The following is a 72,089-nucleotide window of genomic DNA, read 5'->3' as shown; positions in this document are numbered from 1 at the left end:
ACATAATGCAGCTCAAAGATGAAAATTTCAGAAAGGTTTATTTGTCACACATTGGAGAGAGAAATCATTTGCAGATTTATTTGGAATGCATATCCTTAGCACAGGGTCATATCAGATGCAATGAGATTACTTGCCCAAATTAATCTAACACAACAGATTGGTCAAATAAATGAAATCACATTGTCTTGATGTTGATTCACTGCACAATGTATTGTATTTTTCTAGAGAACGCAGGAGGGAGAAAAAGCAAAATTGCATTTTCAATATTGGATTTACATGAGAGAGGTGAGCAAATGAGTTTTCAGTTTTTTTTACAAAGTAAACCTGAAAATCCTGTTATGTTCTTATTGCAATATTTCATCTACAAATACATCATTCTCGTCTGCGTTCCCCTAAGAATCGTGAAACACATCAATAAAAAACAAAGGTGGCCAATACAACAAATGCTTGAATTTTTCATGCTAGCTACAATATAGCAGTGTCAACAGTGCAGGAGAGCCTAATACTTAAATATATGTAGCCAACGTGTGTATATACCAGTGGCATACAGTCCAGTTGGTGGACCCTATGAAGGCCGCCAGGGCTTAAGCGGGGTTGCCTACCCTCCCGGAATGGACCCTGATCGCAGCTTCCTCGCCCTGACGCGACAGTTAAAAACCCAATCTGCCGATCTCCGAGGAGGGGGCGGAGCTAAAGTGTCAAAATTGTTTCCTTTTAGCCCTGCCCCCTCCACGGAGATCGGCAAATCGGGTTATTTTCCAACCTGGGGGTGGGGCTCAAGCCCCACCCCCTGAATTCTTGCTGAAAGTCTCCTCTCCGGGCTTCTCCCGAAGAGGAGACTACATAAGTTGGCAACCCTGGACTTGTGTCGACACCTGAAATAGGTTGACATGGCTAAGGTTGGCAGTGTTGGCAAGTCAACACAAGCATTAGGTTGACATTGGGAAGATCGAAAGTCAAAAGCTCGACATGAGTTTTTTGCATTTTTTTCTATTTAGCCATCAGGTGGTATCTCATGCCCTACCATCCACTACAGCGTGGTGGGAGAATATAATAGTGTGCTGAGTCCATCGAGACAATGTGCCAGCGCCCATGCTGCGTGCCCATGCTGTGTGTCCATGCAGAGATCCAGGGGAAGCTATACACTTAGACAGTGTCCATGTCGACTATGCCGACATTTGGAACAAAAACTTAAACATTTAATAATCAACAAATCCCTAAGCAGTTTGAGGCATAGGCAAGAACTTCCCTGGGCACCCCTAGCACCACTGCTATGCTAGTTCCACCTCTGACCCAGCACCCCTCTCCCAGTACAGCACATATCACTCAGTAGGACAGAGTACAAAGGCATCCTTAGTAATCCTCATCCATTTTGGTGCCCTGTGCCACCTCAAAAATGGTGTGTTGTCTTGCTGGGAAGAAGTGCAGTTCAAAGTACCCACAGTTCAAATTATTCTACACAGTTGAACCTCTAATACACGTTATGCTCCACAGTATTGTGATATATTCACGTTACCTCTCACCATATTTGTTATTCACATTACACCAGGCAGTAGTGCCCTTTGTATACATTAAGCCACACAGTAATGCCCTTGCACATAATGCTGCAAAGCAATACATCTTACACATATTGGGCGGTATTCAATGAGAATACCTGCGAGGTGCAGCGAATCCTTTTTAGGATTCGCTGCACATTCGCCTCGTTCCGGAGCCGGCGGGCTCCGGTATTCAACGTGTCAGGGGCTCGCTGCCCCTGACTGGCGAATATGAGCTCCTGCGGCGTATGCCGCAGGGAGCCTGAGGACGGTGGCAGGCAGAGAGATGGAAGTCTATCTGCCTGCCCCAGAACGTTTGTGGGGGTTAGGTGGGCTCCCCGGGTGCCAGGCAGCACAGGCTGCCCCCCGGGGGTGCCAGCAGGGGACCTATATTCACTATACCCGATCGTAACGACCGGGTGCAGTGAATATATGAATATGTAATGAGCGGCTCGGCTCCGGCGCCCCCTGCTGGCTGCTGTGTAAAAAAAAAAAAAAAATTTTAAATTAAATATATATTCATGTGCTTACAGCACATGAATAAAAGTAGCATGCCCCTCCTCAGAATAAAATTCCTGATTTTTTGACACCAAATGTAAAAAACAAAACACTTTATTTTAAAAGTTCACATTCCACTTCTCCATAAAAAGATAGCGATTGCTACTCGGTGAATCATGACGAAAAAAACCTTCAAATGTATTCGCCATGTGGTCATTAAATAGGGTGATTCACCATTTTAGTCAAAAATTCGCCAAACAGCACAAATTCGCCATAAAAACATGGCGAATCAGGCTCATTGAATACCGCCCTATGCCTCCACATGCCTGGACTTTGTTTGCCACTTCCTGGATATTTTAGCCTGGCTACAGTATAGATGCTAGATACAAGTGAGCTGCTGCAGGCAGTCAGTGTAGGCTACACATACTGGGCTTTGCCAGGCCAATGGGAATAGGAGCTGCTGCAGCCAGGTGTGCACAGAAGTTCTCCTCTAGCAGCCATTTTGTTAGCTATCTCACTGAATCCTCCCCACCCCCCTAACTGAACCAATGCTGCGAGCTCACAGGTAGGACAGGATCAGAGCAGTGGCGGCTCCTCCTTATTTTGGGGAGGAGGGCTGCCTCTGGCCGCAGGCACCTCCTCCTCCTGTCACCGCTGCCGCTTTCCTCTTGTCCCCAGCATCTGTCCTATGATTGCAGGCGCCGGGACTGGCGCATGCGCAGTACAAACATATGGACAGCGCATGTGGCCAGCTTCTATGCGCTGTTTCGGCAACAGCCCATAGAAGGAATCTTGGTCCCAGCGCCTGTACAATATAAGTTACAGCCACCGGGACCAGCGCGTGCGCAGTACTGATATAGGTACTGCACATGCGCATTTGCCGTTTTTGCCTGGCAGCCCGCAGCAAATCGTCCCAAAGGGAGGGAACACCTCCCGATGGGACTGCCTTTGTGACTGGCAGGTCGGACTTCCAATAGGAGTCACTGCCAGTCACCGTGAAGCCAGTGCTGTCTCACAGACTGCATCTGGCTTCACTACAGTGACGGAATTTACCTGGGGGGGGCTGCAGCCCATAGGTAAAAACCGCCACTGGATCAGAGTCAAGGAATATGTCAAATACCCACTTCAAGCATCAATAAGAGGAAACTATACAGTAGTTCCCATTCTGCAGTTCATCAGTTTCGACACAAATACATTTTGCAAAGCCTATAGACCATACAGGACCTACTGACTTACTGGCTGTCCAATCTGAGTTGGCTCCATGTGAAGCATGGCACACATCTTTCTCTCATGCCTTTTGCTGTGGGTCTAGTGGACAGCCCACTTCACACAGGAAGTGGGTTCCCCCTTTTCCAGGTGTACAGGAGTGCCACTTCAGATTCCGGAACCTCCCGGATGTTTCAGGAGAGTAGGCAAGTATGTGCCCTATGGAAGCTGTTGCTTTCCCTGATGTGCCCTATGACTGCTGTTACTTTTCTATTGCTAAGGGGAGAAGGGTTCATTTAAGGGTTATATAGTATCTTGTATCACGATGACATTCGTCATGTTGACCCTGATGTAATGTTGACACTGCTGAATGCTTTTAAGTTACTTCTACATGTAGCGATATCTCTAATGCTAACCAATGCAAACCCTAAAGTTAACTTTTATGCTATCTCTAATGGAAGTGTCGATAATCGGACATTGTGGTATAAGGTTATCTTTAATCAAGTTTATTCTATAAAAACATACTGTAGGTAGAAGCTGATTAGTTGCAATCAGACAATATTAGACAAGTAATTGCCTTCCCCCCATAGAGAAACTGATCATCAAGAAAGGTGCAATGCGTGACTAGAGAACACTTGGGGGAGGAATACCTGTAAACCAGTAAGCAACGTATTTATCCGTAGGAAGACAAATGTTTTACCGCACTGATTCTTTCACATTAAACCCGGCTCCCACATTATAGAGAGGGCGACCCGGGATTAAACCCTACTTATAAGTATAACCCGGGTAAAATTGGTTGGTCGACCCAGGCTAAAAGCTTTGGTACATTGGCACCTCGACCCGAGTCAACGCGTCAGTAATCCAGCAAGTACCTGGGTTATTTTGGAGATGGGCAAGGGGTATGATTGAGCTCTCTAACTGCACAAGTCTTGTCCCAATAGCACACTTTGTTTAACAGAGTATGAAATGCCCAACATTTCTACCACTACGGATTTCCATTGAGAAGAATTTCTTAGGGGGGGTACACACCAGAACGATTAGGGCTCAATTACATCAATCTGGATCCAATTCCGACCGATTGGATGCAGATTGTATGTAGATTGGGCATGTTTAAGTCCAATTCCGATCCGATTCCAATCCGATGCGCGTCCCCGCTGTCGTTTGGTCGTTTTACAGATCCTACCTGCTGCAGTGAGGATCTGTAAAAGATCCATTCAACTGGATACAGACTCAGATCGGATTGGGATCAAATTGGATGCAGATCGTTAGCAGATTGTTAGCAGATTGTGTGCTCCAACAGATCGTGCGAAAATCACACAATCTGCTAACAATCTACTAACAATCAGGATCGTTCTGGTGTGTACCTGGCCTTACAATGGTAATCATTTTACCAGTGAGGTGGACGTTTGGTGACAAAATCCCATTGTATTTAAGTATTGTGCATGACGTAGCATTGACCTGCATAATCAATAGTTTAACCCTTAATGATTCCTGCTGATGATTAAAAACCATCTACTGTCACTAACCCTCGTTACCAAACATGAACAAGAAGGGGTGCTGGAAACAAAGAGTGTCTGCTACAGCATAGGCCACATGCCAACAATGCCCCTTGGATTCATAATGCAGACCAACAGGAAACATCATGAATGACCAGGCCAGCAGCTATTCATCTTTGTAACCTCAGGGTATAATGTATTAACATCCTTTTAGTTGGAAAACTGTGAGGGAGGGCATGAGGTTCATGTATTTGGGATCCAAATCAGGCTTGCCTACTTTCTGGCTCCCCTTTCCGGGAGAGGCCAGCCAGCTGAATGAAGCAAGAGGGTGGGGATGCCACCGGGAGTGGGATGGACAGCTTGTTTGCGGTGTGACCAATGCAATCACGTCATCGTGGCCACACCCACTGCTATGCATGGCGTTATCTCAGGCATTGCACTGAGGTGGTAGGGGCTACAATGAGGTGATTCACTTCATTTGGTCCTGCGGATCCTCCGCCAAGGGTGAAGGGAGTTGCGGTAGCCGGAAAATATCTGGTAGGGCTGCCCCCTTTTCGGAAGGGGGTGGAAGGGGGACCCGATTAGGCAACCCTGATCCAAAATGTGCACTGGGTTCTAAATGCCCAATTTTTCTAATAAGCCTATATTGCATATTATAGGATGCTTAGATATAGTTTCACTTTAAGACCCGTGTCCTTATCAGCAATTACTATGTTACTATTAACTCGGTAGGAGCAGCCAGTGGTGCTGTTTACTGCCTAAGCAATTTATATGTAAATATAATGAGAGAAACACATATAAAAGTGAAAGCTAGAGATATACCAAGATATTGAAAAAGTTTTTATGGTTTAGTTTAAAAATAAAGATCATTTCACACCTTGTCAAATCTCAACATTGTATCTCAGGGCACAGCGATAATAATTACTTCAAGAACTCAGAAAGGAACCATCTTGTTCAGTCTACCAAGAAATAAGTTACAATGTGAATTCCTTTAAATTATAATGGTTGTACTTTCCATACATTCTGAATATTCTATTACAAAAAAAACATGAACTTAGCATTTTTTCCTGCGGTTATCAGGATGTAGTCTCTGGTTTGTGCTGTGGTCACCGGAGAATATAGTTCTATTATACTGTGGTCATCAGGTAAAGGCTCTGGTTTGTACTGTGGTCACCAGAAAATATCATTCTATTATGCTGTGGTCATCAGGTAAAGGTTCTGCTTTGTACTGTGGTCATCAGAGAAAAAGTCTCTCTATTCTACTGTGGTCATCAGGTAAAGGCTCTGGTTTGTACTGTGGTCACCAGAAAATATCATTCTATTATGCTGTGGTCATCAGGTAAAGGTTCTGCTTTGTACTGTGGTCATCAGAGAATAAGTCTTTTTATTATACTGTGGTCATCAGGTAAAGGGTCTGGTTTGTACTGTGGTCGCTAGGGAATACTGTTCTACTGGGGTCATCAGGTAAAGGCTCTCACCATACCTTGTTTTTGGAGAACTGCTGTGCAGCCTCCAATTTCATATAATTTTTATATGGCTATGGAAAACCTCACCACTTCTTCGCAAATGCCTTCCTCCAGGTTTACTGCCACTTGCCGGACATGGCTCACCTTCAAAGAATCTCCTGCCTACAAAATTTACATGACACCAATTTCTGACTCAGCTTCCTAGCACCACAATGATGATTCCCTCTATTTAGCGACGGACTGAGCCGCCAAATCGGCCCTGGCATTTGTGCACACACACGACGTGCAGTGCCTATCGCGGCTTGCAGGAGAGAGGGGAATAGCAGCATGAGATGTTCCTCTCTCCTGGACCCCAGCGGTGCACAGAGAAAGAGCCGCTGGATCCGCCACGAGTCCAGCGGCTCTCTCTGTGCACCGATCGAGAGGCGGAGCCTCCACCTTGGGGTAAGAAATCAGCCCACCTGGCCAGTCCGGCCCTGCCTCTATTCCCTCTTTCTCCATCTACTTCTCCTTTGCTATATTCTCCCCTCTTTTCTGTCTTCTCTTTCCCCTTTGTTTTCTTTTGCTAATACGGTACTTGTTTCCTAGCACGGCCACATATCTTATGGATCGTGTACCTTTAGTTAAGGTACACGATCCATACGATGGACCCGATTTCCTTTGAAATCAGGTCCATTTGGCCGGCTAGGACAAAATATCGGGGGCATCGCGTCGGTCGGGACCGTTAACAATGGTCCCGACGCGACCGACGCGATGCCCGCGATTTCCCCATAGGGTTCAATGTTAAAAAATATTTTAACATTGAAATCGTGTCGGGAAAGGTAAAATATCGGGGGCATCGCGTCGGTCGGGACCATTAACATAGGTCCCGACGCGATGCCCCCGATTTTTACATAGGCTTCAATGTTAAAAGATTTTTTAACATTGAAATCCTGAAAAAATTTGAAAAATGTGAAATGGGCCAATATGACCCATTTCACATTTTAGATGTCCCCGTCGTCACCCCACGATAGACGCCAACCCGAAGCGTGGCGAGCGCAGCGAGCCCGCGAGGGGCGGCGGTGCGCGTCCTCCGACCTTTTCATTCCCCTACTATCCACGTCGGCGTGGAGTTGAGAATAGAATAGTGTGGCGAGCGCAGCGAGCCACCGAGCCCGAAGCGTGGCGAGCGCAGCGAGCCCCGCGAGGGGCCGCGGATACCTTCACAGTTATACGCGTCCCCTCGCGGGCTTCACAGGTGTCCGTGGCGACGCGGACACCTGTGAAGTCCGCGAAGGGACGCGTTTACCTGTGAAGGTATCCGCGTCCCCTCGCGGGGCTCGCTGCGCTCGCCACGCTTCAGGCTCTGTGGCTCGCTGCGCTCGCCACACTATTCTATTCTCAACTCCACGCCGACGTGGATAGTAGGGGAATGAAAAGGTCGGAGGACGCGCACCGCCGCCCCTCGCCGGCTCGCTGCGCTCGCCACGCTTCGGGTTGGCGTCTATCGTGGGGTGGGGTGTACGCCGTGACATTTGGGGGGGTTGGGAATATTTTACATTGAATCCAATGTAAAATCGGGTCCTAGGGACCCGATTTACATTTAATTCAAAAAAAAAAATCGGGTCCAAAATCGGTCGGTCGCGACGATCGCATCGCATGCGACCAAATCGCATGCGATGCGATCGACCCGATTTTTCCGACACGACCACCCCGATGTAAATCGGGGTGGCCGTGCTAGGAAACAAGTACCGCTAATACTTGAATATGTGGTTGTTTTTTAATAGCATCAAAATATTTCTGAACCTAAAGTAAAGCTGGCCATACATCTATAGATTGCTTGTCAGATTGGGCTGGTTGGACCAAAATCCTGATAATGGATGAGAGCAAATGACAGTTGACCATTTGCTTTGAAATGCTGGAAAATTGCCAAAAACTGTAATTCAGATATTACCAGGTTTTTGTTCCAACCAGCCCAATCTGACAATCGATTTGTAGATGTATGGCCACCTTAATGTTGTAATCAGTATACTACATGCGTGTGTTTGTATTCTCTTTTATAATTAATTACAAAATAAGTTTGTGGAAAAAGAAAGAAACCTTGAACTTTGGTCACCCAAATAATATATATGCTTTGTACTGAAATGATCGTAGTAACGGCATTGTTCTGCTTTTACTGTCAGCAAAACAGATACATTGCAGCATTAATAAAATGAATTGAATAGATAAAATATGTCTAGTAATATAAGCAGCAAATCCACTTGTATGATTGTAAATGCATCTAAAATTACACCTGCGCTTAAGCAGGTGAAAAGACACAAGAAACAATAGTCTGGTATTGCTGGTTAAAACACTCTCAGGGGGTTATTCTAATTCTGTCAGACGTGGCTGAATTACCGATGGTTGGTGGACTGCCTGTATGCATGGTCTTTTATGCGCACGTGCAAATGGCTTTGGCGACTTGCATAGTCACAGAGCTGTTTGCAGGGATCAGGGCCGGCAGGGACTTGCGATGGCAGGGTTGGGTGTCCCCATGAAAACGCTGAGCGTTTAATGGAAGTGTGCCGGGGCCGGTCATTCAATGGTCAGGAACCATCTAATGCTTTCTCCTGCTGCGGCATGCGTGGGGATGTGTTGTACCACATTGCGAGGGAATATGGGGGCTGTGTGGGGCGGGGGGTGGGTACTTGGCTGGGCGGCCTCTCTGGCACTTGGTAAGCTGCAATCTTCGCTGCTTACCGAGTCAACCAAAATCCGTCCCCCAGTCTGATAGGCAGACTCATGAATAGTTTTATTAAAATAAATGTAATTGCCTATTCAATATTAAAAAAAAAAAGTGGGGCAACTGATTGCTCCAAATGCGTTCAAATAATTTGCAACAATGGAACGCTGATATAACAACAATATTATTAAAACCACAATATAAACAATCAATTAAAATCTGTGAATAAAGTATAAATTGTAACTGCTGGTGAAGAAGCGCCTATATTCGGTTCCTAAGCGAGCAGACTGTTTAATGAATTCATGAATTACCCGCAAAGTACTTGGGCAAAATAAATCCAATTGCACTATAGGGGTTATTCTAGTTCACACGCAAAGGCAAATTCCTTCTCAAATGGACAAAACCTTGTGCACTGCACTGATACTGATGTATCATGTGCAGAAAGTTAGATTTGGGTGTTTTATTGTTTCTGTGCAGGGTAAATACTGACTGCTTTATTTTTACACTGCTATATACATATCAGTTTGAAGTACAAACCCCACGCAAATGTAACTCTCCCTGCACATGTTCCATCAGCCCCACCTGTAGTGTACAGTACACGGTGTTGTCCATTAGAAAGTGAATTTGCCTTTGCGAGTGAACCAGAATAACCCCCTATGAGTAGAAAGCTCCAGTGAGCTCCAATGAGCACTGTGGTGGAGAAGGTGCGGCCAACCACACACACAAACACACACACACACACTGCCTGTGAAGAAAAGTAAAAGCTGCTCTCCCACTCCTACTGTATATGCCTTATCCAGCCGGTTTCGCACCCGTGGGGATCTGGAGTTAAGCACTCCCTAGCACTGGGAGGAGGCGAAGAGGAGGCTGGTGCCACAGGGGAGAAACCACATCCACACCTCAGTGGATGAGCAAGCTGTCTCCTTGCCCCTCCCACACCCTCCATTCTAAATCAGTTTTATCTAGATCCGCTTCTGTTTTTTGACCAGGATGTGATGTTAGGTAAGGGCAGAAGTTGTTCGATGTACTCACAGCGTTTTTTAGTGTATCTGTAATTTACGTAGGGGTAGGTAAATTTCTATTAATTCAGGCACAGTGGCTTGCTTCACTCGCCACAGATTTATATCCCCCCTCCAGGTATACGTAGACCAACTGCATGATGGGAAAAGTAAAAAAAAAAAACAGAAGCGGTTCTAGCCTCAACCGTTCTAAATCTCCTGTCCGCAGACTATAAAAGTTCTTTAACAGTCTCAAATGTATGCTAGCTTTAATTGACACAGCTGTATCTCAGCTAATGAACTAAGACTTGTTTCTAGATGTATGGCTATCCAATAGGGACAAAAAAAGAATTTGCTTAATTTTAGGCAGGATTCAGTGCCCCGTTCTTTGCTACTTTACAGCAGAGAAATGTAAATACTTTCTATTTTAAGAAGACTACTATAGCAATATACTTATATAGAGATGTCACCTTTTGTTCACACATCTCCCCCACAGAATTGGGTAAAGGGTAACAGTTTTTCACAGAAATCTCAGTTTATCTTAATTACGAGCTAATCTGTTACCGTCTCCCAGCTTCAACAGTAGCTTCCAACATAACGCAGGCCATAATAACGCAGCACAACAGGATACATTGTATTAAGGCCTTCGCAAGTCTCGCTACTAAGAAGCTTTAATGAGTTACATATTGTGCTTACTTAATTCTCTGCAAATGAAGGAAAATTTCTTCACTGCATATTTTTATGCAAAATATCCGTTCCTATTATCATGAAGGCTCTCCGGAGTAACCTGCAACAGCTGGTTATGCAACAATTAAGCTGGATTAAAGTACATTTAGAATTTTAGCGAATTCTCTATGTGTTTAAAATTAATTGCATGAATGGGAACGAAAACTTTCTTTGGGCATGGACTTATTCCAAAAGATGGATACAAATCCATCTGTATTACTGTTTGCTTAGTTAATGCAAATAAATGCAAGATACGTTTTAGCATTTTTTTTAATGGAAATAACACAAAAGTTAGATTTGGTCTTTGCGAACTTTGGTCTGATTCACAGGTTGACTTTACATTGATATTTGTATAAATCTCTGATGTTTGGGGAACTGCGTATGCATCGAAGCTGCACTGGGCACCGTTTCTGAAACATCGGTTGAAGTGCATGGAAAGCCGCAGCATGATTGACATCCTGCTGCAATTTGGCGCAGTGATGGGGGGTGTTTAGGGAAACAGGCGTATTGGGAAACGACGTGTGAATGTCCCAGACATCCGGAATATGCTGAAGGTTACTCAGATGCCTGATGTTTACACAAATGATCCAATGCTGGGACTTTGGATGCAGTAGCGGATTGGAGAAGATTACAGGAGGTATCTATTTACACAAGACACCTCCTGTGACATTTGAATATTGCAGCACAGCTGCTGCAAACACTCCACATCGGCGACAATAGCGTCAAGATCTTAAGCCAATGGGGTGATGCCGCCTGCGTGATCAGCGAGGTGCTTAAGCAGAGATCGCTCCGCACACATCGCTGACACAGGCGATGCACCCGCGATGTGAGCTGAGCAATCTGTGCGGAGCAGGGTTTTGTCTATGCTTATAGGCCAAACCCTGTGATGTAAGCAGGCTAGACAGTGCATGCACTGTCTCTCTATGCAGGAGATGGCGTCACGTGGGATCGCGCATGGCCATCGCTGGGGGGCATACACACGGAGCGATCAGTGATCAAGTCATATCACTTAGAAATAGAGCTTATATTGCCCAGTGTGTATGCCCCACTAGGGCATATACTTGCACATACCTTTACATAGCAGTGAATAGATATGTGGGAAAAGTAGACAGAATATTAGGTGACAAAATGGCCATTGTTAACCCCTTGAGTGGTGGGTTTTGCTGGGGCAGGACAAACCTACCAGGGCAGGTTTGTCCTGCCCCAGCAAAACCCACCACAGATCATCGGAACTGGCCAGCCCCCCTCACCTTCGCTCCGGCGTTAGTATGGCGGAGCTTGCCAGAGCTCCCCTACCGCGGCTGCCGTCTGTCAGTGATCACACAGGCGGCAGGCTCGGCGATGTTTTGCGGCGAACATCCCCGGCGAACATCCCCGGCGAACATCCCCGAGCCTGCCGCATGCCAATTACTAGCACTAATGGCGCGGGGGCAGGGGAGCTCTGGTGTACAATTACCGGAGCAGAGACGAGGTGAGGGGGATTGAGGGGAGGGGAAGGGAGGGGACAGCAGAGCTGCCACTGGGGGGGTGCCCGGACAGGTGATGCACAAGTGGTGCACACCTGGACACCACTGATGCACACCTTCATTTTAGTGGTATGCCTGGAAATTTTCCGGGACAGCCCGCTGCGGCAGCGTAGCTGAGCCCGGAAATTTACGGGCATACCACTCAAGTGGTTAAGAGTGGAATACATCCTGTACCCATATCTATAATTATTATGATTTAATTTTTAAGGTGCCACATATGTTTCGAAGCGCTGTACATAGGAACAGTACAGGGAGACAAAACTTAACATTACAGTACATGACTGACAAGATAGTACAGGTAAAATGAATGTCACAGTTCAATGCACATTACAGCTTAAATGTAAGTAGTGAGGATTTGACCAATGCGGTATGGGAGAGCTGTGAGTGAAATGTGAAGAGAGAGGAGGAAAGAGGGCCCTGCTCTGAAGAGCTTACAATCTGTTTTCTTTTACTCTATACCAGTATGCCACCATACACTTTATGTGAAAAAAACAAGACTTAATTTGTGGGTATGCCCAGGAAGTGGTGTCGGCAGACACTATAAATACGTTTAAAATAAGGTTGGATAAACATTTATTGGTTAAAAACATCCATGGGTACGAATAAGTAACATAACATGTCTTTAAAATGTCAGAACATACTATACAACAAGGGATAAACTATTATAAACATAGGTTGAACTAGATGGACGCAAGTCTTTATTCAGCCTCACCTGCTATGTAACTATGGGCCTTATTCTAGTTCACTCTTAGAGACAAATTCCTTCTCAGATGGACAATACTCACTTTGAAGAAAAACCCCGCCCAAATCGAATTCTCTCTGCGCATTTTACATCTGCCCCACCTGCAGTGCACATGGTTTTGTCCATCTAAGAAGGATTTTGTCAAAAAGAGTGAACCAAAATAACCCCCAATGTAACTTTGTAACGCTGGGCATCCCATACGCCAGCAACCTGTCCACCCCCTGCCCTTCCTGATGTGTGCGAATGTCTTGGGTTCTGTGCAGTCCCCAAAACATTGGAAGGGGACTGAATTCGAAACAAATGAAGCTGAATCACCCACTCTGTCCGCTTCAGTAGAAAACTGGTTGGATACAGGAGATGTGGCCACTCTTATGTGGGTGCCGGGTCTACCATAAAAATCAGGAGTCTCCCTCCATTTATGGGAGAGTAAGTAAGTGAGATGTGCATCATTAATTTATTTATTAACAGTTTCTTATATAGCGCACACATATTCTGCAGCGCTGTACAGAGAATATTTGAACATTCACAATAGTCCTTGCCCCAGTGGAGCTTACAATCTATATTCCCTACCACATGGACACGCACACACAGACATTCTAGGGTTAATTTTTGTTGGGAGCCAATTAGCCTACAAGTATATTTTGGGATTGTGGGAGGAAACCGGAGGAGGAGTACCCGGAGGAAACCCACACAAGTACGGGGATAATATACAAACTCCGCACAGTATCCAACCAGACATTTAATGCCGTCCTCCACGTTCTTTTCAGTTCTCGACCTCCGTCTGATTTTCTTTCCATGTCTCCTTCTGTGCATCCAAATGTATCAAGTCCTCTTGTTTTATTGAAGCATTTGCCCCCCCCCCCTATTATTACAATATAGCAAACACATATGGTATGTTGCAAACTCTTCCATATTTATCCAGTTATACCCAATAATGATCGGGCAACATTTGCCAACTTCTAATAAAATCTAAGTTACATTGTTTGCTTTAGAGTCGATAAAAAATGTTTGTTCTCTCAGGATTGTAGCAATTGAGGGAGCAGATGGAACCTTTCCTTGCGCCTATTGTTGTGGATGATGAACTTGGAATGAAATAACATTACTGCCCTGTGTATGTTGAACTTCATTATATTGTTGAAAAAAACAAATCTATACTTTTGTTTTACTGTCACAGCTGATTCAATACCATTGTTGGTTCCTACAGAGTCCTTTAGTGATATTCGTAACCTCTGCAAATGCTAGATAACATTAGTCTCGCCGGTTGCAAAAGTGAGATACACAGTGGTGCCTGTTAATTGGGACAAGGCTTTATATGTGCTCCTTCTGTTAGCTAGATTCGGGTTATCGGCTGAATACAACTGCATTGCCTTACCATACAGCGTCATTGTGTTCTGTTTGTTCTGCCAAAAACATTTTTGTTTTTTTCTGGTAATTGTGAAACAAAACACAGCGAGTACAAGGAGTGGACATCTGTGTCTTTAGGGTTGTGAAGTGCTTCCTGCGTCCTGATCCAAGTTATGTTTCCTGCCCGTTATAATGTGTCACCGCTACGGTGTCAGAACTAACAGCTCAATCTGTATTTCAGCAAGTGAATCATAATATATATCAATTAAAGCAGACATTGGTACATCAGCTAATGACGCGGGTAAAGTCCTGGAGCACAATGTGAGCCGGGACCCTTTGTCATCTCTTTACTACTAATGACCCCTGCAGCCACCCACAATCATCCCGCACACCTGTCATATTCCATATGTGTTATACCTACCTCATCCTTTACTGTTTTTCCTGCTTCGTTAGGGACTCTGTCTTACATTTCTGTTTCCTTTATGCCTTTCATCTTCCCCAATTTCCTTAACTTTCTCTGTCCTTTCATGTGCTTCTTGCCTCCCTCCCTCATGTCTGCACAGGTGCAGAATAAAAGATCTACAGAAGGGGTGGCCAAACCTGTCCTCAAGAGCTACCAACTGTTCTAGTGTCTCAGGCAACCTGTGGATCTATAGTAGGGATGATGCAGCAGGTTTGAAAGTGTGACAGTTAGCAACGACTACAGCTGTGCACCAGCTAGGGGATTTGGGAAATGTGGACCATTGGTAGATCTTGAGGATGGGTTTGGCCACCGCTGTTCGACATTAAATAGATAGAAAGTCACTGTTAGATTGACTCAATATGGTCAACATGCATTAGGTTGAGCAGAAAAGTAGAGAATAGGGCCGAAAAGCTGACATGTAAATAGCCGACATTGAAAAAGTCAACTCATACTGTAATTGTGGTCATGATAAGTGGCCACAATTATAGCAAACATAGACCATTGAGTGGTAGCTTCAATTGCCACATTTTGAGCAGGATACTATTCCCAATCGAAGACCACATGAATGGGAAATCAAGCAAATGTTGAAAAATAGGTGAAAACCCCATAAAACTTTATGTTGACTATATGTATTGACCATTGCCATGTTGACAGTTTAATGATGTCACTATCACACTATCTATGATTTAACTGCCAGCCTTTTGACCCTGTTATATCGACGGAATGGTGTTGACTTTTTGACCACCTTTCTAGACAGTGTAGAGCTACCATCCAGATACCTACAGTACTTGCTACTCTTTGCCAAGGGCCTGATTAAAGGTTCCAAGTGCCCTAGACTAATGCACATGTAGCTCCCTTTGTAATGCTGTTAAACACTTGTGTTTGGATTCTCATGGACTCACCAATCATACTGCCCATGTGCATGTAATGAAGGTTATACAACTGGCATGTAGGATCTAATTCTTATGGTGTGTGAAGGACACTGGCTTTAGGCTGGCCAGCGGATGCTGTAGCGCAATGTACATAAAGTAGTCACTAAGTTACATTGGCACAGCCATCTGGCAGTCACCTTAAGAACTTTACCCTCACCGAACATCAGGACTGGAATAGCTAAAAAGCTTGGAATAAATTAGGACTTAATTTTATTCCTCGGCTGTCACCTGCAAGGTGCCCCCAAGTCCTGGCACCCTAATCAGCCTATTGGGTAATCAGATGCTGTCTTTGTCCAATTACATTTTTCTTCCATGTCTTTTGTCCCTTTTGTTATCCCAACCCTTTATCTACTTTACAGCTTGTCAATAAGTACATGTAATACCCTTGTTGGTTCCACTCCCTTCTTCCTTTTGAGCATGAGCAGTGTTGCAAGTAAGGGGGTACGGCGTGGTACGGAGTACCTGTAAGAAATATGTTGCAGGTACGCAGTACCACTTACCCCTGATCCACTGTCATTTCTATTTTCATTTTAAGTCTAAATATAATGCATCCGCAGCCCGCCCACCCAGCGTTATGATTGGTGCTGTATGCAGCTACCGGCTACTGCTGATTTAGCCTGTCACACTGACTGGCATCAGCAGCGCCGACAGCATGAAGAGCAGGCTCTACTATTGTAAACACAAGCTGCCTGGCTCTCCCCCAAGCAAGAGCCAACCCACCCCCAGTCATTCCCTGTTTCTCATTCCCTGTCTCCTGTGTCCACACCTCTATTGTCATTTAGTCACTCCTCTAGCTTTGTGTGACCACGCCCCCTGATGACACATGACCATGCCCATTTTTGGTGGAGGCTATCAGTACCACCAAGAAAAAGATTCTACTTGCACCACTGAGCGTGAGTACACCAGCTCCACCTGTTAAGTGTATAAAATACATCAGAATGCTTTCGAACTACATTGTACATCTCGCTCCAGAATTCATAAATATAAAAAAGTATAAAAAAGTCTCAATAATAGAATACAAACATTGTGCTTCATACGATGTTAAAGTAGATACATTTAGTGGAACATATTAAGAATACGTTTAGCAAATCAAAAGTTTAGCGATTGATTCACCTTTCCAGCCAGAAAAAATATTAAAAAGTGTCAGGCGACACTCCTTATGTGTTTCATCACAACTGGTGGTGTTTCCTACGTCTGCATCAACTATTTCTATATACACATCTAACACCTCCGAAAAAGTATAAGATTAAAGAGAAAGTGAATCCCTATTTACACCAACTCATATGTGCGGCCAAGACCTAAGGTTCTGGCAACTAATATATCAGTGACATTGCTTAACATCTGTGTGGGACTACACATGTGCAGCAACAGGTCTTTAGCACATGATGATGGTGAACTTGACCGACCTAGCATGGGGTGTAGTAATTAACAGAGGTTTTAGTATACTTTAAGGGTCACTGCATCAAAATAAGCCTGCCGCAACTAGCACAACTCAGGCAAGAAACTGTCCAATACCACTATTTAGGAGGGATCCCATATGCGTGACCAGCAGAGGGGATACCAGTGGTCAGTATACTGACCGGCATCCTGCTGAATGGAATCCAAACAAGGGCTGGGTAAGTACACCTACCCTCTCCCACTACCCCTCCCTACCTACAGCCTAACTCTCTCTTCTGGTGTCTAACCCTAACCCCCTTTCCCTCTGCAGCCTTACCCACACTCTCCATCTTTAAAGCTTAACCATGCCCTCCCCCTTTAGTTTGTAGGGAAACCCTGAAGAGCTTAATAATTGTGTAAATTACATCTTCATTAAGGTTTTCCAATACTGCCAATTTTCTCACTTGATTAAAGCCAATATTACCAGGAAGAAAGACAGTCCTTTCATTGTGTCAGCAAGTCTGGGTTGTAGACTATAACCATGCCTAGCGTGGAGGTATGCCATGTTCAGTATGGGGCACCTGTTCAGTAAGTACTGCTGTAGTTATACACATGCCATTCACAACACAGAATACAATGGGCTATGCTGCCTTAATGTTGGAAGTGTTTTATTTTGTGACTGTGATCATGGAGAATTAAGAAGCTCTGAGCGAATGGGGACCTCAGTTGACCCACGAAATGGGGGGGGGGGAGTGGCAACCTTTATCCTACTTTACATTAAATTAATTGTATTCTAAGATGATTAAAATCTTAGTTCTAGGCCATTAAACCATTAATATTGCGTTAATACAGCAACACTTTTAATCCCGTTAAGGTGGAAGGGACGCTGCGGCGGGGTGAGCAGCATCTCAGAGATGCAGAGTTTCTGACAGCTCCCCTCCAAAAATGTCCGCCATAGAGAAGACACATTAGAAGTACTCCTGCACCTCTGGCAGCAGGCATCTATGGAGCGGAACAGGGTCTCTAATGCTGTCAGAGACTCTGAGCCTCCACGGAGCCACACACCCCCCCTGCAATAAAATGATTTAACTCATCCTGGGCAACGAGCATGTAATCCCCCTTGGCAACAAGCATGTTGCCCCCAGGCAATGAGCATGGGCTCCTAGGGCAACAACATGTACTCCCCTTGGCAACAAGCATGTAATCCCCTGGGCAATGAGCATGGAACCCCTGGCAACGAGCACGGAACCCCCTATGGCAATGAGCATACAATCCCCTTTGGCAACACTCATGCAATCCCCACTGGCAATGAGCATGGTACCCCTGGCAACAAGTTTGTAGGTTTATTTATGTGCCTAACAATGCGGTTAATCACAAACATTTCATGTAATTAATCGCAATTAAAAAATGTAATCGTTGCTCAGCACTATAAAAGACACATGCTCACTCCACATTACTTTACATTATGTATTCATAACGATAAAGTCAAGTTTACATAGTAATTCAGAAAATCTCCGTTTCACATTCCTTTCCACTGATATTATTGTACAGAACGTGTTTTTTTTAATACATTAATATTTAATTTCTAATTCACTTATGGTTACCATTAGTCAGTCATACTATAACATACGGTTTGATAAATGCTTTAATAATTTCCAATGAATTTAAAAATTGATATTCCCATTTTTTCACGTTTAGTGAATGGAACATTCAAATTAACAAAAGTAAAGAAAAATTGACGCCTGAGGGTAAAATCAATAAATTATGTATAGATGATCTATGAATACGTTATTCCCAGCAGTAGTGTGATTAAAGCAATTACGCAATGCAGCAAGGGAACAGAACTTAGTAAAATGAGTGTAAAATGTATAAGCTCCACTGAAATACAGGTGGAGCAGAGTTAAGTGTACTGGCGGTTACCATGGGCCTTATTCTGGTCTGTGCGGACGGAGCCGAATATGCGGCCAGGACCGTGCGTCCTAAACCCCGCCTTCCATACGGATCGCCAACTCCGTCCGTACGCGGTAAGAAGCTGTCCGAACGGACCGCACGTGTATTTTTCATGAATACACCTCCTCCATCTCAGGGAACCTCCCCCATCATTCGATGGTTGCAGAACATCGAATGCAGGGCCGAGTGGTCCGCCAGCTCCCGCAACCTCAGACCACACGGGCATTTCTCCGTGCAAAAGCAGGGATCTGGGCGGGCAGCTGACATCCGGCAATGTCATATGTCCGCCCCCTACACGTGCGTCACGGCCGCATTACCATACGTACGCCCAGCGTTTTCATGGGAACGCCCATGAAACGCGGGGTGTAAACATATGGTAATGAGCCCAAACAGCCCTTCACACCCCTCTCCACCCCCTGTTCGTAGTGTACACATTTCATGCGGAATGTGGCCGTGCGTCCGGCTCGCACATGCGCAGATACGCCTCTGCACATGCGCAGACACAAAACATCGGCGGCACGAACGCACGCGGATATTACCGCACCAACCAGAATAAGGGCCCATAAGACATTTGAATTGGCTGGAAAATGAAAATCATGCTAGGGTTAGTTGCTGCAGTTTAAGCATATATTGTACTGTGAATAACATACCTACCAGTACCTAGGTAATCATTACCCCAATGTGATAAATAAATATTAAACAGTTCAGTTTTATCTTTATCCTCAGTACTGTTATTTCTGTTAATATTTGTTATGGGGTCTGTGTTCTCTTTTATTAATGGTTTGCTTTTTATGTATTTAAAAAACTTTTTGGTGTTTGTTTTGCTTTCAGTGGCTATTAGCTTTTCATTTTCCATTTTAGCTGCTTTAACTTTTCTTTTACAAAACTTTATTGAATTCTTTGTACTTAGTGAACGCCTGTTCATCCTCTTTAGCCTTGTATATTTTAAATGATCTCCTCTTATGCTGGGTACACACTAGCACGCTCCTGCTTGTGAGCGGGTTGTCACAGGAACTTACGACCCGCTCACGAGCTGAAGGAGCCGCCGACCCTCCCCCAACCGGCACAAAAAAACCCTGATGTGATCACCATCACCATCGCGACCCACACCCACTACAATGGTCATTTCTGAGATACTACCTGCCGCAGGTAGGATCTCAGAAAAGACCTAACGACCCACGGGGCCGTGCATCGGATCGGGATCGCATCAAAAGGGCAGCGAAATGGCCCAAAACATGGCCGATTAACATACAATCGGTCGAGATTGTATCTAAATTGGCTCATTTTGGGCCATATCATCCTGGTGCGTACCCCACATTACTGTTTATTGCTTCCCTAACTATTTGTTCAACCATGACAGGTTTGTTCTGTTGATATTACTCTTATTGCTCTTTGAAATAAATGCATTTGTTAGTGTATCCAGCAACTTTTTGAAAGTTTCCAACATTCCCTCTGAGTTTTTTCCCCTTAAATAGAGCGTCCCACTTTATTTCTTTTAAAGAGTCCATTAACAATTCAAAATGACAGTAGCTTTTCTAAAATGAAGTATTTTATATGGTCCTTTACAGTATATTGTTGTTTACAGAAGCTAATTTCCAGTGAGACCATGTTGTGGTCACTGTTTCCCAGATGTCCTATTACTTTGGTGATTGATACTAAGGACCTGATTCTAGTTTACTCTCTAATGGGTAAAACCATGCTGCACTGCAGGGGGTAGATGTAACATGTGCAGAGAGAGTTAGATTTGGGTTTTATTTTGTAAATACTGTCTGTTTTATTTTTACACTGCAATATAGATATGTTTGAAGTACGCCCCCCCCCCCCCCCCACCCTCTAACTCTCAGTGCACATATTACATCTCCCCACCTGCAGTTCACATGGTTTTGTGCATTAGAGTGGGAATGTGAACCATAAATCCACATTATTTGATAATACTAAGTCCAATATGGCCTGGCCCTGGTATGAGTAGGTGTTTCTACTGATTGTGTAATATACTGGTCCTTCGGTAAGTTTAGAAATCCCCCACTTTTATCTCAAGTGATAGTCTCATCAGTCCAGTCAATGGCCCTTATTCTGATCGGTGCGGATATTCCCGCATTCTTACGGAGCGGTCCGCACGCTACGGTGTTTTGCCGCATGCGGCCATCGTCCGTAGAAACGCCCACGTGTCCTCCGCATTCGGACGGACTCACTCTTTAAGAACAGGGCGTGTTTACGGACGACATACAAACCATGCGTGTGCGGGAGAAACACTCCGATTCTGCACGGTATTACAGAGTATTACAGAGTATGCTCGGGAATACCGCATCCGAACGGGAGCCAAGCGGTGCTACCGCACGTAAGCGGAGTATTTACGCCAAACAACCCACTATTATATATCTTCTGTATTGCTAGTATTAATATTCAGTCATGTCCATTGTTAGCAGTTTTTTAGTGTGGGACAAGTACAGCATATGTGGGGGATTACTAAGGTTTCCTTGAAGCAGCAATGGTTTCAATTAAAGCACTGACAAGCGGCCTATTAGTGAGTAATGAGTAAAGGAGTCGATTCTATTGGGTTCAGGTGTTAATGCTTGTAGTCATTAGGCGTACGTTCGCCTACCGCATGAACGAGTGGTGTCCGCAAAGCAATAGTACACTTGTGGACACCGCACATTTCTGCCCTTTTTGATCGCGTGCATTCGGAGTGGTATCCGAATGTACGCCCCCCAACATAAGTGTACTCCCCCGTGTCCGCCCATGTTTCCGCCCCGTTTTGCCCACTTTGAAACTACGCCCATGTGACATTCCGCATGACGCCCATAATACGCCCATATTTCCCGACTGATTGCGGGGAACAGTTTTGTACGGGATTTGGCCGAACTGGTACGGAGTCAAGGCGTGGCACATGCGCGTTGCGTTCTCCACGCATGCGCAGACGCCGAAAAGACGCGATCCGTAAGAATGCGGTAAAGTCCGCGTCAATCAGAATAAGGGCCAATGTCTGGATAGATAAAATCCCCCAAAATGAATAGTACCTGCCCCTGTTCTCCACCAACTGCATGTAGATTTCAGCCTTTTGATTGCCCAGGAAGCCCAGAACTACTGCAATAAAGCTGGTCCAAGCACCTTTATCCTTCCAAGTGAACACCTTTGAGAATTCCTTGCAGCGCAGGATCTTCCGTATTTGTGGTCTCACAAAAACACTGGCTTTTACCTTAGCCTCATACACTTTAGGGAAGAAGTCACAAAGGAACTTGAAGGCTGCTGAATCCCTATTTAAATCTCTAACCCAGGAATGTCCAAACTGTGGTCCTCCAGCTGTTGTGAAACTACAAGTCCCATCATGCCTTGCCACAGTTTTCCTAAAACCATGGCAAGGCATGCTGGGATATGTAGTTTCACAACAGCTGGGGGGCCACAGTTTGGGCATGCCTGCTCTAACCACTTGATCCCATCTCTGACCAATACAGTTATGAATACACTTTGGAAATTGGAGGTAAACAGAACTGGTGGACTGAAAGGCCCATACACACTGGGCAACTTTGAGCTGAAAGTCGCTCAAAACAGCAGGTTTGAGTAGCTTTCAGCTCACAGCCGCCCGGGGAAGAGCTGTGAGCGCTGCTGTGCACTCCCGCATCATCGCCGGGAAAGCTGCTCATCTGCTGGTTATACCAGCAGATGAGCGGTATTGAGGATGGCTTTGCATATGCAAAGCCGTCTTCCCCCCTTCATCGTATACACTGAGCGGCTTTCCCCCCAGCGATGATAGCGATCATCGTTGTCCATACACACTGGGCATAATCGCCTAGTGTGTATGGACCTTAACTTTCTTATGTTTATGATATAGAAGTTTATATTACTAGAAAGTTCTAAAAGTTACATCAATGCCCATTGGCTAGCTGACAATGACACATGACTCTATGGGGCAATCAGACACAGCAGGGATGTGGTTGAATGCTCTTTCCTGGTGGTGGCTCTGACACAGTGGTGGAACTTGTGGGTGGTGAGCCCACATGCAAAAATATAATTTCCCCTCCACCTCAACCCAAATTCACAATATGCAACATGGCAGTGGGTGACAGGGAAACACAGGGGAGACAGTTTGACAGGAAGAAGCAGTGGGTGAAAAGAAGAGCGTAACAAGGCATCAGTGGGCCCCTTAGTCCTCAGAGGACCCTGTGGACTGCCCCTTCTGCATCAAGGGTAGTTCCACCTTGACTATGACATATGCCCAGCCGATCCCCGGTGAGCTTACCATTCCCGCAGACTCCCAGCAATGTGAAGCAGCATTTGCAGACGTTGCAGTGTTGTCCATCTCAGTAGAAAGCCCAGTTACACTGACTGCACCAGTCAGTGTAACTGGGCTTTCTACTGAGATGGACAACTCTGCAACGTCCACGTTGAAACCACACCGAAGTATCAGAAATTTTCTAGGAAATAACGTTATTATGTGTGAGGCATAATAACACTTCAAACACAAAGACAAACAAAAAAAATAATTTGTTACATAGTGTAATAAACCAACTGGTGGTTATACAGTATGTGGATTGCAGCCTGAGCTAAATAGTAACAGTCTTGTAATAAACAGTAACAACTCCTACTGCTAGGTCCATGCCGCCGGTATTAAAATGCTACCGGTCACTGTGCTCAACAGTATATCTTCCATAGATCTAAAGAATTTTAATGTCAGGCAGAACTGCCATGAAGCAGATGGCTATTTTTGAAGACGGGTTAAGGAAATTTTAAAAGCATCGCCCCAAGGGTCAACAATAATAAACCATAATTGGATACAATTCTGCTGTGTAATATAAAATATGATAGTAGTAACATTAAAGTTGTAAATACAACAAAATAAAAAAAGATTAGCTGAAAGGAAAAAACTACAAATGTCACACAGTTGCTTAATAGGCAGAAACATCTGTGTAATGATATCTATGGGTTCTTCCATCAGTTTTAAGTATTTAAAAATGATTGGAATGTACGGTGGTATTGATGTAAAATAACGATCATTGTTATTCTAAAAAAAAATGAATGTAATGTGCAGCTCAGCAAGTTTCCCTGAATGAATTTTAGGATTTAAATAATGAAATGAAAATACGGTTAATAGTCCTTCTCCGTATTTTATGAAAGCTTCAGCGAAGCGACAAATTAATGCAAAGAAAATATTGCACTGTAATAAAATATTTACCTTGTACTTAGTGATATTGGTGGAGCTAGAATGCTGGGGCTCAGTGTAGTTCATGTGGGTTTTTCGTGACTTGTATACATTTACCGGGTTGGGGTCGTTGGTTCTACAGCAATTTGGTCGGCGAGATTTGGGTCAACACCTTTTTTTTGTCAAACTGTAGATGCAGTTTCTCTTCTTCCCATCCATTTTCAATTTCTTCTCAGAATAAAAAGGTAATTTGTTTAAACTAAATACAGTATATATTATTCTACGTTCTGTCTAAGGTTGAATTTTAAGTGCTTTTTCTTTCCATGTTGTTACTTGTTGAATGACCTCCACTACACTAAAATAGAACAATAATTTAAATTAAGCAATCCAATGTCTGCTGGTCACATTTCCCTTTTTATTGGTGGGTCTCTGCAGGTTTAGTTAATTAGCTGTATTTGGTAAAATAATAGGTCCATCATCCTGTGAAAACAATTTTAAATTAATGACCCTTATTAAAAATCATTGAAGATGCCCAGAGGTGTTTTTTTTTCCCCCGGAGATTGAAATTTGTTTTACTAGAAAACTATTATCCAAATTGGCTCTAAAGTTCATAAATAAATAATAATAGATAGAATAAGTTCACAAAACCATTATACTGTAGCTATCTATGAAAGTGAATAGGTTCAGTCATGTTTGAGTTTACATAGTTCGGGCAGCACCCACCCTATGGATTGCCTTCCACGCACACTAAGACTGCCCCCTAGCCTCCAAACTTTCAAGCGTTCCCTGAAAACTCACCTCTTCAGACAAGCCTATCATATTCAGGAATATCCACACAACCTCCAGTAGCATTTATATCTAATTGCATCCAATCAGGATTGTCTTGTAATCTGATCGGACGGTCATGCTATGGAATTCTATCCTTATGTATCCCTCCTATTATCCCTATAGATTGTAAGCTTGCGAGCAGGGCCCTCCTACCGCCATGTCGGTTTGTATCTATCCAGCTTGTTTAATCACTGTTGTTTCCAATTGTAACGCGCAATGGAATATGCTGCGCTATATAAGAAACTGTAAATAGTTAAAGAAAACTGAGATACTGTACTTAAAATTAAACACGAGCAATGTTATTTCTGTTATTTATCATATTTTGTTTGTGAACTGAAAATTGAAACTCCAATTTCAAAGAGGGAATTCAACTCAACACTAATGGAAGTATCAGAATTCTACCACAAAACCTTTAGATCCTCAGACACATTTGAAACTGGTTGTAGTAATTAAAGCATTTTATTTAAAAAAAAATATTCTAGAACTTTTAACTTACTACTGTATGTTAATACTGCAGAAATACTTCTAAATTGTGTTAATTTCAGCCACTGAACAGAAGAAGAAAGGAGAATTTAAATAGGTGTGTGTGTGGGTAGGATTATGTTATACAATAAGCAGGATCAGACTGGTCCACAGATTCTCTCTCTCTCTCTCTCTCATATATATATATATATATATATATATATATATAGTTAGGGAAGAAAAAAGGCGGCACTTGCAGGCTTGTAGTGAAAAACTCAATTTATAAAACGGTGCAAACAGTGTCCGCCCCGTTTTCAAGGTGCAGGAAGACAACAATTTGACAAGTGTTATGACTCTTAGGTGTAAGAGAGCTACAGTGGTAACCCGTCCCCCATGTCTGTGTCCGGCATCTGGCAGGAAGCGGCAGGTGCAGCACTTCCGGCTCTTCCTCCGGGAACACACGTCATGGGTTTCCTAAGCCACCTGTGAATACAGCACTCAAAGTGAACAAATATAAAAAGATATATAAAACCATTGCAATTGTCATGATATTAAAAAACAGATGCAAGAGAGCGGCATGTTGTGATCTGGGGCTGTTTAATTAAATAATGATTGCCCTAGTAGTGTGGCATGTTGCAGACGAGCGGGTGTGCGATGGGGAGCAATGTCTCCCCATCGTACGCCAATGTCTACATGCAGTTGGAAGAACAACATATGTTCTTTACAGATGATCGATGGGCCAACAACATTTACATATGGCAGACACTGACGTAACCCTAGGCTCCTAGATACACCTGCATCGTACATAAATTTGTTTTTCCCCCTAAGTACCAGGGGAGTAATCAAACCCATGCATGTTTACACATACTGTCAACACTACCGGGCATGTCGACCAAAACAATCCCGGCAACATGCCACGCTACTAGGGCAATCATTATTTAATTAAACAGCCCCAGATCACAACATGCCGCTCTCTTGCATCTGTTTTTTAATATCATACCAATTGCAATGGTTTTATATATCTTTTTATATTTGTTCACTTTGAGTGCTGTATTCACAGGTTGCCTAGGAAACACATGACGTGTGTTCCCGGAGGAAGAGTCGGAAGTGCTGCACCTGCCGCTTCCTGCCAGATGCCGGACACAGACATGGGGGACGGGTTACCACTGTAGCTCTCTTACACCTTATAAAGGTAAGAGTCATAACACTTGTCAAATTGTTGTCCTCCTGCACCTTGAAAACGGGGCTATGCCCGAAACGTCGGACACTGTTTCCACCGTTTTATTTGATGTGATATACATTGAGTTTTTCACTACAAGCCTGCAAGTGCAGCCTTTGTTCTTCCCTAACTACCAATTGTATAGGAAGGCACTGCAGCACGCAAACCTGAGGGACAGAGTGCCGGTCCGCCCCACCAAGCTATATATATATATATATATATATATATATATATATATCCAATCAGGAGCCCGGCACACACTGCTTACTTGTAGAAACGTTCCTGGTGCCTTCCGTGCGGCGTGCACAACAGTCACTCCGATACACACACTGGATGCGGCGGCACTCAGTCCAAATAATTCACCAAACAGACGCTAAAGGCGTCTGTTTGGTGAATTATTTGGACTGAGTGCCGCCGCATCCAGTGTGTATATATATATATATATATATATATATATATATATTGCACTCTCTAATGCCTCTGGAGACTGACACCACTCCTACACATGGGCCCCACCCCGGTGGGCCCTTCATGCTCCAGTACGACACTGACAATAACACATTCTTTTTAAAAGTGGTTTGCAAGCTGAGAACCTTATAAAGAGTTGGATGCAATTTGTATCTTTGCAGAAATGTATATCACACCCAGCAAAATAATTAGGTGTGCCATCACAATTATCAGGTCACAATTTGCACTGGGGTTGAGCACCTGCAAATCATGCCTTTCCAAAAGGCCCATTAGCACTTTTTAGCCACTTCTACATCCTGAGCCCTTGTTGATGGGATCAGTAAGTAAAAAATGTGACCAAGTTGCGAAGGCAAAACATGTGTGTTGAAAAAAGATATAATAGGCCCTTATTCTGATCGGTGCGGATATTCCCGCATTCTTACGGAGCGGTCCGCACGCTACGGTGTTTTGCCGCATGCGGCCATCGTCCGTAGAAACGCCCACGTGTCCTCCGCATTCGGACGGACTCACTCTTTAAGAACAGGGCGTGTTTACGGACGACATACAAACCATGCGTGTGCGGGAGAAACACTCCGATTCGGCACGGTATTACAGAGTATTACAGAGTATGCTCGGGAATACCGCATCCGAACGGGAGCCAAGCGGTGCTACCGCACGTAAGCGGAGTATTTACGCCAAACAACCCACTATTAAGTATCTTCTGCAAGACATCACATGACCCACTTATTCAATTACCTATCCTCATAAAAAACTGCTTATTTGGAATTGGAATCAATTAGATGCCAATATATCCTTACAAGCATGCCTAACACATGCATTGCACACATTAACCCTTACAGCAATTTAAGTGCAATGGTTTGTATTAGACCCTGTGTAAAAGATTATAAACAATCTACACATATACTGTTTAATGTGCAAAGAAAACCAACAACTGTGAACTTGCATAAAGAATTTATTAGAAAAAACAATTAACATATAAATAAAAAAATATCAAAACATAAATTAAATAAGCAGATCTTTGAGGTCCTGCAGGTCGGCTAGCAGGAGCCTCAAGTGGTGCTCCGCCCGCAGGAGGGCCCCACGCACCCCCTCATCTGCCGGTGTGGTGTCATCTGTGGGCATGTCAAAGGGGCAAAAATTAGTCATGTTATTCATGCATACATTTCACATACTGCGACATAAATTGCACAAATGCTAGGTGACATGTGTGTGTATATATATATATATATATATATATATATATATATATATATATATCTATCTATGTAGAGAGATAGAGACACACATAGATAAATAGATATGACACATACATAATACATACATGCAAACTTATTTACTACATACTGTCTTTTTTTGCCTCTACCCTTTACTCTGCAGAAGACATAACAGTCATAGTGTTTCTTCTCAGTCACAACCCACCCATGACTAACCAATGACAAGCATGTCATGGCCTCCGTCAATAAGAACTTGTCACAATCTGCTCAGTCTAAGTTCAGTGATGGTTCGTGGCATGGGAGTTATGCAAATGTCAGGAATGCACAGTACACATCCTCAAAATCATAATTCTGTCTAAACCAACCTACAATTCTGTGAGGGCAAAAAAACAATCTGAACTACAGGGGGTGTTTAGGTAGAGGAGGCTCCTGGGACACTGGCAACTTCTGACTCCATTCCAAGGTAGGCCGGGCCATACTCCATTTATAGCATACATCCTAGAGTTTATAAATAACATTCACCAACAATATAGATTCCACTATTTGATGGGTCATAATCTACGATTGCAGCAGGTGAATTTAATCCACAAATGATCCACTCATCCCTTTACTCCAGGATCCTGTTTAACTACAACGGTTATGTGGCATTCAAAATGGAGCTCCAACCCATCCCACAAACCTGTGTAATTGAGAGGTGTCCTGGATGAAAGGGATGCCTTGGACACCCCATCTAACCCGTACCTGTATCTGTAGCTACCCACTTTGGGGTCTATATGAATAGTATTGGAACACAATTTTTAATCACCAGTGCTACATAACAAATACCAGTACAACTACTTCATGAATGATGCATTATGTAAACATACCGATCTGCTGGGACTCCGGGGCTTGGCACGCCTCCTCCCCCTCTGAATCTGACTCCTCTGGGGCAACCGTGGCCTCCTCAGCCCCCTCCTCCGCCAGCTCCTCTGCCACCATCACCACGTCCACCTCCTCCGCCACAAGCACCTCCTCCTCCACCTCCTCCTCCTCCTCCTCCACCTCCTCCTCCTCCACCTCCTCCTCCACCACCACCACCTCCTCCTCCACCTCCTCCTCCGCCACCAACACCTCCTCCTCTTCCACCTCCTCCACCACCACCTCCTCAGGCACCTCCTCCTCCTCCACCACCTCCTCCACCATCTCCTCCACCATCTCCTCCTCCTCCACTTCCTCCTCCTCCACCCTTGCCGCCACCTCCTCCTCTGGGTGTTGGGCCTCCTCCTGGGCCAGGGCTGCCTCGGCCTCTTCACGGGCCTGTCGGCCTCGGGCTCGTGCTGTGTGGTAGAAAAAAAAATCATGGTCAATGTCGGGTCATTGGGGCACATGTATTAATCCATAACAAGACATACATGGAAGGGTGATAATGATGGCAAACGATGCAGGCAAGTAGCTCCTTACTGTTAATGGACTCAAAAATGAGACATTTAAATTATTATGTGATTGTTAGTAATTTGTTCAAACATTACAACCCTGGCATTTATCAATGTGTAACACATATTAGATCTGGCACATTGTATGCATCAGAATCCTCAATGCTATGTCATTACATATAAAAGCCACATGACTGCATGTTAACCAGGAAGAAGCACACATAACAGTCTATGGACTTTTAAACCCATGGACACCCACTTATCATGAGACACATGTTATTGTTTATATATGCTATGTTGTAATTGCGAAATTTCATAGCTAAAATACTCACATTCAGCAATTTCGCCCCTGATTTGCTGCAATAGCTGGGGCTGGCGCCTGCGGAGGTCCGACCACCGCCTCTCGAGCTGCCCGAGGGACCTACGCACCCGAGTGCGGGCGTAAATACGGCGCCCTGCCGCAGCATATGCCCTCCGCTTATGGCGGTTAGTTATAAAGGGCCCCGCACGGCCCAGCCTTGTCTCCATGACGGAGACCAGAACCCTCAGCTCCGCATGTGTAAAGGGGTCTGCCCTTCGTGTCTCCGCCATGTTAACAATGGCATCTATAAACCAATCAGGTGGTGGCATTGGTTGATCACAGTTATTTGTGTTAATAACTTTATTGTTCATCTTTACATGAACAGCGTCTCTGCGCCAACACAAATGGTGACAAATTCGCATGCCTTAAAAACAGTAGTGCTGATGTATGGCAATGAACAAATCTGATATATATAAAACACAGTGTGTATGCACTTAGCAAATCCAATGACGCCTGGCTCCGCCAAGCAACGCGTGCTATAGCTTAGCAACGCATAGCTGTAGTTAGCATTACTTACTCTATGCATCTATGTGTATGCGTACATTTATGTGTCAAAGACACATACACATACTTGCAGGTATCCTGAGACCAGCATTATACACCAGCCCTGCCTGCCTGCCTGCCTGCCTGCCTGCTCCTTGAAATGTTGAAACATGTGAATAAATTCAAATATCATATATATATATATATATATATATATATATATATCTGCAAACAAATCATACATCAACACAGGAAAAAATCCCCAACACATTAGAGAATAAATCAATGTACTCACCAGTCATCAGGGATAGTATCAACTACAATAATGAAGATATAACAAACACATAAGATCCCTTGTACAAGGTATAATAATTAGCACCTATATTGAACTTCCCCCAAAACTAAGCACATATGATAAATATCTCCTATTTCTTTGCCATTAGGAGGGCAGGCTGGCTAATTTTAGTTTTGTAACACTGACAACTAACACACTGTACTTATTTGAAGGGCTGATTTTGACTACAATTGGTGTGTTCTGTCAACTCGATAAAATGTACCTGAAGTATCTTTGCGCCACAGAGTCCCGCAGCTGGTATCCCCTCCGGCATTCAGGGGCGCGGGATGGGCGCATGGGCGGATCTTGCGGCTCAGATGGTACCTCCCACTCATCAAAGGGTATCTCATGCCGCACAGCAATGTTATGAAAACATACACACAGGCCCACGATCCTCGACACCATTTCAGGCGCATACTGTAAGTCACCACCAGTGCGGTGGAGCACTCTAAATCGTCCCTTTAAAAGGCCAATTGAGCGCTCCACCACTTGCCTGGTGGCAACATGCGCCCGATTGAATGCCTCCTGTGGGCCCGCTGCTGGGGAGCTGTACGGCGTAAGTAGCCAGGGCGTACATGGGTAACCGGAGTCACCCAGAACCCACGCATCACGGCCTTCCAGCTCTTGTAGTCTTTGCCAAATCCCGGTTTGTCGGATAACATGAGAGTCATGGGCACTTCCGGGAAACTTCGAGTTGAAGGAGAGAATTTCCATGGATGGGCCACATACCACCATCACGTTCAGTGAGTGGAACAATTTGCGGTTCCTATATATCTTCTCACTTCGAGATGGAGGCACAAATGGTACATGGGTGCCATCCACAGCCCCTATCACATTAGGGAAGCCAGCAATTTGATGGAAGGCCTGCTGGCTTCTGCGCAGGGTCTCGGTGGCAAATGTCATGGCCATGAAGTGCCCCTTGCGCCTAAACATGGCCGACGTCACACGCCTCAGGATTCGGCAGAAGGCCGGCTGAGATATTCCAGCAAGTACTGCCACTACTTGTTGGAATGATCCTGAGGCGCAGAAATGCAACACCGCCAGCAGCTGTGTGTGAGGCGGAATTGCTGTCGTGATCCCGTGAAGAGGTTCCAGATCGCTCTCAATTAACGTGAGCAGATCCAGAATTACATGTGGCGGTAACCGGTACCTAGTAAGTACCTCATCATCGGGCATAGCAAACAGAGTCACCCGTGTGCGATAGATTCTAGCACGTCCTGGCCTCCTTGGGCGACGAGTGGGGAGAGCCGCAAGTGCCCTTAGCCTCCTCTCCATGTAGCGCATCATTGCTTCAGCAACCTATAAAGAAATGAACATAAATACTGATGCACCTATGCACATAATGGCCATATCCGACTACAACTAGATTTGTAGGCTTCAATACGTACAATAGATGGCCGCCCCGTGAAATCCCGCAGATCCATTTGACTCTATAATGATGTAACAATAATATGAACTCAATACACACCGTCCTAAACACACAGATAAAGGTGTCAGCATTTTTTGCCGACATCATGTACTATGAGACATTTCATCTATTGCTGGGACATGTTGTCCTGCAATAGATGAACCCACACAGGTTTAAGACCTGTGAGTGAAATAGTGAACATGTGACATGTTGCAATAATGCTACACGCACTTTGCTGGCCCAACAATCTGTAGTCAGTGAGGCAATTGTGCATACATTCATACACTTACATTGTTAATGGATATCATATCTACAAGGAGCATGAAAGAGCTTACCTTAGACCCTGACAAGTCCAGATCTGGAGACAAATGATTCTAGCAGCAAGTCACTATTTATAGGGCTCTCACATGTGTGGTCTATAACAGTAGAGATGAGTATTGCATGACTTGTGGCCTGGATTATCTAAGGGATTGGGCTACTTTTAGCTTGCAATCAAACGCCACAATACCACAGTAGTCATGAATCAAATGTCATGTCATGCTAGCAAATAGCATGTGTATTATGCAATAGTCACAGGTGTATCAGAAGATTCTATGCAATGTTAGCATTGGTGCCCAGTATTTCATGTGGAACTTTCGCCAGGTTTTACACAATGAAATTTCCGCCACCGTATGCGGCGCGAAAAAACAGCGACGTACGCTCACGCACGGAACGCAGCTGCCGCTGATGTCCGCCAAACAGGCTACACAAACAGTATATAAAGGTGTATTAGAAGGTGACCATGTTGTTGCTAACATGTCTGGATCACAACCAGAGGTGGACCCAGATCTGCAGCAACTATTTGACCAGATGGACTCCAGCACCACCTATGTGCCACTGCACATGCGGCCAGTGGGTAATGAGGAGGCTGCTGGACCTTCTACAGCAGGGCAACCTGCACCTGACCATTCTACAGCAGGGCAACCTACACCTGGCCCTTCTGCAGCAGGCCAACCTGCAGCTGGCTCATATGCACCATCAGCAGAATTGATTGGAACACAACCGGGGACTTCACAAGGTAGTACCATGGCCAGCACTTCAAGTGCAGCGACACGTGACAGGGGGCGTGGCCAAGGACGTGGCAAGGGGAGAGCCAGGGCAACAGAGGAACCACCCAAAAAAAATAAGGCATATGAAGCACAGGAGCTTGCCATCCTGGTTCCCCGAGCACGTGATTGGATTGAGTGTCCATCGGAGAAGCTGACACACACACGCAGATGGAAGATTTGGGAACAGATAACGGCAGAGATTAATGAAGTAGCGCCACAAGTTCGTGAGACGGACCATGTGAAGAAGAGGCAAGTTGTTTTGTCATACATGTGCCCAGTAATAGCCAAGTAATGATTGAATTGATGCTTAGATGGATTTAGCAAATGGCCCGTGAGGTTGTTACGATACACATACATTATTGCCATGTTATTTCGGTGAGAGTTAGAGTAGGGTGATTGTGAATGTGTATTGTAACGGTGGATATCATAGTTGCATATAATATTATCTTTTGGACATTAATCACATGTCGTAATATGTAGCACAGAGCAATGGCTGCAACAGCTAACATCTGGAGTGACATGTATTAATATGTCAACTTACATTGCAGGTGGCAGGACTTCAAAACCAACCTGAAGAGGAAGATGACCAAGCGGTGGGAACACAGCCAGACATCTGGGGCCGGGCCCATGCCATCAGGGCTAGAGCTCACCCCCCTGGAGTTGATGGCCGAGAGCTGTATATCAGTTGAGGAGATCAGGGGGGTGAGCACGATGGATAGCGAGGCCCCAGCTGAAGTGTTTGCGTCTTTGCTGGAAGGTAAATATTGGTCATGCCATAAACTTGTGCAAGTAATTATCTTAGAATGTCTCCTAATTGTGTTTATCTTTTTCCACAGACACCCCACCGCTTGGTGACGACTCTGCTCAGGAGGTGGAGGAGTCCGTGCCACCTGGCCCCAGCGGTAGGCCTGTGCAGCAGCAGCCATCGGCCCAAGCCGATTTGGCCGCCTTGGCCCAGATGCTTGGGGACATCAACCAGCAGGGAGACTTGGCATCAGAACGGATGCATAGGACCGAGGAGATCCTGGCGAGCTTGGTCAGCACCCAGCAGGCCATCGCTGCGAGCATGCAGGCCATGGCTCAGTCACATCAGGCCATGGCTGCAAGTGCTCAGGTGCTGGCCGAGCAAGCCACCCGCCAAAATGATCTCCTCCTCCACCATAATGAGCTTATGGTGGAGCTGGTTACCAGCAACAGGGTCCTAATGTCATCCGTTTCTGGTGCATTACCACCGGCAACACTCCCTGCTGGCAGGAGGGGTAGACCAGCCAACCCCTCAACATCATCTGCTCCACCTGCCCCAGCATCTGGCCGTCCCCGAAGAGCTGCTGCACAGGCCAAGGAGCCTACCAAGGCCAAACGTGGTCGCAAATGAACTTGTGGCTGCATTAATCTCCACCGTTATGTGGTCCCAAATCTTCCATTGTGCTGTGTGTGTCAGCTTCTTGTGTCCAATCACGTGCTGAGGGTAACCAGATGAGCCCTTGCTTCATATGTCCTTTTTGGTTCCCCTGTTGCCCTCTTTTGCCTGCCATTACTGTCAGCTGTACTTTAAGTGATGGCCATGGTACTATCTTGTGAAGTCCCCAGTTGTGTTCCAAATGATTCTGCTGATGGTGCATATGAGCCAGCTGCAGGTTGGCCTGCTGCAGAAGGGCCAGGTGTAGGTTGCCCTGCTGTAGAATGGTCAGGTGCAGGTTGCCCTGCTGTAGAAGGGCCAGCAGCATCCTCATTTCCCACTGGCTGCATGTGCAGTGGCACATAGGAGGTGCTGGAGTCCATCTGTGTGCAATTATATTTGTTTTGTATTATTATTTATTTTGCTACATTCCTGCCATGTTGTTTATTTTTTTGATTTTGTATTTTTTGGTCATTGCATCACAGTGGCATTGACTGTGACATGTATAGAAATAATTTTTTTTACTTTACCCAAAAATGTGTGGTTTCATGAGTACATGTCGAATACACATGTGTATTGCTAGTATTAATATTCTGTCATGTCCATTGTTAGCAGTTTTAAAGTGTCTGACAAGTACAGGATATGTGGGTGTTTAGTAAGGGTTCCTTGAAGCAGCAATGGTTTCAATTAAAGCACTGACAAGCGGCCTATTAGTGAGTAATGAGTAAAGGAGTAGATTCTATTGGGTTCAGGTGTTAATGCTTGTAGTCATTAGGCGTACGTTCGCCTACCGCATGAACGAGTGGTGTCCGCAAAGCAATAGTACACTTGTGGACACCGCACATTTCTTCCCCTTTTGATCGCGTGCATTCGGAGTGCTATCCGAATGTACGCCCCCCAACATAAGTGTACTCCCCCGTGTCCGCCCATGTTTCCGCCCCGTTTTGCCCACTTTGAAACTACGCCCATGTGACATTCCGCATGACGCCCATAATACGCCCATATTTCCCGACTGATTGCGGGGAACAGTTTTGTACGGGATTTGGCCGAACTGGTACGGAGTCAAGGCGTGGCACATGCGCGTTGCGTTCTCCACGCATGCGCAGACGCCGAAAAGACGCGATCCGTAAGAATGCGGTAAAGTCCGCGTCAATCAGAATAAGGGCCATATAGTACTGTATGCACGCAAAACAAAATAAAGAGGAAAAACCGGACTAAAGGTGTGTACACACGGTGCAATATGGCCACTGAGAAATCTTGGCTTAATATCTCTCAGCAATGTATCGCTCAGCAACCATATTGGTCGCCTAGCAGCCAATCAGGAGCCGACTTTCTCGGCTCCTGATTGGCCGCTAGGCGGCCAATAGAATCAGTCTGAGGAGAGGCGCGGAAGATGAACATCTCTGCGTCTCTCCAGTCCGTGAGCGGGTACCAGCCGGGAGCAGCGCGTCTGGAGCTGAAGATGCCGGGGTCGTCGCCGGGGACCAGGTGAGTAGGATTTCCTTCCTCAGGTACCTCTTAGGATTACTACGGATCCAGGACCTCGGAATCTTCAGCCCAGGAGCCCCCCCCCCGGACCAGCCCCGGAACCAGGACCAAGGCCCCAGAACCAGGACCAAGGCCCCGGAACCGGACTCTTCTGCCCTGGAGCCCCGGACCAGCCCCGGAACCAGGACCAAGGCCCCGGAACCAGACTCTTCTGCCCTGGAGCCCCGGACCAGCCCCGGACCCCAGATCCAGGGACCGACCCACGGGCTCAAGGTAGGTAAGTATCAGTATGTGTGGGCTGTGGATGTATTAAACGTTTATTTTTCTGGATGTCAGTGTGTGTTTTATTTAACTATTTCTTGTACTGTGGAACTACAAGTGCCAGCGGGCCCTTTAATGCCCCTCATGCAGGGACTTGTGGTTCTCCAAGTCCCAGCATGCAGGGTAGGCTTGCTGGGACTCATAGTTCTACAGTATAAGACAATAGTTTTTATTCTCTTTTTACACTTTTCATCAGCCCGATGCCCACCGCCCAGCGGCATCGGGGACAGCCCCGGACTTTCAGCATGGACTGGTAAGTCCTGGAGGGGGGGGACCCCTTCTTTGGGGGGGTCCCCACTTCCCCAGGACCTCTGCCCATGCTGACTAGCCAGGGGGATAATGCTTTGGCCGCGGGACCTTATATAATAAGTGTCCCCCGGCTGTGGCATTACCCTGCTGGCTGGTTGGGTCTGGTGCTGGTTCTTGAAATGCGGGGGACCCCTAGTCATTTTGTCCCCCGTATTTTGGGAACCAGCGCTGGACCTTGAGCCTGGTGCTGGTTTCATTAAATCAAGGGGACCCCTATTTGTCGGGGACCGTGATTTTATGTCACCAGCAGCGGCTCAATGAGCCCGGGGCTGGTTATGCTCTGGCGGGGGGACCCCGCGCTGTTTTTTTTTTTTTAACTGTTTAACCCTTTTTTTCCACCAGAACCATGCACAGATCTCAATGATCTGTGCAGGGTTCTGGCTAATTCGCCCATCAGAACCTGGTCTGATTTTTGGGCGAATTTTAGACACATTTATACAAATCGCATATCATTAAATATGCGATTTGTATGCTTTTAAATGTGAAAACATCTGGATGCGATGTGCTGCGAAAAACAGCCATCGCATTTCCAGAATGTCAAATTTGTTGGCCAAAATCGCACTTTTTTCACATTTTCGCAGCTCATTAAATATGCGAAAATGTAAAAACATGCGATTTCGGCCGTTTTTGCGAAAAAAATTGCAAAAAAAAACGCATCCCATAGAATGTCACCCTTTGTCTCATTCTGTCTCTTCCACATTTTGACTAGAAATCACTGGTCACATTGTGCACCAGCGACCAGCAATTTTCAGCCATAATCGCAGGAACATTCTCCTGCGACCAGCGTCCATTATGGCCTAGCTGTGGGAGCGCTCTCCTAGCGATTTATTGCCCACAACACAAATAAACACTGGCAATATGGTCGCTCAGCAACCATTTAGCGAACGATAACGGCTTAAATCGCCCAGTGTGTACAGGGCTTACCCTTTCAGGTACAAAGTCTAGTCAGGCTCAACATCCCAAGCGCTAGTAGCAGACCCAATGGTGAGCCACTTTAAAATAAGAACATTTAATGTAGACCATTTTTTAATAAAAAAAAAATTACAATTAATTAAAACATTTAAACAAGACTGTTTGAATTGCAAAAAAAAATAAAAAATTTGGACGGCAAAAGGTTAAGAAATTAAGCATTTACATTCAACTCTGAATTACTGTAGGTTCTGAATAAATATTATTTATTATTTACTTTCTTTTGTCTCAAACAAATATGTGTTCCTACATTAACTATACCATCTATTACACTATAGTCATGTGATGATTGTACTTTGTTTCAGCAAGCACTGTATTTAACTTTAGAAACTGAAAAATCTAATTAACAAACTGTGGTTTTGTTTGCCATAAATATGATCCCATTTTCACATTCTATATATGATAATTGTTATAGGCACTAAAAAATGTTGAAAAACTTAATAGTACATTGAAATTAATTTCAATTTATGGTGTCTGGGCATGTAATGCTAAGAGTAATTAACTGGTCTTAATTTAAATCACTTTATAATATTATTATTATACTGTGGTGTGCCTTATTCATGTCTATGTGAACAATAAATAATCCTCAAAAAAATATAGACGTCTTTCAAGAAATTAATTTTCAAATTCTGAAAGATTGATACTTTATTATTATTATCATTATTATTATTATTAATAATAAAAAAACAACAATAAAAATAAAATTATAATAAAATATGTAATAGTACTACCGCAAATATGGAAAATAATAAAAAATAATATTACTACTACTAATGAGAATAATAATAATAATAATAATAATAATAATAATAATAATAATAAATGTACAGTATAAAATGATGACAATGACTACAACTACTACTAATACAAATGATTATTAGGAATGGAAAATAATAATAACATTATAATAAAATAGGTAAAGCACTACTGTCAATAATACAAGTAACAATTATAAATGGAAAATAATAATAACATTATAATAAAATAGGTAAAGCACTACTGTCAATAATACAAGTGAAGAAGAAGAAGAAGAAGAAGAAGAAGAAGAAGAAGAAGAAGAAGAAGAAGAAGAAGAAGAAGAAGAAGAAGAAGAAGAAGAAGAAGAAGAAGAAGAAGAAGAAGAAGAAGAAGAAGAAGAAGAAGAAGAAGAAGAAGAAGAAGAAGAAGAAGAAGAAGAAGAAGAAGAAGAAGAAGAAGAAGAAGAAGAAGAAGAAGAAGAAGAAGAAGAAGAAGAAGAAGAAGAAGAAGAAGAAGAAGAAGAAGAAGAAGAAGAAGAAGAAGAAGAAGAAGAAGAAGAAGAAGAAGAAGAAGATATTGTGGACATTTTCCAAGCATTCGGCTATACAGTTAGAAGACTTTCAGGCATGCACCAGATCATTCCCTCCACTAATGGTCATATAAACTATCTACTCAGGTCCCTGGAGATAATATGGTTTGCAGCTTTGACCAGTTGTGCACATGGATAGATGAACTAGCATAGCATGGGACTATCCAGGTTAGCAGTTGTGACAACAATTACCATGACTTATCGATCAGGATAATTAATACCTTCCTTTATTGTAGTAGCAGCTAATGACATGGGATTAGGGCTTCAGTTTCCAAGAACAGTGTAAATAGGGATTAGTTATAAAAATTGTACTGTTGTAGCCACATTAAAAATACAAGTGGTCGCAAAGCACTGTACATGCTATATAGCACATCTATCATGGGAAACATGTTGTTAGTATATACTTGTACAGTAGCAGATGCAGATGTACTTGTACAGTAGCAGATGATTTAAAGTCATTTAAGGTGTGGCAGGGACAGCATACCTGAAGATAATGTGGAGGATCCAGAACAGATTTTAGAGCAGCAGGAGCAGGGAAACCGATGTGATCAGGGTCGGGCTGATTAGCAGCACCTGTGCTCTCCTGATATAAGGGTTTTCAGGGCAGAGAGTCATTGCTCCTGATGGTGGAATAGCTGCCCGAGTGATAGGCCGAGGTGTGGGCTATGGTAGGTACCACTGGACCATTCTGAAGAGTTTGTACTATGCTGTGACACCTGTATGCTGCAATGCTGTAACCATTCTTGCCTATGCTGTGTGCCTGGTATGCTGTTTATCTGCTACAAAATAGAGACCAAGACTTAATCGTATCCAGTGTATGTGATTCCTTGTCACAAAGGCTACACTATATAAGGTACTCTTTACCTAGCACGGCGCCCATCGCGGCCATCGCATGCACTAAAAAAACGGGTGCGACGCGATGCCCGCGATTTCCCATAGGGAACAATGTTAAAAGTGTCAATGGACGCGATTTTAGTGTTCAATGCCTCAATGCCCGCGATTTTTCCATAGGAAACAATGTTAAATGGGCCACAGAGCCCAAATAGTCCCCCTGAAGTCTGAAATGGCCCCCACAATTGTTAACGCCACCCCACGATCAAAGTGAACCCGAAGCGTGGCAAGCACAGTGAGCCCGCGAGGGGCGGCGGTACGCGTCCTCCGACCTTTTCATACCCCCACTATCCACGTCGGCGTGGAGTTGAGAATAGAATAGTGTGGCGAGCCCCGCGAGGGGACGCGGATACCTGTGAAGCCCGCGAAGGGACGCGTTTACCTGTGAAGGTATCCGCGTCCCCGCGCGGGGCTCGCTGCGCTCGCCACGCTTTGGGCTCGGTGGCACGCTGCGCTCGCCACACTATTCTATTCTCAACTCCACGCCGACATGGATAGTGGGGGTATGAAAAGGTCGGAGGACGCGTACCGCCGACCCTCGCGGGCTCGATGCGCTTGCCACGCTTCGGGTTCACGTTGATCGTGGGGTGGCGTTAACAATTGTGGGGGCCATTTCTGGCTTCAGGGGGACTATTAGGGCTCTGTGGCCCATTTAACATTGTTTCCTATGGAAAAATCGCGGGCATTGAGGCATTGAACACAAAAATCGCGTCCATTGACACTTTTAACATTGATCCCTATGGGAAATCGCGGGAAATCGCGGGCATCGCGTCGCACCCGTTTTTTTAGTGCATGCGATGGCCGCGATTTTTTACCCCCGATGACCGCGATGGACATCGTGGGCGCCGTTCTAGGTAAAGAGTACCCTATATAATTGCTATTAATTTACATATTTCTGTGTGCTTCTACTTTATACCCAATGACGCCCTCTGCCTGTTTTCCTTCTCTGATATTAGCAATACATTAGGCAACCAATTTTTTATCTATTTAATATCACACAGGATGAGGAGAATATACAGTATACAAGTGCACTGGGTGTAAATTGCATTTGAACTAAGTTATATGACAAATAAACAACTGCGAAACAGAAGCAAAAAAAAACTTTATTACTTGATCGTTTCTCATGCAGCTTTATGTGGTGGTGCATAATACCAGATTTTAAGGCATATTAATATATTCTCATCTTCCTCCTGTAGCCATTTTCTTATTGCTGGAGATTTCAAACAATATACAGTACGCTTCTGAAAAATCTTTTAATCCTGCAACATTAAAGACAGATAATCAATGACCTATGTGCTGTTGTTCAAAATCAGTCATTAATCTTAATTAGAAAATGGAACATTGCTGCAAACCAATCTGCCAGTGAATATAGCGATATATTTACAGAAGAAATGTGTCTCAGCTCGAACCCTAGGATGTAGAGGGAAAAGGACTCAGACAGTAAATCTGCCGGGGACTGTTCTGTACTAATTAAACCTTTCCAAGTAGTTTGGAAAATTGATGCCATGAGCAAAGTGAGGAATACACAAATAGATGGCCTTATTGCTAACAGGCGTATAGTTATAATATACTGTAACTCTATAAGGAGTGTTTAAAACACACATATTCGAGATTGAGTTGTGTGCACTAAAGGCAGCGTTGCCTACCCTCCCGGAATGGCCGGTAGGGTCTCGGAAATCGGGTCGCCCTTCCGACCCACCGGAAAGGGGGGCAAGCCTCCCAAATTGCATGCAGTTTGCCGCGACCCCCCCTTCAGCGGAGGGGAAGTCTATGGGACCAAAGACGTCCTTGTAGCCTCACCCCCTGCTGTCCAATGCATGAAATACCAGCATTGGATGTGGGGGCGTGGTCGCAAGAATGCGATCGTGCTGGTCAGGCCCCTAAACATGACATGGCCATTTCCAGTCATGCCCCTTTCCCGTCCATCAGCAGCCCCTCCCCCACCACTGCCACACTGAATCAATCAATGGTTGCTCACCATCAAATGATTTCTCCTGCCTTCGGTAAGACTTGACTTTTCTAGCACCTGCTGTCCTCCGGGTTTGGGGCGGTCGCTGACATCATGTGGTGTCAGCTGTCTGCCCCAAGCAGGCCTCGCCATGTCTGCATCTGCAAGGGAACGCCCAGCATTTTTATGGAGATGTGCTCCAGCCCCCTGCCTGCTCCCTTCCCTTCAACTATGGAGAGAACAAAAGCAAAAAATCTCGACCATCGGGAATGGGGTCAAATTCGACCCGTAATGAACTGGTCTAAATCGGACCATGACAGTGCACTATTTCTTTGTGTGAGGTTGTGGATTATAGGTTTTCCTTCTGGCTATCGGTTTAAAAAGTTGTAATCTGGTCCTATTAAAAAATAATTGCTAAAGACTGGATCTAGGAGTTGGCTATCATGTACACGTTGAGGAATGTTTCATATTACGGCGCTTCATACATATAGAGATTTTCAGCCCACCACCAAAAACCGCAGATTTATTAGTATTGACCGCATTGTATTCTTAGCATGAAGAAGCCGGAAGAGTGAGCAAATCTCCTGAGCATATACCCATTCCTCCATCGCTCCCCCCCCCCCCCCCCCCCCCGCTTTCCCCAGTTTCCAAGACCTCTTCTCCCCTGCTGTTGTCCACAAGTAGGCTGGCAGTCTAGGGAAACGGGAGTCGGTCTAATGATGTGATTGTGGCCCAGGACCCTCCCTCACAATGCCAGAATCTAAGCAATGTGTAATGGTGGCAATGGCCATGACATGTTCTGCCCCTATTCAGATAAACGTTAGCCAACCAAAGCCCCCAATACCACACCAAGCTTCCCACTGTGTTGACCTGTAATGCCTACTCCTGGAGGGGGCAGCCAGAACATTGGCTAGTACTGTTTGTGTTAAGCTCTTCAGAACTGTTGTACTGCTGTCATAGCCATTTACTTTGGAGACTTTTTTTGACAAAGATCTAAGGCACGTGGTCTCCTTATGTGTGCATGTTCGGTTTCTTTTTCCGAGACACCCCCCCCCCCCCACCCCTACACGCACACACATGTCCATTGCATGCTTCCCACATAGAAAATGATGAGATCTGCAAGCAGCCAATTAAATGGTTATGGCTGTTTGTTCTTCATAGTGTTTAAGTTACTCTGGTTTTTAAGCTGCTTTTTTTCTCAGCCTTAACAAATTGTCTTTACAATAATTGAGACGTTCATTACCGCAAATCACATTTTAAAAGGTCTCAAACTACAGAATGCACTGATTTTAGACATTATGTGGTCACTTGGATGTCCCTTAGGGACAGAGTTCCAAATTGCTCCCTCACTTTTTGTATCAGAATTTTATTAGCAGATAAAAACATGGAGGCTGCTCATGGACATAGGCCAGATTCCCAGATGTAGACTTTACTTCGTCTTAATGTAAATGATGTTCTGTCTGTGATTCAAACCGTGATAACGATATTGAAGTAATGCTTTGTTGTACAGAACACCAACTGGAATTTATTAACTAAACCCAAGTTTATCTTCTGTCAGACCATATCAATCATTTCCCAGGCGCTAGACCAGAAGGCAGTTTATGAGGGATTTGTGAAATGGTCAGATGTAGTCAGAGGGAAGTCTGAGAGAGGTCTGAGAAGAGGATAGATATGGTCAGAGGGAAGTCAGAGAGGTCTGAGAAGTGGACAGTTGTAGTCAGAGGGCAGTCTGAGGGAGGTCTGAGAGGGCAGATGGGGTAGGAATGCAGTCTGAGGGAGGTCTGAGAGGGCAGATGGGATAGGAATGCAGTCTAAGAGAGTTCTGAGAAGCGGATAGATATGGTCAGAGGGCAGTCAGAGAGGTCTGAGAAGTGGACAGTTGTGGTCAGAGGGCAGTCTGAGGGAGGTCTGAGAGGGCAGATGGGGTAGGAATGCAGTCTGAGGGAGGTCTGAGAGGGCAGATGGGGTAGGAATGCAGTCTGAGGTAGGTCTGAGAAGTGGATAGTTGTGTTCAGAGGGCAGTCTGAGGGAGGTCTGAGAGGGCAGATGGGGTAGGAATGCAGTCTGAGGGAGGTCTGAGAAGTGGATAGATATGCTCAGAGGTAGAATTTTCTATGGTCACCAAGTTCTCCTGTCCTGGCTCCTATTTTGTATTGTGGTTGTAAGACTGTGTTTGACACATTCTGCTCTTTAGCTATAATGGCAATTCTTTTTGTATTAACTTCTTTTCCGGAGAGCTTTCCTCAAGTCTGATTCATAATTTCACAAGATTGTAGCATCCGAGTTACCAGCTGAGACAATATTCTGACATTGTACATTTCTAGAAATTGCACATTTACCGAACCTTGCAAGATTGTTTCAAGGTCAGTGGCTTATTTTCTTTTAAGATATTGCTCACTTGAAAGAATAAACTGTTGCATTGTATAATTCTAGACAGACGGTATACATAAAACGGATTCCATAGAGTTATTTAGACAAAATAATAAGTACTGTAGGTTTTAAATGGATAAATCAGTACTGACAGAGCTTATGTTAGCCAATATAATTCTCAAATATCAGTTAATTTAGGTTTAGCTGTCTTCATTCCCCCCAAAAATACAAAAAGGTGTTAAAGTGAAATGGTTTTATTATAAAACTATACAATATATATGATCTGATCATTTAAATAAGGGAAATTAATTATAATAAAGTAAGGTTGTTTAACCACTTGAGTGGTATGCCCGGAAATTTCTTGGGCTCAGCTGTGCTGCCGCAGCGGGCTGTCCTGGAAAATTTCCGGGCATACCACTAAAATGAAGGTGTGCACCACTGGCGCATCACCTGTCTGGGCAACCCCCAGTGGCCGCTCTGCTGTCCCCTCCCCTCAATCCCCCTCACCTTGTCCCCCTCACAATTGTACGCCGGAGCTCCCCTGCCCCCCCCCCCGCCAATAGTAGTAGTAATTGACAGGCGGCAGGTTTCGGGGATGTTCTGGGGGAACTCGGGGGGACTCGGGAGACTTCAGGCACCCGAGTCCTCCTGAGCCGCCGCAAAACATCCCTGAGCCTGCTGCCTGTGTGATCAATGACAGGCGGCAGGGGGCAGCGGCGGTAGGGGAGCTCCGGCATATGCCGGAGTGAAGGTGAGGGGGCTGGCCAATTCTGATGATCTGTGGTGGGTTTTGATGGGGCAGGACAAACCTGCCCTGGTAGGTTTGTCCTGCCCCAGAAAAACCCACCACTCAAGGGGTTAAACTCATTTGTGTTAACACTTGCTCATCTAGGGATACCTGCAAAGCCTGAACTGCCAGTTATAGAAGAGAAGATATACAGTGGTCGACCTCATATGGTTGGCATGCATTAGGGGGTTATTCTATTTGGTTTGGTCCCCCGTGTATGTGCGGATGCAGGGTGCATGCGGACACGGCGAACTACATGTTTAACGTTCTGCTCCCACCTAGAAGTCTGGGCAGGGGGACATGGGTCGGTGGCGGGGGGCACAGCCCATGGGAATGACCAGCATTTCATAGGCGTTCCCATGGTAATCATCCGGTGACGTGGGTTCAGGGGGTGGGCAACTGACATCAGCGGATGTCAGCTGCCCACCTGCTTCCCACACAGGGCGCTCGCAGATCAGAGACACCATAGATGTGTCTCTGATCTGCGAGCACTGGAGAAACTATTCAATGGTCACTGTCCATCCAATGATTTCTCCCCGGCTGCGAATAGATAATTATGCAAATCATCCATTGGCAGCTGTGCAGGGATTCGCGGGGGATTGTGGCATGCATGGAGGACGGCACTGCGGGTGGCATCTGGTGGACTCACAAGACCGCGAGAGTCAACCAGAATAAGGTCCCAGGTCCACAGGGTCATAAGGTCGACACATTTGGCCAAATGTAATAGCCTCCAAGTTTGGGGGCCGTGCGGGATGCCGGACAAACCTCACGGACACCGAACTCACGGGCTAAAACCGTAAATCAAGCAAAAGTTGGGAACTGTTGAAATGATGACATTTTGAACCTGTTGATATTTTGTACCAATCGGCCTTAATGCATGTCAACCAAATATTGTCAACTTATCGTAAAACTATCATCGCATTGCCAGTGGGAGGGTGTTGGCATGAGCAGAGCTGTGACCCAGGAAAAAGTTGTGTGACCTGCTCTATTTCCTGAATGCTTATTATTTATTATTAGTATTATTACATTGTATTTATATGGTTCCACAAGTGGTTGGCAGCGCCATACATAGGGCACACATTAGAACAACACAGAGTACACAGAACTAAACATAACAGTAACTGAAGAACTAAAACAGAGCACAGGTAACAGCAGCACAATTCTTAGTACACAATACAGCTGGGATGTAGGGAAGCAGAGGAGCAGTCTGCATGTTACCAGGGGCAGGTTATCAGTGGTAGACATGAGCACAGGTAACAGCAGCACAATTCTTAGTACACAATACAGCTGGGATGTAGAGAAGCAGAGGAGCAGTCTGCATGTTACCAGGGGCAGGTTATCAGTGGTAGACATGAGCACAGGTAACAGCAGCACAATTCTTAGTACACAATACAGCTGGGATGTAGGGAAGCAGAGGAGCAGTCTGCATGTTACCAGGGGCAGGTGTCAGTGGTAGAGATGAGCACAGGTAACAGCAGCACAATGCTTAGTACACAATACAGCTGGGATGTAGGGAAGCAGAGGAGCAGTCTGCATGTTACCAGGGGCAGGTGTCAGTGGTAGAGATGAGCACAGGTAACAGCAGCACAATGCTCAGTACACAATACAGCTGGGATGTAGAGAAGCAGAGGAGCAGTCTGCATGTTACCAGGGGCAGGTTATCAGTGGTAGACATGAGCACAGGTAACAGCAGCACAATGCTCAGTACACAATACAGCTGGGATGTAGGGAAGCAGAGGAGCAGTCTGCATGTTACCAGGGGCAGTGTCAGGAACCAGTCTGTTTTGTTTTCTGTCAGTTTCTGTTTGGCATTTTGACTTCTGTTTGGTGACCTCCAGTGGCAGGTCTGTTGCCATTACAGCTTTGTGTTCTGGGAGCTTAGTTTATTCACTAGGCTGTGAGATATTAAGCTAATCAAGCACTAGCCTGGGAGCTCCCTGAATCTTCAGGTGTAATTAATCACCTGAGCCCTTTATAGGGCAGGCTCACCTGCAGTATTCTGCCAGTGATAGCTTTCTGTTTAAGTTCCTGCTGCATTTGCAGGGAACTTCTGTTTGCTCCTAGCCACGCTTCCTGGTCCCTTGTTCCAGTCTCCTGTTTGGATCCCATGATATATCCTCTGCAGCTCAGCTCCTTGCTAGTAATAGCATTAGCCTGATTACCCGGTCCCCGGAGCATTGTTGCTCCAGTCTTTGAAGTGTCCTGGTGTATACTCCTGCTCTCTTGTCTCCCAGCCTGCTTGGATCATCATCCTGTCCTGGGCCAGAGCCTGCACCTGTCCCCGTTACCTATCTGCCTGTGGGTCACGTAAGTGCTCCGTTGGAGCCTGCTGGTTATTCCTTATACCATCTTTGGCCCGCCTTGGCTGTACCCCTCCGTGGGTCCGCTGTTACTTTGCGGTATCATTTCTGTTGTCCTTCCTCTTTGGTTATTGTCTGTCACCTTAGCGTTGGGTAGGCAGGGGTATTTCCCTTCTAGCTACTCCTTGTTTTGGGGAATCGCAGTCTCGGGGTGTCCCTGTTCCGAGATTCCCTATTTCCTTGTTTGTGTCTGCGACTGGGTCGCCGTTCCCCGTTCTTGGCCAGGTGCCGGTAGTTAGGGGTCTCTTCCCAGCTAGGCCCTGTAGCTAGACGGTCCTTTTGAGATACCCCCTGGCGATCGCTCACCCCTTGTCTTTACCTAACACCTGGCTGCATCGGGGTCAGAGCCGGCCTAACTGGCTCTGTCGAACGCGGCGGCTACAGGCGAAGCCTAGCACTTGCAGGGGTATTCCATCTGCCCGGGGGACTCAACAGAGTCAGTGTAGGTTTTGCTGTGGCCGTTCTAAACAGCGGTCCCAGCTGCGGGCTCACGCCTGACCTTTTTCCTCCTGCCAGATGTCGTATCACCCAGAGCCCAGGCGAAAACCATAACAGGCAGGTTATCAGTGGTAGACATGAGCACAGGTAACAGCAGCACAATGCTCAGAGGAGCAGTCTGCATGTTACCAGGGGCAGGTTATCAGTGGTAGACATGAGCACAGGTAACAGCAGCACAATGCTTACTACACAGTACAGCTGGGATGTAGGCAAGCAGAGGAGCAGTCTGCATGTTACCAGGGGCAGGTTATCAGTGGTAGACATGAGCACAGGTAACAGCGGCACAATGCTTAGTACACAGTACAGCTGAGATGTAGGGAAGCAGAGGAGAAATCTGCATGTTACCAGGGGCAGGTTATCAGTGGTAGAGATGAGCACAGGTAACAGCAGCACAGTGCTTAGTACACAGTACAGCTGGGATGTAGGGAAGCAGAGGAGCAGTCTGCATGTTACCAGGGGCAGGTTATCAGTGGTAGACATGAGCACAGGTAACAGCAGCACAATTCTTAGTACACAATACAGCTGGGATGTAGGCAAGCAGAGGAGCAGTCTGCATGTTACCAGGGGCAGGTTATCAGTGGTAGACATGAGCACAGGGAACAGCAGCACAATTCTTAGTACACAATACAGCTGGGATGTAGGGAAGCAGAGGAGCAGTCTGCATGTTACCAGGGGCAGGTTATCAGTGGTAGACATGAGCACAGGTAACAGCAGCACAATTCTTAGTACACAATACAGCTGGGATGTAGGCAAGCAGAGGAGCAGTCTGCATGTTACCAGGGGCAGGTTATCAGTGGTAGACATGAGCACAGGGAACAGCAGCACAATTCTTAGTACACAATACAGCTGGGATGTAGGGAAGCAGAGGAGCAGTCTGCATGTTACCAGGGGCAGGTTATCAGTGGTAGACATGAGCACAGGTAACAGCAGCACAATGCTTAGTACACAGTACAGCTGAGATGTAGGGAAGCACAGGAGAAATCTGCATGTTATCAGGGATAAGTAGTCAGTAGTAGAGATGAATGAACACAGGTGAGAAAAGATGCGGGTATAGATGGTAGGTGAGTAAGAGAGCTGTAATTAAAATGCAAGAAGAAGGCTGTGAGAACAGGAGGGAAGAGGGCCCTGCTCCAAGAAGCTTACAGTCTAGAATGAGGGTAGACAGACAAGTGACAAGAGGTCATACATACAACAGATAGATATAAGGAGCCTTGCGCTGAGAAAGTTTCTAATAAAAGATTTCTCAAAAGGACCCTTCTTTTATGGTCCTCTGAACATAGTTGTTCCGCTGGATTCAAACGGAAGAAACTTAACTTACAATATAAATCTGGCAGGTGTACATGTAATGGTTTCTTTTAACTCAGCTTAGGATCTTTGACAGCATGAACTCAACTTACTTGCTGTTTCACTCACGCGTTCATATAAGGGTATCTTTGCCCACACCTCAGGAGTCAGCGGTCAGGTAAAAAAAAGGGGATTTATTCCAACACACAACGGCACATGAAGACAGGTTAAAAGTCAGACTTGAATAACATTAGCGGGTGAGCGGGTTCCAGCAGCCTTAGAACTCTGTGCTGCAGACACGTGAACTCAGGCGGGGAGTGTGGATGCTTGTCTCCATCAGATGGCAATGTAGACGGGATGCCGGACCCTCCGTCACTCACTTCTTGCGGCGGTTCTATTTCAGGTTCATCAACGCGTTTCGGATATCCTCTGTATCCTTTTTCAAGATGACCCGCCTATTCGCTTGCAGGATATTTCTGTCTGCAGCACGGAGTTCTAAGGCTGCTGGAACCCGCTCACCCGCTAATGTTATTCAAGTCTGACTTTTAACCTGTCTTCATGTGCCGTTGTGTTTTGGAATAAATCCCCTTTTTTTACCTGACCGCTGACTCCTGAGGTGTGGGCAAAGATACCCTTATATGAACGCATGAGTGAAACAGCAAGTAAGTTGAGTTCATGCTGTCATAGATCCTAAGCTGAGTTAAAAGAAACCATTACGTGTACACCTGCCAGAATTATACTGTAAGTTAAGTTTCTTCGTTTGAATCCAGCGGAACAACTATGTTCAGAGGACCATAAAAGAAGGGTCCTTTTGAGAAATCTTTTATTAGAAACTTTCTCAGCGCAAGGCTCCTTATATCTATCTGTTGTATGTATGCTTTCTTGGGTTGGGCGTTAACCCTAATTAAGGAGACCTGCTGCACTTAGTCAGCGCAAGGTTCAGAAATTTTCTGTTTTAAGTGACAAGAGGTGCATGTAAGGAGGCCTGAAGGTAAAAAGTGAGCATGGCAGGCATAGTCAGGACATGAGGCAGCAGGGAGGGAGAGCGGCCTCAGTACTAGGTTATGCAGGAGGGTACGCTTTGATGAACTGGTGGGTTTTCAGAGCCCTTTTAATAATAATAATAATATTTATATAGCACTTTTCTCCCAATAGGTGCTTTACAGTTGTCTTTAAAGCTCAAAATACAAAACAAGCTTAACAGTGGATGTCAGTGAAATGCTAAATAGATAAGTCTTTAGTCTATTTTTAAAGGATTTTACAGTGGGGGCTTCTCGCACTGTGCGAGGAAGAGAGTTCCATAGAGTTGGAGCAACAAAGTTGAAAGCTCGACCCCCAGATGAATTCAGGGAAATTCTGGGTACTGTTAGTAGTCCTTCTTCAACGGCTACGGAGCATCTAATAAAGGGGCAGATGTATCATAGCAGCGCTTATCGCGCCGCTATGATACTTCCTGCTTCGCCTCAATAGCGAGGCGAAGCAGGAAGGGACATCGACAAGATGTATTAATATCTTGCCTGCCGAAGCGGGGGAGCGTTAACTCCCCCCTTCGGCGATGTCCCGTTCTGAAGATAGCGCATCAGTTAATGCTGATGCTCTATCTCCTGTCCCCCGGCCGGCCGCACTGGGCATGCGCGGGATCTCGCTGTTCACGCGAGATCCCCAGCGCAGCCCAGACCTAACAGCAGGGACAGCGCTGTCCCTGCTGTTTAGATAGGGCTTCACCAGCCTGATGCTGGCGAAGCCAAACCCGGCTTCGTGCGGAACGGTCAGCGATGCTGACCGTTCATACATTCGGCCTGCTATCATTTTGATAGCAGCGCCGATATGGACAGGGGCGCATAGCGCCATACTTGCCAACTTTTCTTGTGCCCTTTCCGGGAGAGCCTGCAGCAAGTTACAAAAAGTAGGGGGCGTGGACATCGAGCGTGATGTAAATGGGGCGGGGCCAGGGGCGGAGCTAACCAAATTACATTTCGAGTCGCATTTTAAATCCTTCCTCCTCGCTCGACGCTTACTCCCTGCAGCTTTATAAAAATAATAGTTTCCTTTCCTCCTGCACCCTCATCATTATTCCTCTCCCCCCTCCCTATTGCTTCATAAATATTATATAAAGCAGTGGGGAGGGGGGAGAGGAACAATTTTGATGAAGCTGCGCAGCAGCGTGGTGGAGGTCTGAAGGGGGAGGGAGACAGACCCTAAGGAACGTTAGTAAATAAAACAGCAGGGACGCCAGGGAGCTGAGTGGGAGAAGCAGAAGGCAGCACCGTAGCAGCCAACCTCTAGCTTACTCACCATCTCTTCTGTGGTGCTGCCTTCTACTGCTCGTCTGCTCCTGCTCCCAAGGCTGCCCCGTACTGTGCTGCTGCTGCGGCCAGCGATACCACAGCACAGAATCCCCGCCGGCATTATTAGGACAGCCGCGCAACGTCAGTCATCCTCTACTACACTTTGTGACTTGCGCATGCGCAGTCATTGGTTTTCGCCAAGTAGCTAAAAAAACGGGAGGATCCTATATATTCCCGGGAGACCGGGAGAAAGGACCAAAAAGCGGGACCCTCCCGCTGAATGCGGGAGGGTTGGCAAGTATGCATAGCGCCCCTGTCCATTACCGCATCCCGGCCGCTTCATACATGGGGGAGAAGCGGTATCAGTGCACATAACGTGCGCTGATACCCCTTCTCCCCCATAACGACCCTTCATACATCTGCCCCATAGAGACATAGCTCATTCTAGTGAAAGGGGATGTAGAGTTAGGGAGGGCCTTATATACAGTATGAAGATGAGGAGTTTGAAGTGGATTCTGTAGAGGAATGGGAGCCAGTGCAGATTTTGGTACTTGTGGATTATCACGGCTCCCATCGCATGCCATATATTGTGGCATGCGATGGCAAGCGATGCGATGCGATTTTTGCCAATTTTTGCTGTTTTTGTCAAAATCGCATGCAATCGCATCGCATGCGATCGCATCGCATGCGATTTTTCACTGAAAAGCATCCAAATGCATTGGAATTAGTATGAAACATGTTCAATGGCCCCAAAATGGCATTTTTGAGGCTGTACCACCCCCACTATCAACGCAAACCTGAAGCGTGGCGAGCGCAGCGAGCCCGCGAGGGGCGGCGGTACGTGTCCTACGACCTTTTCATACCCCCACTATCCACGTCGGCGTGGAGTTGAGAATAGAAAGTGTGGCGAGCGCAGCGAGGGACGCGGACACCTGTGAAGCCCGTGAGGGGACGCGTATACCTGTGAAGGTATCCGCCTCCCCTCGCGGGGCTCGCTGCGCTCGCCACGCTTCGGGCTCGGTGGCTCACTGCGCTCGCCACACTTTCTATTCTCAACTCCAAGCCGACGTGGATAGTGGGGGTATGAAAAGGTCGTAGGACGCGTATCGCCGCCGCTCGCCACGCTTCGGGTTTGCGTTGATAGTGGGGGTGGTACAGCCTCAAAAATGCCATTTGGGGGCCATTGAACATGTTTCATACTAATTCCAATTCATTTGGATGCTTTTCAGTGAAAAATCGCATGCGATCGCATGCAATGCGATGCGATTTTTTCATATACGATGGCCATCGTGGGAGCCGTGATAATCCCCAAGCACCTAGATTTTATTGAAGGGGCTTGGCAGAAGTGGAGAAGCGGGAGAGGAAGATAGGTCTAGCTACAGAGTTGAGGACAGACTGGAGGGTATCGCAGGAGGCCAGTAAGGAAATTGTTGCAGTAGTTGGACCATGAGATGACCATTGAGTGAATAATAAGTTCAGGAGCACTCGGGGAGAGAAAAAGTCTGTTGCGAGCAATGTTGCATAGCTGCTACCGTCAGGATTGAGCCAGGGATTGGACTAGCAGGGCAAAGGGGAGATGTGTGGCAGAGAGGCAGCTGGATACCCAAGAGAGGACAGGGGAGAGGCCGGGAGAAGTACAGTTGCTTGTCATCAGTATAGAGGTAGTATTGAAGGACAAATAAGCTTATGAGCTCATTATTATATTCTTTATATATTAACATCTGATATTAAGTGTATGCAGGGCCGGAGCTTCCATTAGACAGGTTTATACAGCTGCCTATGGGCGCCGGACCTAAGGGGGTAGTCTGCTGTCGTTGGCTGTTGTCCAGCACTGGCTGGCCCATTAGGCAGGTCACACAGATGTGTTTGGTGCCGTCACGGGTAAGGCTGCCAGCATAATCCGCCACAACACCTGTCACCGCTTCTATACACCGCTGACTGTCCGCTAGCCTCCTTCTGTCGCTAGCCTCCTCCTCCTGCTGTCACCCACCTGCTAGAATTCTCATTCTGCTACCGACCGCTAGCCTCTTGATATCACGCACTCACTAGCATTCCCCTTCTGCTTCCTCCCGCTAGCCTCCACCATAGATCCATAGTAGCAGGGGCCAGCGGCACCTATGACAGTGGAAGGAGGAGGGGGATTATTATTATTATCACCTCAACAGACCAGCAGTATGTACACCTCAACAGACCAGCAGTATGTACATATGTGGGGCCGGACAGGTGTGTGTGTGTGGGGGGGGGGGGGTTGGGGCAGCAATATGCAGGCAGTTTGCCTAGGGTGCTAACAAAAATTGCACCGGCCCTGTGTGTATGTGATAATACATTAAGTATAATCAGATATAGCTGCCTAATAGTATTGGTGGAACATAATAATCTGAAGTGCTTGAATTGTAGACTTTGAAGCATGCGTATAATCGGAATCGGTACATCTGTCAGAATGAACTTAGGTCTACAGTCATTAGGTCGACCACACTAGGTCGACTGGCAGGAAGGTCGACCTGACTTAAGGTCAACATGGGCCAAGGTCGACATGACTTAAGGTCGCATTTGCATAAAGGTCGACATGAGGAATGTCGACTGGTCATAAGGTCGACATGGGTTTTTCACTGTTTTTTGATCCGAATGTCGACACAGTCGACATGGACACAGTTGGCAATGAGAATCGGACCCTCGCATCGCTCGCTTCGCTCGCAATGCTTCGGGCACGGTGCCTCGCTGCGCTCGGCACACTATTTTATTCTCCCACCACGCCCTAGTGGATGGTAGTGCATGAAATACCGCCTGTCGGCACATGTCGGCTCAAAAAACAGTGAAAAACCCATGTCGACCTTATGACCAGTCGACCTTCCTCATGTCGACCTTTATGCAAATTCGACCTTAAGTCATGTCGACCTTGGCCCATGTCGACCTTAAGTCAGGTCGACCTTCCTGCCAGTCGACCTAGTGGGGTCGACCTAATGACTGTAGACCTAAGTTAATTCTAATAGATGACCGCTTCCCGTATAATCATACTGCAGGAGTGTGAAGCAATCATTCATTATTAATCTGCTTTTCCCCCCCTAAAAATACAGTTTTACCAAAATGTCATCACATCTGTGCAGTAATTGGAAATATGTCTAATTGTACATATGGCTGATCATTCATTGCAAAACACGAAAAATTGTCAGCCAGAAAAAAGTAATAAAGATAATATACAGTAAATTACAATTGTCAATGCACAACACCCCAAATGCTACTTACGGCTTATTTGTTTCATTCCCATCTTCTATCTTCAGATTTTACTGCTCCACCGAGTGCACATGAGAAGAACCACTGGGACTGCACCCTGAAAAAACTAGGGGGTTTAACATTTACTGCATTCAGTGGGCGGGATGTACTAAAGCAGGGGTGGCCAAACCGGTCCTAGAGATCTACCAACGGTCCACGTTTTCCAGGTTACCTAGCTGGTGCACAGCTGTGGTCAGGGGCGGATTGGGGACTAAAAGTGGCCCTGGAAAATTTCTGGAAGTGGCCTCATGTGGGCGGCAACAAATCAATAATGGCCGCACTCATGCATACATACACCTGGTTCCTGTAGTGTTGAGAGATTCCCGGATCAGTAGCACGCCCCTAGGCCCGCCCCAACCCCTCCCCTTGACCTGTCCAAGCCCCTCCCCTTGACCCGCCCCATCATTTTTTTAAACCTTTGCTTCAATTCCATTCTTGATTTTGCACACTGTAATGCCAGTTACATGTTACATCACACACTGTAATGCCCATTACACGTTACACCATACACCACAGTGACCATTACTCGTTATGATGCCAGGACTTTTTTCTAAAGGAGGGTCAACAAGGACAGTGCGCGCCGTAGGCGCGCGTCAAAAAAATTCAATGTAATGCCGATTACACATCACAACCCATTACATAGTATACCATATGCCGGGAGCAGTAATTAAATAATGACCAGGATATAGCGGGTGACTGAGAAAGACGCAGATAGTGGGTCACTGGGGAAGCTGGGGGTGACAGAAATAGCAGGTGACTGGGGAAGCTGGCGTGACTGAGATAGCGGGTAACTGGGGAAGCTGGGGTGTAGCAGATAGCGGGTGACTGGGGAAGCTGGGGTGACTCAGATAGCAGATGACTGCCTGGGGAAGCTGGGGTGACTGGAGAGGCTATGGTGACAGGGAGATAGCGGGGAACAGGGGAAGCTGGGGTGACAGGGTCAGGAGATAGCAGGTATATTTGTATATATATGTATATCACCCCCCTGCACCATCATCACCCCCCCTGCACATCATCATCACCTCCCCCTGCAGCATCACCCCGAGCAGGGCCGGTGCTAGGGTGTTTTTGCGCCTCCCTGCAAACTATAAATTTGGGACACTTCTGGGCCTGCTGCTGGGAATGTGTTTTATACTATATATATACCAGGGGCAGAGAGGCAGAGAAAGAGACCAGGGGCAGAGAGAGAGACCAGGGGCAGAGAGGCAGAGAAAGAGAGACCAGGGGCAGAGAGGCAGAGAAAGAGAGAGACCAGGGGCAGAGAGGCAGAGAAAGAGAGAGACCAGGGGAAGAGAGGCAGAGAAAGAGAGAGACCAGGGGCAGAGAGGCAGAGAAAGAGAGAGACCAGGGGAAGAGAGGCAGAGAAAGAGAGAGACCAGGGGCAGAGAGGCAGAGAAAGAGAGAGACCAGGGGCAGAGAGGCAGAGAAAGAGACCAGGGGCAGAGAGGCAGAGAAAGAGACCAGGGGCAGAGAGAGAGACCAGGGGCAGAGAGGCAGAGAAAGAGAAAGAGAGACCAGGGGCAGAGAGGCAGAGAAAGAGACCAGGGGCAGAGAGAGAGACCAGGGGCAGAGAGGCAGAGAAAGAGAGACCAGGGGCAGAGAGGCAGAGAAAGAGAGAGACCAGGGGCAGAGAGGCAGAGAAAGAGAGAGACCAGGGGCAGAGAGGCAGAGAAAGAGAGAGACCAGGGGAAGAGAGGCAGAGAAAGAGAGAGACCAGGGGCAGAGAGGCAGAGAAAGAGAGAGACCAGGGGAAGAGAGGCAGAGAAAGAGAGAGACCAGGGGAAGAGAGGCAGAGAAAGAGAGACCAGGGGCAGAGGGGCAGAGAAAGAGACCAGGGGCAGAGAGGCAGAGAAAGAGACCAGGGGCAGAGAGACAGAGAAAGAGAGAGAGACCAGGGGCAGATAGGCAGAGAAAGAGAGAGAGAGACCAGGGGCAGAGAGGCAGAGAAAGAGACCATGGGCAGAGAGAGAGAGACCAGGGGCAGAGAAAGAGAGATACCAGGGGCAGAGAGGCAGAGAAAGAGAGAGAGACCAGGGGCAGAGAGGCAGAGAAAGAGACCAGGCGCAGAGAGGCAGAGAATGAGAGAGAGAGAGACCAGGGACAGAGAGGCAGAGAAGGAGAGAGAGAGAGAGACCAGGGGCAGAGAGAGAAAGAGACCAGGGGCAGAGAGGCAGAGAAAGAGAGAGAGACCAGGGGAAGAGAGGTAGAGAAAGAGAGAGAGACCAGGAGCAGAGAGAGAGAGAGAGACCAGGGGCAGAGAGGCAGAGAAAGAGACCAGGGGCAGAGAGGCAGAGAAGGAGAGAGAGAGAGACCAGGGGCAGAGAGGCAGAGAAAGAGACCAGGGGCAGAGAGGCAGAGAAGGAGAGAGAGAGAGACCAGGGGCAGAGAGAGAAAGAGACCAGGGGCAGAGAGGCAGAGAGAGAGAGAGAGACCAGGTGCAGAGAGTCAGAGAAAGAGAGAGAGACCAGGGGCAGAGAGGCAGAGAAAGAGAGAGAGACCAGGGACAGAGAGAAATAGAGAGAGAGTCGAGACCAGGGGCAGAGAGCAAGGCAGACATGGGGAGAGAAAGGGGGGCATGTTCCCAGGTCACTAGTGGGTGTCAGGGCAGACAGAGGTGACTGGGCGATATTGGTGGAAAGAGGAATCAGAGGGTGACAAAGGAGGCAGTGGGTAACTGCTATGAGGTGGGTGCATCCAGAAACATTCATACATTTTCTTACCAGGGTCAGTGAGTGAGGGAGACATATGGGAGAGAGAGGGGGACATATTCCCCAGTCACTATGTTCTGCTCACCTGCTCCTGTGATGACCAGTGTCCCCGAGTGTTGTACAGCTGGTCAGCAAATGGTGGTAATGTTACAGGTGCCTCACTGCTTCTTCTCCACGCCCATAACATCAAGCGTCAGTCTGGACACACACTTGTCAGCATACAGGCAGCGGGAGTCACTGGAGAAAGAAACTGGTGAGGTGATACAATAGAGGAGACCTAAGGACAGGTAAAAGTGTGACAGAAGGCAGAGGGAGACAGGGAGCAGGATGTACCAACCACTTGCGGTACATCCCACCATCGATTGTGCCAATACTTTTCGCATAGACACTAACATATCCGATTTGTAATGCAAAGGACAGCTCTCCCAAAAAGAGATGCCCGTGGAGATGCACTCTGGTGCCTGGACTTCCGGGTCTGTGATCCGGGAGTCCCTCTACCAATGCTCCCAGTGTTGCGGAAAGAAGCCGATGTGCCTCTACAGGGTAATGCCATGTATAGCTGGCATTACCACTGCATTAGGCTACTGGTGGTAGGGCTTTATTAAATTTAAAAATAGGGTAAAATCCCTGAAAATGGGTATTTTACCGCATTTCTGCCGTAGGGAGCATAAAGGGTGATGGAGAGGGTGAAAAACAGATAGTGGTCAATGGGTCATAATGGGTGAAAAGTAAATCAGGGGACAGGGCTGTCCGGGTGATGGGAGGAGAGTCTGCGGCTAAGAGGCGGCACCGGGGGTTAGCGCGGGCCGTGGGAGAGACAGGTACGGTCTGGGCTGGCTCGGGTCACCCCAGGGTCAGGCAGCCCAGGCAGATAGTGGGTCCCTACAGGGTACGGGAAGTCACCGGCAGGGTCCCTCTACTGCATGGGAAGTAACCGGCCGGAATTACCGGACTGTCCGGAGTAATCCCGGATGGGTGGTAACCCTAGGTCCCTGCCGCTCTCATACATACACACATACACCCTGCCACTCTCATACATACACCCTGCCACTCTCATACATACATATACCCTGCCACTCTCATACATACATACATACACCCTGCCACTCTCATACATACATATACCCTGCCACTCTCATACATACATACATACACCCTGCCACTCTCATACATACATACATACACCCTGCCACTCTCATACATACATACACCCTGCCGCTCTCATAAATACATACATACATACACCCTGCTCATACATACATACATACATACATACATACATACACCCTGCCACTCTCATACATACACCCTGCCACTCTCATACATACATATACCCTGCCACTCTCATACATACATACATTATACATACATACACCCTGCCACTCTCATACATACATACACCCTGCCGTTCTCATACATACATACATACATACACCCTGCTCATACATACATACCTACATACACCCTGCCACTCTCATACATACCTACATACACCCTGCCACTCTCATACATACACCCTGCTACTCTCATACATACATACACCCTGCTGCTCTCATACATACATACATACATACATACATACATACACCCTGCCGCTCTCATACATACATACACCCTGCCACTCTCATACATACATACATACATACACCCTGCCGCTCTCATACATACATACACCCTGCCACTCTCATACATACATACACCCTGCCGCTCTCATACATACATACATACATACACCCTGCCGCTCTCATACATACATACACCCTGCCGCTCTCATACATACATACACCCTGCCGCTCTCATACATACATACACCCTGCCGCTCTCATACATACATACACCCTGCCGCTCTCATACATACATACACCCTGCCACTCTCATACATACATACATACATACACCCTGCCGCTCTCATACATAAATACACCCTGCCGCTCTCATACATACATACACCCTGCCGCTCTCATACATACATACATACACCCTGCCGCTCTCATACATACATGCACCCTGCCGCTCTCATACATACATGCACCCTGCCGCTCTCATACATACATACATACATACATACATACACCCTGCCGCTCTCATACATACATTCACCCTGCCGCTCTCATACATACATACAACCTGCCGCTCTCATACATACATACACCCTGACGCTCTTATACATACATACACCCTGCTGCTCTCATACATACATACACCCTGACGCTCTCATACATACATACACCCTGCCGCTCTCATACATAGATACACCCTGACGCTCTCATACATACATACACCCTGACGCTCTCATACATACATGCACCCTGCCACTCTCATACATACATACATACATACACCCTGCCACTCTCATACATACATACACCCTGCCGTTCTCATACATACATACATACATACACCCTGCTCATACATACATACCTACATACACCCTGCCACTCTCATACATACCTACATACACCCTGCCACTCTCATACATACACCCTGCTACTCTCATACATACATACACCCTGCAACTCTCATACATACATACATACATACATACACCCTGCCGCTCTCATACATACATACACCCTGCCACTCTCATACATACATACATACACCCTGCCGCTCTCATACATACATACACCCTGCCACTCTCATACATACATACACCCTGCCGCTCTCATACATACATACATACATACACCCTGCCGCTCTCATACATACATACACCCTGCCGCTCTCATACATACATACACCCTGCCGCTCTCATACATACATACACCCTGCCACTCTCATACATACATACATACATACACCCTGCCGCTCTCATACATAAATACACCCTGCCGCTCTCATACATACATACACCCTGCCGCTCTCATACATACATACATACACCCTGCCGCTCTCATACATACATGCACCCTGCCGCTCTCATACATACATACATACATACATACATACACCCTGCCGCTCTCATACATACATTCACCCTGCCGCTCTCATACATACATACAACCTGCCGCTCTCATACATACATACACCCTGACGCTCTCATACATACATACACCCTGCTGCTCTCATACATACATACACCCTGACGCTCTCATACATACATACACCCTGCCGCTCTCATACATAGATACACCCTGACGCTCTCATACATACATACACCCTGACGCTCTCATACATACATGCACCCTGCCACTCTCATACATACATACATACATACACCCTGCCACTCTCATACATACATACACCCTGCCGTTCTCATACATACATACATACATACACCCTGCTCATACATACATACCTACATACACCCTGCCACTCTCATACATACCTACATACACCCTGCCACTCTCATACATACACCCTGCTACTCTCATACATACATACACCCTGCCGCTCTCATACATACATACATACATACATACACCCTGCCGCTCTCATACATACATACACCCTGCCACTCTCATACATACATACATACACCCTGCCGCTCTCATACATACATACACCCTGCCGCTCTCATACATACACCCTGCTACTCTCATACATACATACACCCTGCCGCTCTCATACATACATACATACATACATACATACACCCTGCCACTCTCATACATACATACACCCTGCCGCTCTCATACATACATACATACATACACCCTGCCGCTCTCATACATACATACACCCTGCCACTCTCATACATACATACACCCTGCCGCTCTCATACATACATACACCCTGCCGCTCTCATACATACATACATACATACATACACCCTGCCGCTCTCATACATACATACACCCTGCCACTCTCATACATACATACATACATACATACACCCTGCCGCTCTCATACATACATACACCCTGCCGCTCTCATACATACATGCACCCTGCCGCTCTCATACATACATGCACCCTGCCGCTCTCATACATACATGCACCCTGCCGCTCTCATACATACATACATACATACATACATACATACACCCTGCCGCTCTCATACATACATTCACCCTGCCGCTCTCATACATACATACACCCTGCCGCTCTCATACATACATACACCCTGCCACTCTCATACATAGATACACCCTGACGCTCTCATACATACATACACCCTGACGCTCTCATACATACATACACCCTGCCGCTCTCATACATACATACCTACATACACCCTGCCACTCTCATACATACATACACCCTGCCACTCTCATACATGCATACACCCTGCCGCTCTCATACATACATACATACACCCTGCCGCTCTCATACATACATACACCCTGACGCTCTCATACATACATACACCCTGCCGCTCTCATACACACATACACCCTGCCGCTCTCATACATAGATACACCCTGACACTCTCATACATACATCTTCACTCTAAGCGGCGTACATTACACTAGTGGCGGCCTCCTGTACACAGCCCCTGTACACAGCCCCCTTAACCAAATTACACACAGGACATTATACACAGCCCCCCTCAACCAAATTACACACAGGACATTATATACAGCCCCCCTCAACCAAATTACACACAGGACATTATACACAGCCCCCCTCAACCAAATTACACACAGGACATTATACACAGCCCCCCTCAACCAAATTACACACAGGACATTATACACAGCCCCCCCTCCCTAAGTTACACAAAGAACATTATACACAGCACCCCTCAACCAAATTACACACAGGACATTATACACAGCCCCCCTCCCTAAGTTACACACAGGACATTATACACAGCCCCCCTCAACCAAATTGCACACAGAACATTATTCACAGCCCCCCCCCCCTCAACCAAATTACACACAGGATATTATACACAGGCCCCCCTCCCCTAAGTTACAAACAGGACATTATACACAGCCTCCCCCCCTCAACCAAATTACACCCAGTACATTACACACAACCCCTGCATCAATATTACACCCAATATGCACTCACCCAACGATCTGTTTTGTAGTGTCTGTGACTGCTTCTGTTAGGGGAGGCAGCATAGAGCACGTAGAGGAGCTGCTGCAGGACCAGGAAGAGCAGGGCTGGATACACGCAGCACACAGTGTGGTGGGCGGGGCCAGCCTCAGGGAACTGCTCAGTGCTGCCCCTGCTGCCTGCAACTTTAAATTCGGCCTCAGGAGCATCGGCCTCCCGGGAAAGTTCCCGGTAATTATAATGGCCAATCCGCCCCTGGCTGTGGTCATTACTAACTGTCACATTTTCAAACCAGCTGCATTCATTCCTACTATAGATCCACAGGTTGCCTGGAAAACATGCACCGTTGGTAGATCTTGAGGACAGGTTTGGCCACCCCTGTACTAAAGGGAAAATGCGGTAAAACGGGGGTTTTACCGCATTTTCCTATGTACCATCAGCCGTTTGCCCCGTCTCCGCCGGGCAGGGTATCGCCACCTCTGGGTGGCAATACCCTATAGAAGCTTCTATCGCCGCCCACTGCCCGCCGTCCGCGCGACCCCCCCTCCCGTCCTCCATCGATCTCCTCCTCCCCCATCAGGAGTCACAACCGGGAGGACATCCGGCTGCAGGGGGGGGGAGGAGACGCCGTGGACACTGACAGCCGCCGGGATGTGACGGAGACCCCCGCACACCACATTACAGGTATCGCGGGGGTCTCCGTCACTGCACCCCGATGTAAGCCGCAAATGTTAGTACATATGCGGTAGCATCGAGGCGGCTGGGCGGCGATGTATAATAATACATCCCGCCCTGTATGTGGTGCAGTATTATACTGAATAGGAGAAAATGGAAATGAAGTATAAATTACTGTATATTTCATTACATAAACCTGCAAATGTGTTCTTGTCATAATTATTTACATTTTCAGCACATTGCTCCCAATTATGCACACTTTAATTTACCATAAACCTAACATCATTAAATATATATAAAATGAATGTTTAGAAATACAGCAATTATATATTTCCAAACAAACCCTGCAGAGTTCCTGCAGTCAACTGAAGGTGCAGCTGTGGTCTTTTGTGGCACTTTACTACAGTAGGTGAGGGCGGGGTTTATGGGCTGTCTGTAGAGCAGCAGTCTTTTTTAAAGTGTGTTTACTTTCTCTAAGGAGAGAACCGCCAGTTCAGTGAGACGGTGGGGGGGGGGGGGGGTGGCCACGCACAAATAGGGACGGTTAGGAGGTATGTATATAAGTGCCTAACTTTCTCTCCCCGCAGCTTAACCGTTACTACTGCCTCCCGCAGCTTAATATTAAGTCCCCATTCTAGGTGTCTAAACCCAACCCCTATCACTGCAGTCTAACCCTAACTTTACCCTCCCCACAGCCTAACCCTGAGATCCCCCCACTAGTGCCTTTACTTGCAAAGATGGATCAGGCCAACTGTACGAATGAGTCTATCTCTGTATATGCAGTGTTATGATGCAGCAAAACAGAGGCAGATTTAGACCTCATGGGGTCCTAGGCAAGGTTCCGATTTGGGTGCCGCATCCCCCCAGTATAATTTTTGCTGCTGATTGCAGCAGCGTTGATAGAGTACCTTTTCACATGTGCAGTTTACTGATAAATGCTCAGCTGCGGGAACATCTGAATCAGGCACTAAGGTTTAAAGTTGGGATCTTGCTGTGGGCAGCCAATCCTATTCTATCTACAGTATTTTCTTTAGAAATTGCTAAATAAATAAGAAGTAGCTTCTCATTGGTTGCCCACTCTAATTGATTACTTGGAGCAACTTTTTAGGACTAAGAAATTAGCTCAGTTTAGGAACTACAAATACAATGGAAACTTACAAATTGCAATGATGCTAATGCGGAATTTAGGCCCATTGTGTAGGTAAATCTTGTTCCTTTTGACAGACATTCATGATTTAGACCTGAGTGATTCACTTGATACAGAACCCAACGCGTTTCATCACATCTCCACTGGTGACTGTGTAAATGCACATTTTTTTCAGTTGTAAAAGCTGGTGCAAGCGGCTCTTAATAAAGATTACAATATAATATAATACAATAATAAAGATGCATAGAACTTTATAGTACAGATGTTTTCATGCAAATAAAGTTTGCATTCAACTCTACCCATACTTGCCTAACCATCTGGAATGGCCAGGAGGCTGCTGAAAATCTGGTCCTCCTCCCAGCACCCTTGGAAGGTAGGCAAGACTTCCACCTACCCATGGTACAAAGTCTGTGAGGCAGGTATAAAATGAGGCAAATCGCGTACTTTTGCGTTATGTTAGCTGACCCCAATCCACCGACCCATGAATTGCCGCGTTTTAGTGGCAGGGGGCGGGGTTTGCTGACATCAGCCAAGTGCCACCCCTCCTGGCAGCAGTATCTGGTCTCCTCTCCGGGTTTCTCCTGGAGAAGAGAGAAGAAAAGTCGGTAAGTATGACTCTACCAGGCCGCATGTGTGCAGATCCGATAAAGTTACAAACATGATCATATCTTTTGATTGTTTCATCTGCGATACAATTCCAAAGTTATACAAACATCACCTAAAATATATTTTTAAAACTCTGAATGACGGTTTGCATCTTGTAAATAGATATAGCAATTCAGTTGAAGGAAAACTTCAAAGGGCGTGTTAGCATGCAAATGCAATGTAGATGGCTGTCACCTAAGAAGATACATTTCTATTGAATGTCAGACGGAAATCATTTTTCAAAATTCCATACAATTATATGGAATTGTAGCTGGGTTTTTTTTTGGTGTTACCATGGAAATGTAGCATTTTATTCTTCACTGAGCTAATGGGGGAGTCAGGATATACGGCATATTAAGAAAGTGTTCTATTGCTTTTATCTTTTTGTGTGTACTTGGATCTAGAACATGACAAAATTTTGAAATGATTCACACATCGGGGGGGGGGGGGGGAATTTACTAAGATGGGAGTTCTATTTAACATACTGTAGGATGTTGCTACGGGCAAACAATCGGATAGTATCTGTTATCTTCTAGAATGTTAAAAATAAAAAAGAAGTAGATTCTGATTGGTTGCCCACAGCAACATTTCTTGTGAAATTGAACTCCCATCTTAGTAAATTTCCCCCACTTTGTCCACTATTGGCTTAAACCTATGATGACTAAACTTGACACTCCAGCTGTTGTTGAACTACACATCCCAGCATGCCCTGCATCAGTTTTGCAATTTGGCCATGCCAAAACCGATGCAGGGCATGCTGGGACGTGTAGTTCAACAACAGCTGGGGTGTCAAGGTTAGCCATCACCGGCTTATACCATAGTTTTAGAAATCAGAAGACAAACAAATATGTTCTCATCGAATGACTATTGTTAGCAAGACAAAAACTTTCCTTAATCAGACGAATGATTTAAAAAAGGGCAAGGTAATTATTTAACTGAAGGCCCAATTATGATAATTAGACTTATCGCTTTTGCTTCATTTACATTAGAGAAAAGGTTTATTATTAAGCACTGAGTTTTAGAAAATAGCCTTGATTCATTACAGAACGCTTGTGTAATGACAAACATAGGTGTACTTCATTTTTGAGAACATGCAGTACACCATAAACGACTGTTTCCATTAATTGACTTTTATTAAAAAACGTATACAGTATAACTTTCTAAGGTAAGCATTAAAATAGTTCAGTGGTTCCCAAACTTTCTTAAATCTTGGCACTGTAGAGTATCAGGATTTTTTTTCAAAAAGTTTACAAAAGTTCTTTATTGACAGCTGACCTGGGGCACCGCTGCAGGTGCCTCGTGGCATGCCAGGGTGCCTACTCACACCGTTTGGTAACCACTGACCCACTGGTATAGTTTATATTATAGTACAATATTGCAAAGCAAACTTACCTACCCTCCCAGAATTGGGTCATTCTCCTGGCCACCTGGAAGGGTAGGCAAGCCTCCCGCATTCTTGGTCAGCCAGATTAGCCCCCCTTCCTCTGCCAGTAAAATACCAGCATTTACGGCTCTTCAGGGAGGGGGCAGGACTAAATGATGCAAATCTCTCCATTTAGTCCCTCCCACGAAGAGTCATGATCACTGCATTTATAGTGATGGGATTGGGAATCAAGCTCTGCCCTCCCACCCCCAGAAGTGCCGCAGAGAGTCTCCTCTCTGGGCTTCTCCTGAATAGGAGACTCAAAAAGTAGGCAAGTATATAGTATAGTTATAGTTATTTGTATGAAATTGTACTTATCTAGATTCAGAGGCATCAAAAAGGTCAAATGGAAAGTGCCGGCAGGACATGGTGTCACCCTTTCTAGGGGGTGACACCAAAATGCTACCTCCTGCTCAGTGGTAGGATCAATGTAATGCATACTTGCCTACTTTTGAAAACTAGTTTCAGGGAGATTATAGTTGGTAGTAGAATTTTGCACAGCGCCCCATTGAGGGGGCACTATCCAAGTGGGCATGGAGTTGGATATAAACCTGTGGCGAGCGTAGCGAGCCACCGAGCCCGAAGCGTGCCGAGCGTAGCGAGCCCCGCAAGGGGACACAGAATACTTTTTAAGAAATATGCGTCCCCTCGCGGGGCTCACTTCGCTCGCCTCACTGCGCTCGCCACACTATATAAAATCAACTCTATGCCCACTTGGATAGTGGGGAAATGAACAGGACCTTCTTAACATTGAATCCTATGCAAAATCGCATCGCATCGCATCGCATCTGATTGTATGCCTTAAGGTAAGGCATACAATCACAAAATCGGCAGCCCAGATACTACATAAGTACCCAAAGTAGATTCCAAAGTGTTTGTGACTAGACTCAGATCCTTTTTTTTCATACGTCAGTACAGTGTTTCTTGAATACCTAAACCGTATAACCCTATAGGTTAACCCTTTGAGTGCCAAGCCAATTTTTAAAATAGGTGTGAAAATTGGCAAGGAAACATTTTTATTCATCATAATGACCTGTAATGTTACCTTATATAGGAAATATAATCTTTTTTTCACAACATTTTTTATTTTAATTTGTATAACAAATGTGAGCAACTCTGGCGTTTTAGCGGATATTTTGCCCATCTCTCACAGAGTTATATTATGTATTATTCAGATGCTTATTATTTAGTAGGCTGTTTGTGATGATGTTAGGAAGAATAAGGATGCATGTGACAGGGGCAGTGAATAGAGGCAGCAAAAAGTTACTGAGAGTTACACAATGAAAGGAGCAAGATCCTCTCAGCAGTGCAGAGTATATCACGAGATGAGTGATGTATTACTGAGAACAGGACTGTACATGACGGGGAAGTGATATACAGTAGTTGGATGAAATAAAGGGATCCCTAGAGAATACTGATGCCGGAATCCTAAATATGTTTGGTAGGAAGGGTTAGGTTGCAGGTCTGAGGTTAGGCTGTGGGAAGGGAGGGTTAGCGTTAGGCTGTGGGAAGGGAGTGTTAGGCTGTGGGAAGGGAGGGTTAGCGTTAGGCTGTGGGAAGGGAGTGTTAGGTTGTGGGAAGGGAGGGTTAGGGTTAGGCTGTGGGAAGGGAGTGTTAGGGTTAGGCTGTGGGAAGGGAGGGTTAGGGTTAGGCTGTGGGAAGGGAGTGTTAGGGTTAGTCTGTAGGAAATAAGGATTAGGGTTAGGCTGCGGGAAGGGAGGATTAGGGTTAGGTTGTGGGAAGAGAGTGTTAAGTTGTGGGAAGGGAGTGTTAGGGTTAGGCTGGGGGAAGGGAGGCTTCGGGTTAGGCTGTGTGAAGGGAGTGTTAGGCTGTGGGAAGGGAGGGTTAAGCTGCGGGAAGGGAGGGTTAGGGTTAGGCTGCGGGAATGGAGGGTTAGGGTTAGGCTGTGGGAAGGGAGGGTTAGGGTTAGGCTGTGGGAAGGGAGGGTTTGGGTTAGGCTGTGGGAAGAGAGGGTTAGTGCAGAGTCGGCCCTAGCCTAAATGACGCCCTAGGTAAGATTTTGGCTGGTGCCCCCTAGCACCGCCACTAGTTCAGCCTCTGACCCCGCTACCTCTGACCCCGTTACAGCCTCACTCACACACAGAATATATGCATGCTGCATATCATTTTAATCAACAGAAGCTGCTGATGCCCCTAGGTATTCCAGATGCCCTAGGCATTTGCCTAGTTTGCCTATGCCTAGGACCGGCTCTGGGTTAGTGTTAGGCTGTGGGAAGAGAGTGTTAGGGTTAGGCTGTGGGAAGAGAGTTTTATGGTTAGTCCGTGGGAAGGGAATGTTAGGAGTACAGTTAGGGTTAGTTTAATTGCTGGTTTCTGCTGGGATTATGGCAGTCGCGATGCCTTTGTCTCGTACTCAACCCAAAATAAAAAAGGAGGGAAACTATGAAGTAGTCACAATAATAGTAGGATCCCTGGAAAAATGACATCAAAATCATTGATGTTATTTTTGTATAGGTGTCACTAAGGGTCATTTACTTCAGGAGTAGGGACTGCCCTCCATCCATCAAACAAATCCAGCTGGAAGGTGCGATATACATATTCTACTGTATGTACAAAGTGTGTACGCTTAATAGCTTTAAAGAGCCAGACCTGAATTTATAGAGGGCACAGCGGTCAGACAGGGATGGCTACAGACATGATATGACCAGTTCAACAGAAACAGAATAGCAAAGACAGTTTACAGACCTATAATCAACCAGCAAGATTATTATGACACGATGGCTCAAGGTTTTTGAATAAAACTTTTCTGAATAAACTCTACTGTATGTGAAGGTTACAGTATAAAATTATCATATATTATATTGTAAAATGTGCAGTTTTCTAGCAATATAGAGACGATAATCATATAGCCATTAATTACAACTATTAGTGGTAAATTAACTAAGATGGGAGTTCTACTGAAGATGGGATGTTGCCCAAAGCAACCAATCCGATTCTATTTTTTATTTAAAACCTTCTAGAAGGTAATAGATATAATTGGATTGGTTGCTAAAGACAACTTCCCATCTTCAATAGAACACCCATAGTTCTATTGTAATAGTTTCACTGGAGCAGGACTTGTCTTCCTCAATACTGTATCATAATTAATCACTATGGGGGAATGTTCCGACAGTTGGAATCCTGGCCCCGATCAACAGTTTCTGGACAGGCGGCATTTAATGTTCCTCCTGTCGAGTGGTGAAAAGGGGACGTGCTGGTGAAAACGGCCGTGGATTGTCGAAATGAGGCCGTTTCCGACAAAACAGATCTGACTGGTTTGAAAGTCGGATCGGTTTTGTCGAGTTCAGCCTTCAATGCGGTTGGAAATGGCAGCATATAATAGGCGACGGGCGCGATCTCCGCTGTCGTAAATAGCGCCTGGGATTGAATATCCTCCTACTGTATATATTTTTTAATCATAATGGGCAAAATTTACATTTAGACAAAGAGCCTTTCTGTCTTTCCGTATTGCTTAATTCAATTGCGTCTTATTTAATTCAGAAATGTAACATGTTCAACTGCAAAATGCAATTCACCTGTCCCCAAGGGCCTTTGTCATTCACATTTCTATGCCTATGACTCTACTTTCATATGTGTCCTAACAATGATTGCTGACGTTTAATGATAACAAGCAAGTGACTTCATGATGCTGCTCCTCACCTTTGTGGGGAATTCAAGTTTTGTGTGTGCCGCCACTGCCGATGACATTTCTGTTATGTTGTTCCATCATTTTGATGGGCCGGTAACTAGTAGTACAGTATTTTAAGTAGTTTACTAATTAATTGGTGGGGGTTTGGGACAGAAGCAGATTTTCCACCATGCAACCTAGGAGCCTGCCTAGGGCCCAGCAGGTCCCAAGGGGCCCCATAAAGATATACTGGCTGCCCAAAGGAGTAATGTGCAACTACCATGTGATGTCCTGACATCACATAGACCTGCCGGCACTCCCAATGTCCCTTTAATGTTTTTTAATAGGTTAAAAGGATTTGTAGGCAATGCTGATGGTCATGCAGTTGAGCATTTATCAGTAGACTGCACACGTGCCGAGGTACTCTATCGATGCCACCTGCAATGGGCAGCAGAAATATAGTGCTATGGATTGTTGGTGGAGGAGAGCCCCATACCGGTATCTAGCCTAGGGCCCCATGAGGTCTAAAGCTGCCTCTGGTTTGGCATATTGAGGCAATTGCAGCAACTGCCTCATGATTTTTAGAGGGAGGTGGTTCCAAATTCAGTCCACAATATTCCTCTTTGTGGAATATTTTGAGCAATTTTGAGTCTAGGGGATTGTAGAAGAAGTTACAGTAGTAAATAACAACCCTGGACATTAATGTACATATTGGAATATTTATGCACTGGATACTGGAATATAGTATTAACCCCTTGAGTAGTAGGTTTTGCTGCAGCAGGACAAACCTACCAGGGCAGGTTGGTAGCAACCATCCTGCCCCAGCAAAACCCACCACAGAATGTAGGGTCACCCTCCCCCCCCTCATCTCTGCTCCGATTGTACGCCGGAGCTCCCCTGCCACTGCCCCAGCCAACATTCAAAGCAAACAGTGAGCAGGTGTCACGCTCGGGGATGTTCGGGGTGGCTCGGGAGGACACTGGTGCCCGAACTCCCGAGTGCTCCCGAGTCCCCCCTAGCCGCGCAGAACATACCAGAGCCTACCGCTTGCTTACTGCAACTAATGGCAGCCAGGCCAGTGGCAGGGGAGCTCCGGCGTATGATCGCCAGAGCGGAGGGGCAATGGGGAGCTAAAAGAAGGGAGGGGAGGGGGATCTACCACTGTGGGGGGTGCCTGGAGAGGTGATGCGCCAGTGGTGCACAGCTGCAGGCACCACTGGCGCACACCTTCATATTGGTGGTATGGCATACCATTGAAGTGGTTAATATATAACACTATATATGGTTTATAGTATAGGCTGTATTAAAAGAAAAGAGTTAAACATACCAGAACGAATCAGGAGGCCGTATGGGATACTGGACGAACTCAGAGAGTTTTTTTTAAAGTAGAAGACATTTACAAGGCCAAACCATACCTTGTAAATGACTGCCCCTTCACAAAAAAAAAAATGGGTTTGGCCGGTGTCCTGCCCAGTTGCCAGACTAGCACTGCATTACATCTGGCTCCAGATCTCCTCCTAAATCTGTTCCACTCCCCTTGCAGTACAGCATGGTTTGCAATAGTGCAAACTCGCCCGTTCCTTTTGCCTTGTTCCCATGTCTGAATCAGCTCAATAATACTGTATCTTCGTGGTAGAGGTATGCATTATGTTACTGCAATGAGAACTACAGTACAATTGTGCTGTTGATTTAATATAGGCAGCTACAATGATAGGTTTGAAAATGGGCAGCTGTAGGTAATGAAAGCTCCGACATTTACATAACAATACACGTTTTGCCATTTTCAGATTATTTTGACATTTTCCACAATCTGGAAGTTACAAACAAGTAAAATCCAAAGCTACTGTAAGGTATAATAATGCTGCAAATAGGACCATTTGCTTGATATAACCAATTCAGTGCCAGTCTTGTTGCTGGAATAAATCCCACATGTTTCCCCTGTTTGCAATGATTCAATTTTAAACCTGCAGAACTTTAGTTTTTCATCTGTATTCAACGTTATTTTTTTTGCTATTATTTGTCAGCACGTTCGTT

At 45.9% G+C, this 72,089-nt stretch overlaps 1 long non-coding RNA gene across 1 annotated transcript; it reads right to left on the bottom strand.

Annotated features, from left to right (window-relative positions):
* Positions 1-41,165: 41,165 nt before the first annotated feature.
* On the bottom strand, positions 41,166-62,785 carry LOC146081261 (uncharacterized). Its single transcript, XR_014475100.1, has 5 exons — positions 62,550-62,785; positions 57,677-57,828; positions 54,857-54,941; positions 53,604-53,728; positions 41,166-41,337 (listed from the first exon to the last, which is right to left on the bottom strand). It is a non-coding gene; the product is annotated as an uncharacterized LOC146081261 (long non-coding RNA).
* Between the last annotated feature and the right edge of the window lie 9,304 nt (positions 62,786-72,089).

This window comes from Crinia signifera, chromosome 5, assembly GCF_055691185.1.
Source record: "Crinia signifera chromosome 5, ASM5569118v1, whole genome shotgun sequence".
NCBI lineage: Eukaryota > Metazoa > Chordata > Amphibia > Anura > Myobatrachidae > Crinia > Crinia signifera.
This window is presented reverse-complemented; position numbering and strand designations above follow the sequence as displayed.